At 44.9% G+C, this 71730-nt stretch overlaps 1 protein-coding gene and 1 pseudogene across 2 annotated transcripts; both read right to left on the minus strand.

The window, feature by feature from the left end:
- Positions 1-2906: 2906 nt before the first annotated feature.
- On the minus strand, positions 2907-35437 carry LOC140711676 (liver carboxylesterase 1-like). Of its 2 annotated transcripts, none has more exons than XM_073015387.1 (14): positions 35284-35437; positions 31015-31219; positions 28382-28526; positions 25791-25924; positions 23379-23532; positions 22407-22514; positions 18973-19077; positions 16143-16181; positions 12144-12284; positions 10176-10256; positions 9764-9911; positions 5562-5693; positions 3594-3666; positions 2907-3293 (listed from the first exon to the last, which is right to left on the minus strand). In XM_073015387.1, the coding sequence occupies exons 1-14, from the start codon at positions 35333-35335 to the stop codon at positions 3110-3112; spliced, it is 1701 nt and encodes a 566-aa protein (XP_072871488.1). In that variant the 5' UTR covers positions 35336-35437; the 3' UTR covers positions 2907-3109. The 2 variants fall into 2 exon arrangements, with proteins under 2 accessions (XP_072871488.1, XP_072871487.1); XM_073015386.1 differs by having other exon boundaries at positions 31015-31222.
- Positions 35438-63047: 27610 nt separating this feature from the next.
- Positions 63048-71730, minus strand: part of LOC103233019 (carboxylesterase 5A-like) — a 19039-nt pseudogene continuing 10356 nt past the window's right edge.

Consider the following 71730-nt stretch of genomic DNA (forward strand, 5'->3'; position numbering starts at 1 on the left):
ACGTTGCATCCTAGCACATTCTACATTTATTCTCGAGAACTGCAAGTGAGAAAAGAGGGAGGCCTGTTCTGCACTAACCTGCGCTTCTGAGGAACTGGCTACCAGCCGAGGGTTCCCATGATCATCGCCCTAAGTTTTTGTCTGTATCATGTAACTTCTGCATGAAGAATTTCCTTTTATATTTTTGATAGCACAAGTATGTAATTATAAATTCTCTCTATTGTTCATCTGAAAACATTTTTCCCTGTATATTTTGAGCAGTGTTTTTGCTGGATGTGGAATTCTAAAGATTTTTTTCCTTTGAATACTTTAAAGATGTCACTCCATTATTTTTTGGCTTGCATAGTTTCCAAAGAGAAGTCTGCTCTAATCTCTTTCTTTGTATGCAATGTCTTTTTCCTCTGGCTCCCTTCAATATTTTCTCAGTGTGTGTCTAAATGTGTACGTTGTTGTTGCTGTTGTTGTTGGTGGTGGTGGTGGTGTTGAATCCTGCTTGGGGATTTCCAAGCTCTTGGACCTGTGCCTTGATGTTTGTCATTAGTTTTGGAAAATTCTCAGCCATTATCTCTTCAAATATTTTCTTCTGCTTGATCTGTCTTCTCTTTCTGGGATTCCAGTTATGCATATGTTGGACCATTAGATATTATCTCTCAGTTCTTTGATTCTCTGGCTTTTGTTTTTCACTGATTTTCCTCGTTTTAAGTTGGGTAATTTTTATTGACCTGTCTTCAGCTGCACTCATTCATTCCTTAGCTGTGTCAGATCTACTGATGAATCCATTAGAGGCATTTCTAATTTCTGTTACTATATTTTTTTCATTTCTAACACTTCTATTTGCTTCTTTCTCATAGTTTCTACCTCTGTACTGAAACTACCCATATGTTCACAGAAGTATTCCACATAGTTATTTTAAAATCCCAGTCTGTTAGTCTAACACCTAGGTTATCTCTGAATCTGGTTCTGTTGATTGTTTTGCTTGTCTGTGTCTCTCTCTCTCTCTCACTCTAAGAGATGCTATTTCACCGTAATACCATGGTTAGAGTGCAGATGGTGGTTCATAGGTGCAATTACAGTGCACTACAGCCTTGAACTCACAGGTTCAAGCAATCCTCCTGCATCAGCCTCCTAAGTAGCTGGGGTTACAGGCATGCACCACTGTGCCCAACTGCTTTGTCTCTTGTTAATAGGTTTTGCTTCCTTTATAAGGTTTGTGATTTTGAATTCAATACTTGACATCATGGGTAAGTAAGTTGAAACTGAAGTAAGTAGTATCCGTGACAGGAAATGGACATATCTTTTCTTCTGCTGCTACACTGATTTTATGTGTGCACGTCTGTGTGTGTGTGTGTGTGTATTTTGAGTGTGGTGATCAGGGAAGAGCTTCGTTATTGCTATGGCTATCCTGAATGCACCATCTGTTTCTAATGCTTCCAGTGCTTCCTACTGCTGGTTCTAGTGTGCTTGTGTAAGGGCTGGTTTTCTGAAGGATTTTCCTAATACCTTGTTCCACTCTCAGCTTTAGGCCTTTCCTGTGCACCTGCTTTTACTAGATGGTTGCTCTGCATGCTTTGCTCTCTCCCCCTGCAGTACATTTCTGTTACCTGGGACATGCTGACTCCATGGTAGCAGCCAGGAATGCCTTCTCTTGTCGTGATCCAGCCTCCACCTTATGTAGGACCTTCGTTTCTTGCTGTTGGAGATGGAGCTTTGTCTGAGATATTGACCGTCCCCAGTGGTAAAAGACCAATAATCTGGGCCCAAGATGTCTCCCTATTCCTCTCCCAGGGCTACAGAGTTTTAAAAGATTTCTTATCTTCAATCTCAATATGTCTCTACCAGTACCTTGAGGAGGACAAGATTTGTTGGCCATTCCACAATGGTTGAAGGTTTTGTTCTTTAGGGTGAAGGGTGTGAGCAGGGCTCATGCCTGCATTCCTGAAGGCAGACCTTCTCTAGTCTTACAATCTACCCTAATCTTTCTCATGGGCTCTGATAGATACAAATGGAGTAGAGTATGTGATGGGAGTCAACCTCCTCATGGGTCCATGGTTCCTGGAGATATACTCTCACAGTGGCCCACACTGGGCCTTCAGCACTGATTGAAATTCATAGAGTTATTTCCACTCATTATGGTCACCCCGTCCCCTGCCTGCAGGTGAGAAGTAAGCCAGTGTTCACATCACACCGCTCCCTCTAGGTGCTTGTCTTCCCTTCAATTTCAAGGGAACCATGTGCCTTGCAACTTCAGCTCTTTGGTGCAGGAAAAGTTATGATTTTGAGGACAATCCAGCTTCCTCTTGCTGATAAGGCGGTTATGACATGCTTTAGAGCTTTCTACGTACTAACAGAATCCAGAAATCACCCATAGGATACTGAAAGACGCAGGATTAGGATGACCCTCTGGAGACTTACTCCAAAGTGGTCACTCCCCGCACCAGAAGTGGTCCAGGCTACAGAAGGAGTTTAGACCAGTTGTTGAAAGACTCAGCCTCATGAGGGGGTTTGAGAGGCTAGTGCACATACTCAGAAAGGTGTTGTAGGCCTGTGCAAGCATCAGCAAATGCCATGCAACAGTACCACAGGATCACCTCAGCATGTCTCCCTCTTCCCTGATCTAGGCACATTCTCAGCCTGGGCCATGTCAATTTCCACAATCAACTCCGAATAGAGGGTCTGGATGCTACACTCTGGCCATCCCAACTCCTATTGTTGGAAATTGTTGGGGGCCCAGAAACATGCAACAGGCCGAGTTCCCCTGAGCACCATCCATGGCTGAGCCCTCTGGGCTCTGCTCATCCTGAGGACCGGTCATCCCCAGAAGAGTCACCTTCCTTCTCACATTGCCTATTTCATCATCATTCTGTCTCTGAGGACAATGGATTAATCTCCAGTACAAGACACAAGCATTATTTTGGCCTTCAAGAGATACTTTATTCCCAAAGCTGAGGTCACAAATACAAAACTTTCTCCTTCATGGCCTCTGCCCCCTGCCCCCCACCACCAGACAATTCCCCAGCCACGGTAAGATGCCTTCTGAACCTGCAATCCCTTTCACAAAAGACCCCAGTCTTTGCTCTTCCAGGTGCCCGAGGCTGTCTGGATCTTCTATTCACAGCTCAATGTGTTCTGTCTGCGGTGTCTTCTCCACTGCCTTCTTGGCAAAGAGTTTGGTCCAGAAAGCCACTTCCTTGTCCTTCAGCTTCTGGGCTGCCTGGGTGTTGGCACCAATCTGCAGGTACCCTTCATCCTGGTTATACTCTGGCCAGCGGGGCAGTCCTTCCCCATTGGGGTTTCTAGAAACAGAATCAAATAGAATTGCCCCACAGCTGCTGTGTGTTCCCAACAATCTTCTGAGATGTGTGAGGATGCCCAAGTTATCTCTGTCAAGAGGCTTGTATACCTCCAGAGATGGAGAGCTGACTATCTCCGGGAGTGGCCTCTCCATTTGTAGAGAGCTCTCATTGTCAGAGTGCTACGGTCACAGGGTCAGGAGATTGATCACTAGAACCTTAGAAGCTGCCCCTTCCCAATAGGCATGCTCAGCCCGCTCCCCACCTTCACCAGTCCTGCTCTGTCTTTGCCAAGAGCCTCACCCATTGCGAGCAAAGTTGGCCCAGAATTTCATCACCATCTTGCTGAGTCTGATCTCCTCTTCTGAAGCACCCTCTGTGGGGAAGAAGAAAAACAGCCTTTGTGACTCAAAGTGTGATCCGCAGACCTGCAGCATCAACATCACGTGCGAGCCTGCTAGAAACATAGTCTTGGCGAATGCTCCACACCCACTGAGTTGAGATGTGCAATTTTAAAAGATCCTAGTGGATCTGTGTGTACTTTACCTTTGAGCATATCTGACTAAGGGCTCAGCAATGGGCATGCGTCTTTCCATGTGCTGGCTGCCTTTGTCTCCTGTGACCCTTGCCTGCCTCCTCCCTGATCAGGGTCACAGGCAATGCCACACCCCAGGGTTTCCTCTGGCAGCCCCACCTCCCAGGGTTGCTCTCTCCTGGGTCTTTTCTGACTCTCTGGCACACTCCTACAATTCACATTCTGAAATACAACAGAGCCGAAAGGCTCCTAAGCATGCACAGTGGGATGCCCAGAGGCGTTGGTGTGTTCTGAGCAGCTGCGGGGTGAGTCTCATGTGATCTGTAACTGCTGAGAGTTAAGGTTTAGAAGACACTGTGAGAGGACCTTTTAAAATATTGTATAAAGTAAACTAAAAATAAAATCTTAACACCCCCAACTGACTGAACAGACCCTCTCTGGCCTAAGGGGAGTCCAGAAAATCCTTCAACTGTGTTCCTGCCTGGGGACGGACAGGAGGTCAGACACGCCTCAAAATACTCCATCTCTTTTGTGGTTTAGACACCACTGACCAGCATCAGCAATAAAATAAAGGTCATCATTCTGACAGAACACACTCTTTGTGGCAATAAGACACCAAATTAAAAATCAGACCTAAGGCCACGTCGGGCAAGGGTTCAGGCCTATATCTCTACCCTTAAAGAATCCACTCTGTTCTCACTGCCATGAGGCGCTTCTGTTTCTCTGGCAGCTAAACAAGCATTGGCTTGGAGTTAAGCAAAATGAAAACAATTACAACGGCTGCAGCTGGGATACGCAGACAAACAGAAACCTGACCCTCCAGTCTTAACTACGGCTTTGATTGCAGAAGAGACTGACTTCAGTAACTTTTTCCACATAAGAACATCACCAACGATGCACTGGACCTGGCCGGTGTACAGAGGCTGCTCACTTGCTGGGCTTTATGTCCTAAGAAGATCTTTGGACTTACAGGTCCTAATTATAATATATTTAAATATTAGGTCTCCACCACCAGGTAAACATGGGCCATGTTACATGCGTGTTTAATACACATGTGTCAGGACTGTCTTCATGAATATCCATTGCTCCTCCTGTAACCTGTTGAACATGTGTGTTTAGCAAATCCATTCACATAAAGCTCCTACCCAACCCCTCCTCGATCAATGAACCTATGTCTGGGCTTGGCCAGAGGCACCTTCCCAGCTGTGGGATGGCCACCTTGCTGGCTATAAAGCATATCAAAAATAAAGTCTCCTATTCCAAATTCATGCATCCTGTGATTTCCAAATTAACAATTGTTACATATATTAAATTTAAAGGTTTATGAGTTTTTGTTGGAGACAGACAGAAAGACAAACAGACACACATTAGACCTGACTCAGGGTTAACACCAATTCTAACCTCACCCTCACTCGTATTTTCAGCACTTCTGGGAGAGGGAAATTGATCGGTGACTTCTCAACCTAGAGCAGGGCCCTGCATGTGTCCCACCACCTATCTTGTTGATGACACAGCCCAGGATTCTGAGTGTCTGTGCAGAGGTCACATGAATACACATCCTGCCTCACGTGTGTTAGAGTGGGAGGAAGCCCAGGGACTACCCAATGACGTTCAACCCTGTTATGGAGAATCAGGAAACTAAGAACAGGACAGGAGAAACTTGCTGAAGCTCACCACACCAACACTGGAACCCAGGTCTCCCAACTCCAAGCTCACAGACAGCAAAGAGCCATTACCTTTTAAAAATGGGGCCCCAAGGACAGAGAAGAGCTCGTCCCCGTGGTCTCCTATCACCGTCTTGGGTTTCATGTCTGATGAGAAGCTTGGACGATACTGAAACTCATACATGTAGGTGGGCGCTCCAGCATCTGAGAAGACAAGGATTCATGCTCAGTTCATGTTACCAGACACACACCTGGAGGTTACCAAGGTCTCCAGCTCTGCAGGAAACCTCAGGCTGTCAGCACAGTAGAGAAACAGAGTCACAGGAAAGCTCAGTGATGTGCTCCAGGCTGCATGGCTGGTTGACGTGGAACTGGAATTTGAGCCAGATATTTGTTCAATGAACAAATGTTTAATGAACGAATGTGAAAATCCTGGGTCTATTCATTTAAAATAACTGCCAGTGCAGGGACCCTGACTCAGCCTCATAAACCTTTGCCTGCTGGTGCATTCTCACAGAAGAAAATCTCTCTACAACTGGTTACACTGGATGCAATTCACTGATAACAGTCTCACATTCATTCACTTGGACGCCATCTCCACCCTGACAGGTGTCATCTGTTTTACCTCCTTTTGAGCATTTCCAGTGTTTTCCTCACCCATCCTGAGAAGACTGAAGCAAATCCAAGTTGCTTGTCTGAATGTGAGGCTATTTAAATACAAACATATGCAGAGAAGGAACAATCTGCCTCTTGTGTCTCCGGAATCTGTGGCGCTCACTGCTTTATATCTCACTGTCCCCATGTGTCTTGCTGCCTGCCTGGCCTGGGAATGTTAGGGTGTGAAGGCATTAAAGTCCTGGCAGAGAAAAGAAGGGGCTGACCAAGGGTGACCTTGCCTCTCCCCTGTCCTCTCTCCTTCTGCTCTGCCCTCCTATCCCAGCAACAAAGCTCTCCTGTCCCAGCCCCAAGAAGATGCCAGTTTCCCAATGATTGGCTCATTGGAGCCACACACTGCTGCCCCTTCAGGGCTACCTCGTGGGCCGCCCGGCCCTGTGCCTCAGCACTTTGCACTGGTCCTGATACCCACCGAGAAGTGACACTAAGAAGGAAAGAGTCAGGGCAATGCCAGGCTGGTGGAGAAAATTTAGAATGTCTTCCCCTTTGGGTACAGTAAGAAATTTGGAAAATAAAATTAAAACAACTAGGAATAATTAGAAGAGACAAAAATATGGAAACACATAAAGCAAAACTAGATATCACTCATAATTTCACTACCTGAGACAAGGGCTATGCATTTTTTGTATTTCCTTCTAAAATTTTTCCATATCCTATATCATTTTAAAATCCATATTAACAATCAAATTTAGAATATCACTATAACTCAACCACTCAGATAATGTTTCTTTTTGATTTTAGCATATCTCTCTTTCATGTATATAAACCTGGGATGATATGATTTTGTAGTGTATATATACCATCTATTATATTCAGTATTTTGTAGTATAATTATTTCCTTTTTAAATGTGTTTGTATAAACAGGATCTCACTATGTTCCCCAGGCTGGTCTTGAAATCCTAGGCCCTCACAGTCCTCCCACTTCAGCCTCCCAAAGTGCTGAGAGTATTGGCATAAGCCACCACCTCCAGCCATTATTTCTTTACATCCTTAAATATTCATCCACAAAAGGATTTAACAATGGGAGCTTACCCATCCCTAACCGCATGCCCCACCCGCACATGTCATTTCAATGCGAGAATGAAGAAGAATCTATTTGCTCATCTTTGTCAGTCTCCTTCACTGCACCCTCAGCTCAGCAGGAAGCGTGCTTGGGATGATGCCATCCTTCTGTGGCTCTGTAATCCACCTGTTAAATGACTGCTTCGAGGTCAAGCAAAACTTGCTAAATGGAGGGTTTGACCTCACCTTTGCCCCTTGAAGATTTTCCAAAGAAACTCAGAGCCAACCATAGAAGAAAGAGTTTTGGGGAATGAGAGAACTTATTATAGGCAGCATGCTGCCCAAAATGTACTTTGTAAAACTCTTTGGTTAAAGCCATTGATATTTATACAATTCTTACAATCACAAGTCTTCAGAGGAAAGTAGGGCGCAGATATGGGTAATGACAATTCAGCACAATAAGAGAAGCAGAGACAATGAGAGGGCTAGTCATGAAAGACATGCAGATTAAAACAGGCTGATGTGCTTCTTGTTGGTGGGGAAGGCTTATGAAACTGGCAGTGTTATGTTAGTATTTAACCTTAGCATCCCAAATGACAGGGAAAATTAAGAGATCCACATTCTTATGCAATGGAATGCAATTTTGCAGTAGTTGCTCAGAATTCTAAAACATTTCTATTGTCCAGCATAGTTATTCACTTCTAAAAATTATCCAAAGAAAATTGTTAGACATGTGGTTAGAGACTTACGAACATTAGGCTGAGCACAATGTTATTGTAGCATCAGAGTGTGAGCAGCCAGGCTAAATGCATAATAGGATAGGAATATTAAATTCAATTTAATGCAGCCATTCCATGGAAGAAGGAATGCTTTGATGAGTTTGTATCAACATTCAGAAAATCCTCACAACATAGTGTTGTATGAACAAAAGTAAAATATAAAATTGGTTCTTAAAGTATATAGGACATGGAAAATCTTCAGATGAAAACAAAAAATTTATACCACTTGCCTCCAGATAGTGGAATTATGAGTGATACCTAGTTTCTTCTTTCTGTGTTTCCATATTTTTGAAACTTTCTGTAATTTTACATATCAATTTTATATTCAGAAATGTTATTTTTATCAAAAAGTGTGAGACACGACAATAGGGGAAAGTTGATAAAATCTGTGTTGTCCTGGGGAAAAAAAAAAAGACAAAAAAACATGCTGAACTCAAAGTCATGGGAAATCAGATGAAAAACAGAAGTTCAGTATTGCTCAAACCATCAGAAGATGGAGATGCGAACATTATATATAGATGAGATGCACAGTATGGGGCAAGGTCAACTTTAAGAAAGAACAGATTCAATTGCAGTGGTCCTGGTTATAGGGTTTAATCAGGCCCCCTCCTGTGCAAACCAGTGTCTGGGCACCTGTTAGATCAGCTTTAGCTAGTTTTTATCATGCTTATGAAGTTCCAAATTTAAAAACCCTTCCAGGATGGTTAGAGAAAGGACATCTCCTGGCTTGCAGGCTAGGCGAATGAGAGCTGGAAGAGTCCTGTGAGCCCTCTCTAGTTGGCACCCAGGAAAGGACACTGGTTGAAGGCTCTTGCATGAGTTGTTTATTCCCTCTAGATGAGTCCACGTATCCCTAACTTCACGCCCCACCCACACAGCCTTGGGTCAGTGGTAGAAGGTCCTGCATAGACCCTGCCCTGGACCTGTGCTTGCCCATTACTGCAAACAGCAAGATAGAAAAAAGCCAGTCTCAGACATTGCCATTCTTCAGACCACCTCCCCCACAGCCACCCTGGCTCCTCCCTTTGGCCTTCTTGGTCCTGGACAATCCTCCGGATCCCATGCAGGGCTCCCACTTTTTATCCAGCTCCAATACTTAACAAACTTGTTTGCAGCCGGCTTGGACCTTAAATACCTTCAACGACTCATCTTTCAGTGTTTGTCCCACAGCCGCCCAATGTCCCACGATCACTCCAGGCATGGAGCCCTTGCAGCAGATGCTGTCAGTGTCTCACCAATATCCCCTCCTCCTGGTCATGCCAGCCTGACTTCCACCTCCAGCATCTGTAGCTCCTGACCTGAGGCCTTTGTCTGGTCACAAGAGACTACTCTGCCCTTGTGGGCAGCAGGTCAAAGTCACAGGCAATAAACAACTCCTTGCAAGAGCCTTCAACCAATGACAAGCAGAAGCTGGGAGACAAATACCCTGTCTCCCTCGCCACTCAGATGGGATGCCCCTGAGCACTGTATTCTCCATGTTTCCTTGAGTTTCCCAGCTCCAGTTGTCCACAGTGGATACTCCCTCGGCAATGCATCATGGATTGGATTCCATCTCTTTCCTCTCTCACTTCCCCACATCCCAATTGCTGTTATCTGGGATCACCAACTTAAAAAACCACTTGCCTCTGGATTTTTTTTCTCAGTCTGCTGCTGGCATAAACCAAAATAAGACAGAACCTCATGCCATGACATATGGAATCAGCTTTTGAAGCCTGACCCTCGGCTGTTTCCAGGTCTGTCTATGCTGGGAGGTAGGCGGGTCAGATACAGAAGCTGGTAGGGTCCATGTCCCTCCCCTGTTCGACCTCTGGGACTCACCTCTGTGGTGCCGGGCCACAATCACAGACGGGACACAAAACATCACATCTGCTATCAAGTCCAGGAACAGGTCTTTCTTTTTGACAGGGTCATCTGTTCCTCCTAAGTATTTCTCAGTGGCTTCTGGAATCAATTCCTTAGTAATGTACTGAAATAGATCAATAAAGTGGCCACAATCCCCTGGTGAGTAATGCCGCTTCTCCAGCCCACTGGAAAGGCCTGTCTCAATGGTGAACCTTACCAGCCCTGTGCAACTCCCTGCTAGGATGGAAAGTAAAGTGGGAAAGGTGGAAAGATGGGGGAAACCCTGAGTCCCCAGTCTTCATTTTGCCTTTTAATTGCTTTACGATTTGTGGCAACTCATTGTCCCTCTCTGCAGCTCAGCCAATTCCCACGATTCTTAGATTCTTACAACAAGGGGATAGGACTTCCACAAGAGTGACATGGCTGTCTTCTGGTCCAGTTTCCCTTCGGAGAGTGGATAGCCCATCGACTGTTAAAAAAAAGTTAAGCATTTATGAATCATTGGGAATTAACGAGAAGAAACAAATTGACCAACCAACCAAACCAATGCAGACTGAAACTCCTCTAATTTGGGGGGCTTTTAAGGACATGGGTCTTTTCTGAAATGGGCAAAATCAATTAATCAAATGGGCTTATATCCAGAAACTCAAGCATTGCAAAGATTACAAAAAAAAAGAAAAAAATTTTCGAGAAGCTGTGGCAGTATTTTGCGGGGTGTGTGTGTGTGTGTGTGTGTGTGTGTGTGTGTGTGTGTGTGTCTGGGATCTCTATAGTGGTCAGTGACATGGAGAGCCAAGGTTTCTGCCAGGCCAGTGTGGAATGGAGGACTCTGGAGAAGAGGATGTAGACCTCCCAAGTACTGCCATGTGTCACAGATGACACTGAAAGCCTTAGATCCTGCCTTCATGGCTTTGATCTTTGGTAGAACCTCTGAAATCCTTCTGAGGGGCGAACTGCACATCTCTACGCACATAACATTTCTTCCCAAACCTCTGCACTCAGAGATTCGACCAAACTCTAGCATCGCTTATAGCAGCTTAAGGCTGTGTCCCTAGAATGACCCCAGTATCCTTAACATACCTGCCTGGGAAGGCTCAACCCTGCCAGGACAATTTACTCTGCTCCAGCCAAAAACTGGACAGAAGCAGAAAGGTCGCTGAACCCAATTAGAGCAGTTACTTTACAAAACCTGCAATGATAAACCCTTTCTCTGCCCTTTGGGTGTGAATCTACCACCCAACCCTGTTTCCTGGAGGACCTGAGAGCCTTCTCTTTGCAATGCAAACATTCAGGGAGCTCACTCCTGATCTTCCCAGTCCCTGTGGAAGGAGTAGAGGCTGACTTCAGTGGTTTCATCCTGCAGTCTAACACATGGCTTCCTGTCCTGAAGATAAGAGAAGTTTGTTTCTGCCCCAGGTGAGCCAGGATGAAGACATCCAGGTGGCCTAGCCACACGGACCAAGCCCCTCCCCACAGACCACAGTTCCCTTGGCACACCTGGCCTATGAAACATTGCCAGGCTTCTGTTTCGGGGATGTGCGTCCTGTCCATGCTGGACTGTTTTCCCTATTGTAATCATGTCACTGAATAAACCCATCCTACAACTTTAACCAGGGTCAGCTTTGTTTATCTTCAACTGGAAGGAGAACCCTTCTTTACTTTTAGAAGTTAATCGCTTTTTCTGTTTATTTGTTTCCATCTTTTATTTTAGATTTGGGGGTGCCTGTGCAGGTTTGATCATAGGTAATTTGGATCTCTGGAGTTTGCTGTATAAATTCTTTTATCACCAGGTATTTATCATGGCACCCAATTAGGTAGCTTTTCCATCCTCATCTTCCTCTGACCCTCCACTCTCAAGTAGACCCTGATGTCTACTATTCCCTCGAAGTCAACAGTAACTCAAGAAGAAGCCACTTTCTTTGGATATTTCCAATGAGATGATGAAGAACATGAGTGATTTTCTGGGGAACTATGCATAGCTAGCCCGAGGTGGGAAGACAGGAAGCCCCTGACTGACTGCCTCTCCGTACTCCTCAACTCCTTCCCCACCCTAGGCCCCTCAGTTTTCCCATCTGCACAGTTATTTTCTCTACTGGCCCTCCCAGAGCAGACACTTGAGGATTTTTCAATAGGAAGACAATCAGAGAATCTAGGGAGAGGGAATCCCAGGGCCTTGACACCCAGATGACAACTGTGCAATTGTAGAGAAGGTTTCCATGGAAATGGTAACTCCTGCTGAAGGGGACAGCTGCCAGGGACTCAGAGTGGGGCTCAGAGAGGGACGCACTCCTGGGACCAGAGACAAGAGGGCTGATGGGGATGGTTGAGTCCCTCCAAGAATCTTGTGCCTTCTCACCATTGGAAGAATCCAGCCAAACTCCTGCTTGTTAATTCCAACCATGTAGGGGACAGTGTTGAACTTCCTTTCAGCTTGAAGTTCTTCAGGTGTTTTCGGCAACAGCACCCCATCAATCACGGTGGTCAATAAAGGGTGACTCTGGGAGAGAGCAATGCAGTGCCTGTGATTCCCTCCCTGGTCACACCCATGTCCCCAACTCTGCCTGTCTGAGGGTGAGACAGGTACCACAGACTGGCGTGACTATGGGCCATGGCTGCATATTCTCAGGGTCCTAACTTAAGTGGGGTAGGTCTCTGTGACTCAGGGGTAGAACTTCAGGCAGAGGCTAACACTGGTCAGGTGATGAGGAGAGGAAGAAATCTTCACTCAGATTGAAATATATGTATTATCTATATAAAATTACATGCCTATATATTTCAATTTGAAGCGCATGCATTTCCCTCTCTCTATCCACAGTTGATTTTTGGTAGTCCTGGAAGTTGCTTCCGATAAAGCTCCCATGAGTGCTGAATTAGAGAATACAGAGTCATCACTCAAAGGGGAAATACCGGGTTAGGCTCTTGCAAACCTCTGGCCACAACATTTTCATCAACCTTCTTTTATGTGTGGGTTTCTGTTGAAAGACACTTCCACAGCTCCATCCCACACAAGAGGTGTTACTTTAGCCCTTTCCATCACAGCCTCATGTATGAATTGGCCAATTTCCTTCTCCTTTTTCTGAACGTGCTATTTTGTGGATTTTTCAACACCAAATGCATGGCCAGCAGCACTGCAGCTCCTGCCTCACCCAAGCTTGTCTTACACAGGCACCTTCCCCGTAAGGCACAGCACAGCCTGCTTAGCTCAGGAATGCCAGAAGGCCGCGCTCCTCTTGGGGCCACTCTAAACAATGACATCACCACAAAAAGCACAAATGTGCAGAACACATGGCACTAAATAGACCACAAAGAGGACACTTGTTAGCACAAGAGACGAAACGAGAAGACAGAGGTTACCTCCCCGGATCTCAGATGGAACGTGCCCATCATGCAAATCCACCTTCCCCTGTTCTGTGCCTGCCTGTGTGACCTGCATGTGACCATGAAAGTGCCACCAGTATCGATTTTGGGGTTACAAGGACATTTTAGCAAGCAGGTGAATTTATAAACGCAGAATCCATGATTAATGAGGAGAGATGTTGCTATCTATCTGAATATAAACAAGAGCTGTTACTGATCCATGGGTGGGTTTGAGGAGGTACTGAACCATCATCACTCAAGGAGCCTAGATTAAGACTTGATTCCCTGTTAGAGAGAAAATCTTGAAGAAAAGAATCAGTGATGAACTCACAGTATTTTGATCCATGTCTTAATTTTAGGTTTTACCTTTGATGAATAATTTTTATGCCGTCACAGATTAGAGAGAGCCTGACTCACGTGTTGCCATCAGGGCAGCTGGTCCTGGGTAGTTATATTTTTATATTTCATATTTAGTCACAATGGTGTAGTTGCTAAGATAGAGCATGGACATTGAAAGCAGATTAACTGGATCTGAAGCCTGGCTCTGCTACTTACTGGCCGGGAGTTTCACCTGTTTGGGCCTCAGTTTTCTCATCTACGAGGTGAGTTATTATGAGGATTAAATGGCTGAACACATGTGAAATACTTAGCACAGCATCTGGTGTCTGGAAGGGCTGAGTGAATGTTAGGTATTACTTGTTAGCAGGGTTGCTGCGGGTTCCTCTCCTAGACCCCAATCCTCTGTGCCATCTTCCCAGTTTCCCGCCCCATGGGCTGTATTTCCCTCCTGGAGATCAGATGGAACTGGACAATTCCTAGTCTTTGAGACCCTATGGCTCGCGGGACTTTGGTCTGCTCTACAAAAGCCAATGACTGAGGAGCTAGTTCAGGCTGCCTGGGGGAGATGTTTTGTGAAGTGGACCAGACCCAGCTGGAAAAGGTACAGATCCTAATCCAATATGACTGAAAATACAGAACAGGATGGGAGTGCAAGTCTGGCCTCCTTGAGAAGCTCTCCAGGAAGGTCTGCCCTGGGAGGCCAAGAAAAGGAGCAACCCCTCTGGAAGGAGATGCAGGGCAGGCGACGTGGAGGAGGCGCTGCCTGCCTGTGGTGGGCTCTGGGCACTGAATGATATTGACAGGTGAGGAAAGGAGGGAGAATTTCTAAATAGTGGGAATCACATGAGCAAAAGGACACAGGTGTCACTGTACAGGGTCAATTCCAGAAACACCCAAGAGTTCTGGGCTTGGAGAAATGCCATGTGGCAAAGTCTAGAGGGAGGGACAGGTGCAGAGCCTACCTTCTGCACAGTCCGGCACACAGTGAGCATGCAGGTGTGCTTTGAAGGCCTAACTTCATGGACGGAAGGGTATTTGTCTCATAAGGAAGGCCAGGCTTTTAAGAAGTGGGGGTGACATCCTCTAACTCTGTTAAGGAAGGCGAGTCTGGCTGCACAAAGAGACATGGAAATGGGGATGGAAGGTGAAGTAGAAGATATAGAAGTTGAGGCAAGAGACAGGAGCACCCCGGTTGGGCAGCAAGCATATGGAAGACTGCCATCAGCAACAATGACAAGTGATTGCCGCTGTCCACTCAGAGTTTTCAACTGCCTGCCCTGTGTGGGCATGACCTTGCTTATGTCAGAAAACTCAGGGCATCTTCCACTCCCCTCTCTTTCTTACTCGCTGCATCCTGTCCATCAGCAAATCCTCTCAGTTATTCCTTCCAAGATATCCAGACTCCGACCACTCCTCCCATCCCCACTGCCACAGCCCTGTCTAAGCAGCCAGGAGCCCTGGCCTGGATTATGGCAACACAGAGGCCGCCCAGCTGGTCAAGTGCATCCACTCTGCCCCTTTCCTACAGTCTATTTGAACACCAGAGGCAGAGACCTTTGTGACATCTAAGATCATGTGACTTCTCTGTTCAAAACCTCCAAAGGCTTCCCGTCTTGCTCTGAATCCAAATCCAAGTACTTTGAATGACCCCTCTCCCACCGCCCATTAACCTCTTTAGCCTCAAGCCAGTCTATCTGCACACTTGGTCCTCTCCAGCCAAACTGGCCACTTCCATCAGGTCTTTGCAGTGGGTGTTCCCTCTGCCTAGAATAGGCTTCTCCAGGTTTCCTGACAGCTGACTTCCCACCTTCTCCAGAGCTTGGCTCAAATGCCACCTTCTCACTGACCCATTCCCTGATCCTGCTACTTCAGTTGAAACCCCCCACAAACTCTATCCCCTAATGCTGCACACCATCAAACAGAATACACACCTGATTTGCTTTTCTATTGCACTCTCCCTGCACTGTAATGGAGGGTCCCAAGAGGGCAGGGAATCTTTCTTGTTTCACTCCTTTATCCCCAGCTCCTAAACAAGTCCTGGCACATATGAAGTGTTTATTAAGTCTTTACTGAATGAATCTCATGTACTCCTCCCAAGACCTTTTAAGGAGAGTGCTGTGACTTCCAGGGAGGCAGCATAGAGGACAGGATTGTAAGATGCTGCAGAGGTGATGTCACCAGAAACAGTCAACCCACTGGGAGGTGGGGGTGGGGGTGAGGAGAACGGGAGGATATGTTGGAGTTTCCTGTGTGCTGGGAGGAGGAAAGTGTCCTTGGACTGAGATTCAGGCTTCCCCTCTCCATGCCTAACCATCCCTGCTATCTCTGCTTCCTGAGAGTGGAAGGTTCTGGTTCAGCCTCCTCCCATAGTGCCATTTTGGGGAGCGGAAAATGTAAAAAAGAAGTGGAGTGGGCAGAGTCCATTCCACGCAGGGGTGAAGCCTGGGAGCACTGGACTGGAAGTCAGGAAAATGGGTTCTAGGCCTGCCACTACTCCTCCTGGCTGTGTTACCCAGGTGAGTCACTACGCCTCTCTGGGCCTCAGCAACAAACACACAGGTGTTACTATAATTACCCAAGAGAGGATTCTTTCACTCTTAATTGGAGCTTAAAGGTGCTAAGACTCAAAACCTGTAATGGAGAAACAAAAGGTCCTTACCTCTCTGGGGTCTCCATGTAAATCCAGAGAGAAGAATTTCTGTGAAGACAAAGGCAGAGGATGTGGGTTAGAGGCTTCCCAGGAGAACACTGAGCTGGGTGACTGGGGCAACAGAGGTGTCAGGTTCTCCCTCCTGGTGCCAAGCTGGCTGGGCCAAAAGGAAGTGGGCAGGACTCCGGCTCTGCTGGGCCTGAGCACAGGGTGAAGGCATAGCAGGGAGGAGTGGGCGCCAGCATGGGGAGGATGTCCTGGGAACTCTGATCCAGAGTCAGTGGAGCTCTGGAGAGGAAGCCCGCTCGTTGAAGCTGACTGGCTCCCCATCCTTCTCCCATTTTTCTTCCCCTGGGAAGAACCCATCAATTCTCCTTCAGAGATCTCCTTCTCCCCCCATCACTCCATGAATTCAGATATCTATATGTGACCCAGGGGGCTCCATCTCCCTGAACATGAATATTAGTTCAGGGATGGGCATACACCCATGTCAATCCAATAGAGTTTACCCCAAAACTTTTGCAGGAATTGTTTAGAAACAGATTTTTTAAGCAATAGAACATTAGTGCCATTGTCTTTAACCTTCCCAGGAGACATATCTGCCTAAGAGTGAAGCCAGCACAGAGATGTGCAAATCTGAAGGATAGAGAATGGTAGATTTTCGATAATATCCTGTGATCATCTGGATCCAGCCATGCCTGAAGGCATCAACTCTGGAGATTTTCAGTTTACACGAGAACGCTATTGCAACACATTTCTTTTTCTGTTCAAGGCACTTGGGGGAGTTTCCTCATCTCCCATTAGAAAGTCCTGACTCATACAAGCTCACTGAGACTCATCCTACCCCATGCTTCTCTTTGGTGTGTGTTCACCAAGATTGCAGTGACTGTAGTGCTGCACTGCAGTTCCCACATGTCTGACCAGTGCAGGTTCCTCCACTAAGGATTATAGTCCCACTAGCCAGGAGCGTGTGTGTGTGTGTGTGTGTGTGTGTGTCTATGTGTGTCTCTTTGTGTGTGTGCCTGTGTGTGTTTCTGTGTGTGTGTGTCTATGTGTGTGTGTCTGTGTGTCTATATGTGTGTGTACTGGAGAGAGTGGGTAATCATGGAGGCGCTTCCACAAGATCTCAGAAAAACTCAAAAAGATGTCCCAGGATCTTAGGGATGGGTTACCCAAAGACTCAATTCTTCCCTTTTAAACTGGGTCCTCTGATGCTGCATACAGAATTGCTGGGATATTTTCCTCCTTCCAGGCATGAGAAAACAGGTGTGTTTTAATTCCTTGAATAGTTTGGTCACTTAGAGCCTGAACCAAGACCTAAGCCCCAAGACCACATTGGACTCAACCCATGGAAACACAAGCAGAGTCCAGTGGTAGAGGCTGGCCCTGAGACCCAGGAGTAGCCTCAGGTCCAAGGATAGAATCCAGGGATCAGGCTACTCTTGAACTTGGAATTCAAACTATTCCCCCTCAAAGGCAATAGTTTGCAATGTCCCTGGGTGCTGTGTCCTCTGGATGTTTCTCCTGCTGGGCTTCCCTGTGATGAGAGACTGCCATGGCCATCCATCAATCCTAAAGGTCCACAAGTCCCACAATCCTAATATGTGAGGATGGCAGGGGTGGCAGAAGATACTCTAGAGGCGCAGTTGTGGGTTCTGGGTCCCACAGTGTTGCTTCTGTGACTGATTTGAACTGTGACATGGGGCAATTACAAAATTCATCTGTCTTTGTTACCTCTATTAAAATGGGCACAATGATCTCAAAGCTGAATTTCTCAAGAAAGATACGGTGGAATAAGGGTTAAGGGCATGAACTCCCGAATTCCACTGTCTGTTCTCAAACCGGGCTCCTCCACCTTCCCTGTGAAGCATTCCTGATGACTATAATGAATGCTTCCCCTCTGTGCTGCCACCATGCTCAACCTGCAAAGTATGCGAATGTGTTTCTCTTTGGATAGTTCCCTGTGAGCAGGGAGTATGTCCCCTTCATATCTGTTTCACTACCACTAACACCCACCCCTACATACTGAGCATGGATGGATGGATGGATCATTGAAGGGATGGATGGAGTTGGTCAATGCATGGAGTACAGTTGAATTGGATGGACGCATGAATAGATGGGTGAAAACAAGAAGATAGGTAATAACTGGATTGTTGGTTTTGAAGGAATGGGTGATGGAGTGAAGATGTAAGGTGGCTGGATGATCCATGAATGGTGGATGGATTGAAAATAGATAAATAAAAAGTTATGAACAGGCTGATATTAGATTGATAAAAAGATGTCAGTGAATTGGATGAATTAGTGAACAGACAGGTGGATAAGAAGATCATAGTAGATGGATTAATGATTAAGTGGACAGATGACTATCTTAGAATGACAACTGAGTTAGAGTCTCAGAAAATCTAGAAAACTAGACCACCACCAGGTCTAATACAGACAGTTTCTAAGTCAACCAAGATAAATTGTGACATCTTTCTGAAAATCTTTGAGCTTAATATCTCCATCCTCCAAATTCAGGATGATGGTGTCCCCAGGGAATATGTACTGTTTAGTTTCTCAAAAATACATCTGAAAACAAGAACTGCAAAATATTAAATTTTGGTCAAATACTAAATTTGGTCAATTTTTTATCATATTATTTTTGGACTTTTTTTTTTTTTTTTTAACATTTGTGCCATTTTACAATAAAAAGGACAAATTAGATTCCCCATTCAGATATTGACACTCCTGAGAGTTGACAAGTTGTCCAGGTAACTGTCCCAGGGCAAGAGGACAGCTGAAATGAAGAAGTCTGGGACCAAGTATACAGGGTTTGAGTTACAGGAATGGGCACACCTACCATTTTCAATGTCGTCTCTAAGAGCTCCTCTTCCGTCTTCTGTTGCAGGCAGTGAACCATGACAGCTGAGGTGATGGTTTGACACCCAGCAGTGATAGCAATTTTCTGCAAAGATCACAGGCAGTGGTAGAGTTCAAGAGCGACGTCCCGCAACTTCATCAACGTGGAAAGTGGCGTTCTACCCCAAGCCCATCTTGTACAAGTGGCAGGGAGCAGCAGAAGATACTGTAGACCCGTGGGTGTGGGTTCCAGGTCCCACAGAGTGTTGCCTCTCTTACTAATCTCAATTGTAACATGGGTCAATTATGTAATCTCTCATCTCTGCTACCTTATCTCCATTGCAATGGACATAATGATCTCAAGCTGAATGTGTCAAGAAAGACGAGGTGGAACTGGGGTAGAGAGCATGGAATCCTGAATTTCCTTGTCTGCCTTCAAATCCTGGCTGCTCCACTTACCAGCCATTAGGCCGCAGGCAGTCCACCTGATTTCTCTGGGCCTTGGTTTCTCCACCCATGGATGGGAATAATGGCTGCACCTACCTCATGAGTTAATACATGTAGGAGAGTGCCGTGTCTCCCACACAATAAACATGTGCAGAATTGCAGGAGGCCTAGATAAGATGATTCACACAGAGGCACCTCAGAAGGTAGCGAATGTGCTTTAAAAGTGAGTTCTAAAGATAAACAAGATGTCGTCCCTTGTAAGACACAGTCGGGGTTTCTCAGCTGAGTGAGGCGTCTGTGGCACAGCCAGAAGTTTCCAGCTGCACATTTGTGTACTAGAGTCGCAAGCAGTAATCAAGCATGACTCTTTAGGGCACAGGTTGGCAATGTGCCCATCAAAGGCCTAATAGTAAATATTTGAGGCTTTGTGGGCCACGTGGTCTCTGCTGCAACTTCAACACTGCTGTTGACGTGAAACACAGTCACATACATGAGGTAAATGAATGGGTGTCGCTGTGTTCAAAGAAAACTTTCTTTATGGACACTGAAATTTGAATTTCATGTAATTTTATGGTTCATGACATATTATTCTTCTTTTGATTCTTTTCATTAAATATTATTCTTCTTTTGATTCCTTTCAATCAACAAAAAGTTTTTTTCAATAAACATCCTTAGCTCAAGGGCCACACAGGCGTACATCCAGATGTGGCCATGAGCAATGGTCTGTTCACCTTTGTCCTAAGTCAAGCCACAGAGCAACACCAATTAATGCACCAAGAACCTCTTTCCATCTTTAAAAAAATGTAAAAAATATAAAAATAAAAAAGCTGTCCTGAGAGAGAGGCTCCCTTCTTCCTGTCCTGGGGATTGGGGTCAGTCTGCCCAGCACACTCTGGTTTCCTTCTTTTCTAAGAGTCCAGGGACATCTAAGCAAAGACAGGACAGTGAGCCTCTCTCCTAAGTGACCTGGAATTGGGGCGGAGAGCTGCTAACGTAAAAACGCTCATTTTTCACAACAGAAAAGACAGCCTGACTACTTTCTGGAACCAAAGGAGAGTCCTTAAGCTTAGGGGCAGATAGGGTGCTGATGCAGACTGGAAACAAAGTGCAGCCAGAAAGAAGGGCACAGAGGGAGAGCAGGCAGGCTCCATGGTAGGGAGGCAGGGCAAGTGCACAGGCCCCTAGAGCCTGGTGCAGGATCTGGGACAGAATCAATGCCCAGGGTGTTTCTCGAGTAAATAAACAGGGACCGGGAGAAGTAGAGGGCAAGAGAGAGAGAAAGACATTCAGAGAAAGAGAGAGGAAAAAGAGTAAGAGAGTCCAGGATTCGCACTATTGTGTAATTTCTGTTTCCTGTTTTTTCACAAAGCTCAACCTCATCCCAGACCTCTATTTCCTTCAAAAATTAATTCTACTTTTATAAAGAAGATTTTGAGACAAGGTCTTGCTTTGTCATCCAGCCTGGAGTGCCGCGGTGCAAACACAGTTCACTGCAGCCTAGACCTCCAGGGCTCGTGTGATCCTCCCTCTTCAGCCTCCCATGTAGATGGGCCCACAGGTTTGCACCACCATGCCGAGCTTAATTTTCTTTTTTTTATTTTTTTTTTGTAGAGACGAGGTCTCACTTTGTTGCCATGGCTGGTTGCGAACTCCTGGGCTCAAACAATCCTGCTTCAACCTCCCAAATTGCAGGGATGACAGGCATGAGCCACCACACCAGGCTAATGCTCCTTCTTGACTTAAGTCGGGTCAATGGGCAACTGTTGCTTATAACCAATTAATTCTTTAAAAATTCTCAAAAATGCTAAAAATTCTTGGCATCCCCATTTTCTCTCCTCCTATGTACTAGCCCTTTAAATTTGGACGTTGTCCTCAAATAAGCTTTCATATCTACCGAAATCCTCCAGGTCACTGGCTCCAGTGGGCAATCCTCGGCCTAGGTCTGGATTCCCATTGATCACCTCTCCCTTTGGCTTACAACCATTTTCCAGATGATGACAAAATCCTTGCCAGGGTCCTGTGCATTGTGGCCCCTGCCAACGATCCCACTCTCAGTACTTGCTATGTTCCCCTGCTCTCCCTGTGCTAGCCCCGTCGACCCTGTCTCTCTCTCCCCCTTGTGACTGGGATGCATCCTCCTGCCACAGGACACACACATGTGCTGCTCCCACTCCCTGGACATTCCTTGCTCCTGACTCATTGGTCACTTTTCCAGCAAGCCTTTCCTGGTAACCTCTTCCTGCCCCGGGACTCAAAGCTCTCTGGATTCTGCTGTGGCAGCAAGTACCTCACCTTCACTGCTCTTGTCATAGGTGACGCTTTGTAATTGTGTGATTCTGTAACTACTCATCTATTCCCTACATTATAGCAGAAGTTTGGGGAGGTGTTAGGTGTTTGGCTAGAATGCAGAGCCACATAAGGCCATATAGTGTCCACATTTCCTCCACACGGACATCTGGCTTTGAGCCAAACAATGACCTCTGCACACCTCTTGTTTTTGCCTTCACTTATTCACCTAGTTTTGTTGTGTGAACAAATGAATCAACCAGTGAATTCTCCAGGAACCAACCCTGGTGATCAGGCACTCAGTGTGGAATTGCTCCAGGCTGACAGCCCAAAAGTGGGTCCACAGGACTCAGACCCTGAGAGACACAAGACACCATCACTGCCCAACATGGCACCAGGCCCTGGCATATAGGAGGAGTGTGGGCACTGACAGGGCACTGTACTGCCTGCTGAGCCATGAGCTGGAGTCCCAGCTCTGCCCTGATCACCTGCTGCCCTTGGCAAATCCCTTCCAAGTCCTGTGTCGATTTGCCCGGCTATGAAACTGGGATGCTAATCAAGGTGTCTCCTCACGCTTCCTGCTCAGCCATTGGTGTCTCAGTGATTGTAGGAGAACATTAGCTAAAACCCACCAGAAGAGAGACCCCTGAGGATTCAGGAGCACAGAGCCAAGGGGGTGGGGGTATCCAGCGGGAGACCTACCTCAGCCAAGGGCTTGACATCACCTTTCTTCACCAGAACAGCAGTGAGGGCCACGCCACTCTCAGAAATGGCCCGGTGGAAGAGGTTCTTTGCCAATGGAGACAAAACCTGAGAGCAGAGTGGAGGGGAGGAGAGTTCATGCTCAGGGGTAGGGTCAGCGACTTGGTCGCTCTTCCAGGCTGCATCAAACCACACTATAAAACCGACACAGGATTGAAGACTCCAGCAGTGGGCTGACCCTCTGCCCACCTCGAGGCAGGCGGAAGGCTTCCTACAGCTCCTGGTACCACTCATCTGGTTTTTCATCCCAGCTCCCCCAGTATCTCCCACACCCAATCCCCCACCCCACCAGGACCTCTCACACCCCCAGGTTGTGTCTGTGTCCCACAAACCCTGCCCCATCCCTCCCCATCCCCGGCTCCATCCCTCCTTCCTCTAGCCCACCTCCCCTAGCCCACTAGGCCCAACAGTCACAGAGACTGTTGCCTCCTTCTTGGGCATGGACCAGCCATCAGACCACCCCAGAGGAATCCCCAGCCTGTCCATGTCCCCTCCACAAATAGTTCTGTTTTAACTAAACAATGACTTCTGTCCACCTCTTGTCTTTGCCTGCCCTCACTCATAATTTATGCCTATCCCTACTTCCCAAGAGAAGGGAAGTGAGTGGGAAGGAGAGAGAGAAAGAGAGAGTGAGCTCAACCAAGCTAGAAGAGGAGAATGCCACCATTGTAGGCTGCATCTTGAGATTCATATGGCCCCCGGACACTAAGCTGAGATCTGAGCTTCCTGGGGGCCAAGGAGAGCTTGGTCTTTAGCTTTCCACCCCCCTGATGTTGGGCAGTGAGTAACGTCAGTCCTGAAACCAGGTATCAGGGTAATCAGAGGTGTGCATAGCTGGATTGACAGGTATCCAAAAGGTCTCATCAGCATCACATCCAGTGTGGGGTTGGGCCTGGTGCCAGGAGCACTCACAAGAACAGAGACACTTTCTCCTCCCGCTGACTCTCCAAAGATGGTCACAGAGCCTGGGTTCCCTCCAAAGCTGGCAATGTTGTCCTGGACCCAGCGCAGGGCAGCCAGCTGGTCCAGGTGACCCCAGTTACCCCGGCTGTGTTCATCCCCTGTGCTGTGAGGAAGAGAACAGGTTGAGGGTGGGGAGCAGAGATGCCATGGCAGGACCTTCAGGACTAGAGATGGGGCTGGGGGCTCTCAGGGAGCCTTTAAGAATAAGACTGGGCTTCAGCATCTCTGAGAACCTGCCTTTATTCCTACAGCATTGTGGTGATGTATGGTTCTACATTCACTCAACTGGCAACTATTTACTGAGCATCTACTGCATGCCTGACATTATCTTATGAGCTAGAGCACATCTGAGAGCAAAACAGGCAACACCTGTGATGACACAGAGCTCCCACCACAGATCACAAGCAGATAAACAGATGTATAGAGAGAATATAATGATGTCAGGTAGTCAAAGTGCATTGAGGTAAATACAATGGAATAAGGAAAAAAAACAGGGATGGGACAGGGGATGCCATTTCAGATGGCAATCAGGGCAGGCTTTTTGGAGGCAGTGGCATTTGAGGTTTTGAAGACAAAGACCCTCATAAAACAAGCACAACAAGTACATGAGCCTTGCAAATATCCAGAGAAAGAAAATTCAGACAGAAGATAAAGCAAGTGCAAAGATCCTGGGGCCCAGTGAAAGAAAGTGTGAATCAGGAGGTGCAGCTAGAGAGGGCCCTGGGGCCTGGCAAGAACTTTGGCTGTCATCGTAAGGAACATGGGAAGCCGCTGCAGGGTTTTGTGCAGAGGCATTGCATGATTCAACGTACATGTTAAGTGATCACTCTCGGTACTGTGCGACTCAGCCTCAGTATAAAAGTGGCAGGAATCTGAAAGTAAGTGTTAGGATCATAATCAAGGTGAGAGACAGAGAGCTTTGGTTGGGGTAGGAGCCAAGGAAGATTGCAAACTAGTGGATTTTGAAGGTAGAGCCAAGAGGATTGTGAGAAAAGAGAGAGTCCAGGCTGCCCGTGAGGGCTTCTCCTGAGCCCCTGGGCAGATGCAGCAGCAGCAGCTGAGTGGAGGCGCAGTGGGAGGAGCAGGGGTTCTCTGTTGTGGAGGGGCGGTGGGAGTCAAGGATTCAGCTTGTCCCTGGGAAGAGCGGGACGCCCTTTAGACAGCCAGGGGCAGGGAGAAGGCAGTGAGTGAAGCCTTCGGGATTCAAAGGTGAAGTGGGCTGGAAACAGGGCCTCTGGGCTGCTCCCTGGGATCATTGGGAATTAGTAGGGAGGGAGAGGGAGACAAGAGAGGCCTGTGGACAGGGGGAAGTGGGGACCAGGAAAGGGCTGGGAAGGAAGCATGTCATAGAGCCTGAGCAGCCATCTGCTGCTGCTAGGAGGTCCAGTGAGGTTGGGTGGAGAGCAGAGGAGGTCATGGGTGACCACGAGGAGACCAGCAGAGTGGTATGATCCGGAAGAAACCTGACTGGCATGGGTGGAGGAGACACACGGAGGAGAGGAAGTGGAGAGAGATCATGAAGCAGCCTTACTGTAATGGGGAGCAGTGACACAGGCTGTGGCTGAAAGGGATGAAGATGATACTGCCAAGACTGGCCTGGGATGCCTTGGTCATGGGTAGACCAGAACCCATCCTCCATCTCCCTAGGCCTTCTCATCAGTGAGTGGAATCCCTCCCACAGCCCTCCTATCACTCACTCGGGATTAGGGTGCTGGGATGTTAATCCTTAGTAAAGGTTTATAGTAATTGCACCTTGAAGGAGATCTGACTCTTGTCCCTATGGAGACCTGATGGGGAAGACTCCATCCTTGCTTCCTGCACTTGCCAGATTTCAAGCAGAAAATGGGGTGAGGTGGCTGTAATAGTCCTCCAGGAAGGGGTCAGATGCTCCCACACCCCACCAGCTGCAGCCCACATTCCTTTCCCCACAACATGCTCTGAACTCCCTCTGTGACTCTGCCCCTTCCCCCCTTTCCATGAGAAGTCAGATGTGTCAACTTTCAAGGACTATGTTGCTTGCTCAGTGTCATGACAGAGAAATTTAATGTGCTAGAGAAACATAGGTGAAGAAGAGATGAGTCTTTCAGTGGAGGTAACTGGAGGCTGGGTCTTGTAGGATGAAGAGGAGTTCTTCAGGTAGAGTTAGCATTCCAGGCAGAGGGAGCAGCACATGCAAAAGCTCAGAGGCAAACAGACGAGTGTGACTGGGGAGTGAGAGGGTAGGTCGTGTCCAATTCTGATGAGGCTTGGATGCCTTACTATGGAACCTAGCTAAGGTCCCCTGAGGTCTGGCATGACCAGAGCTGGGTCCCAGCATCCTCGTGTTGGGGGCCCAAGTGCAGTGAGAGTCTCATTTCTTACCTGAAGAATCCCCAGATGCCCAGGCGGTATTGAATGGTCACCACCACCACGTTTTCATGGGCAGCAAGGGCCAGCCCATCATAGGTTGATGCTGCACCCACCATCAGCCCCCCTCCATGGATCCACACCATCACCTGGGCAGGGAGGAAGCAACATACCAGTTACAGGTCACAGAGCCTGGGAGCACTCAGAAGGTGTCTTATTTGGTGACCTACCTGTTGGTCACGACTGAAAGAAGATGTTATCCAAAGTTCACCAGTGCCCAGCAAGGTTGCAAAAGGCAGTCTCTCTCCTCCAAAATTCTCCCAACTGGGGCCCAAGCCACCACCCCACTGTACACACTCCAGCTGCCCCTTCCTTTCTACCCAGCCTCCAGTGCCTCCTCCTCCCAAGGCTCTTCATGCTGAGAACATCATCATGGGTATAGCAAAGGCTAAGGATGTTGTGTTCTCCCCTTCACTCCCATCACCCTCAAGCCTGCACTGTTCATGCAGCTCAGCGTACCCTTGGAGAGCCCTTGTATCTCAGTTTCATCTCAGTTAACTCTCTCAGTGAATTAAACTTATCTGTGCATGAATGATTGTCTCGGGAAGCACACATGCCTGTGGTGGTGTCTCTTCCTCAATTGCCTCCTCTATGCCTCTGCATTCCCAAATCGTATCCATCCCTCAGAGCCCAGCCTAAAACCCACCCAATTCAGGATGCCTTCAATCAATGGACTAACCCTGTCTGAGAACTTACTATATGCCAGGGACTCTGCTAATACCCAATGATGAGAGTGGATACAATTCCTCATGCATGATTCTTGCATTTTAAAAGTCCACATAGCAGGGAAGAAGTGAAAGGGGTTAAAATAATAATATTGTAATAATAATATTAATAAAATAAAAAAGAACTCATAAACTATGTCCCAAGTGCTGTTCTAAGCACAGTAAAAAAAAAAAAACCTATCCATTGGGTAGATACTAATACTGTCCCATTCTCCAGGTGGGAAAATGGAGGCACTTAACCTGCCCAAGGTCCTACAACTTAAAAGTGGTAGCAGCAGGACTTTAACCCAGGCTGTCTGGCTCCAGAGTCCACATGTTGAGCTGCCTGGCATACTGCAGGTGCCGGCCACAGTGCAGTGGGTCCACTGTTAGGGTAGGGGTACGAGCCTGCCTCTGCCTACTTAGTCAGGGACTGAGATCAAGTTTAGTGGTCACCCTTGACGGATCATATGTAATGACTCTCATTTTGAGGAAACAGAGGCTTAGAGAAGTTAAGAAATGTCCAGCTAGTCAAAGGGAGAACCAGGATTCAAACCTAGACTGTCTAGTTCTAGAACCTGTGGCCATTACTGGAGGTCCTCCTGCCTCCAGGTTCTCAGAGATCCTGTTTCTCCCACACCTCTAATCCCTGCCTGCGTCCTGGGGAGGGACTGAATGTGCTTTCATCTTTGTGTGAAGGCTGAGCCTGCGGACTGGCCTGCAATAACATGCTGAAGAGAGGATATGTCTCTACAGCCCAGATGGCAAGATATTTGAAGGCAGGGGCTGCGTGGAGTAGGTTCATGTTCTTCTTTTTCCTGAAGCCCCAGGTCTAACTGTGTATATGGGGCACTGAGTACACAATAGAAGAATGAATGAATGAATGAATGAATGAATGAATGAATGCATGAGTAAAGCTTTCTCCCACTTCCTGTGTCTTACAAAGCATATGTAGAGCCAATTTCTAGTCCCACATTTGCAAACCTGCTCCCCCACTCCTGGGCACCATGCCACGGTGCCCCTGGGAGACTGGTTGGACACAACACTCCTTCTTTTTACACCCTGGAGTGGCCTCCTTTGCCAGAAAATCCTACCCACCCTGCAACCCGTAGCTGTCAGCCTGCCCCACCTCCTGCCCTTCATTTATTTGGGAAATGCTGATTCATTGGGTCATCAGCCTCTGCCAAGACAATTAGGGAGGGAAAATAGGTAGAAAAAAATACCAGATAATTGGCCAAAGGCAAAAGGAAGTGCTTTTGGGTTTGTCCCACATTTTTCCCTCAGCGCCCATACCCGGACAGTGAAAGTTACCCCAGATGAATATTGGTGTGCTAGAGAAAGGCCACATACAAGCTCAATGCCCTACTCCATGTCAAGAGCACTGGTTTGAAGATCAGAAGACTTCAGTCAAAACTACCCTGCTGGGTGACCTCTCCTTCCCTGTCTGGGCCTCAGTTTCTCCACTTAAAAAAGAAGAGTTGGGGTGTAGGCTATTCTCTAAGTTCCTTCTACCACTAACATTATTGGAAATCATGTCTTACCCACTCTGTGTATCAGATTGTTCATCTAGTAACTAAAAGTAATCATTCTCATCCTTTTATTAGCATGAGGGAACTTGGAACAATTAAGATGTTCATTAAAGATGCACAGTAAACTCCCCCAGAGTCCCTGTGTCATGAGGGGAAACTGAGGTGTGGAAAGCCTGTATTTCCTGTGGAGACCCTGAAACAGTCCTGGCCTGTGCAGCTCCCTCCTTAAGCTGCCTTCATCCCCTTCCGGTCTGCCCCAGAAGATCTGGGGTACTGGAACTGACACGCCTTGACCGGGGATCCCACAGCTTACCGGCAGCCTGTTTTTCTTGGTCAAGTCAGCAGGAGTGTAAATATTGAGGTAAAGACAGTCTTCGGAAACCTTGAGAGGAATGTTCTCCTTTCGGTTGGTCAATAGGTCTGAGATAGACTGCCCCGCCTTGGGATCCTGGGAACATCTGGGGAGGGGGAGAAAAGAACCCTGAAGTTCAGCGGGATCTAAGCCAGGCGTCCTCTTTGGCAAGGCCTTGGACTGGGAGGTTTAAGCCTGAAAATGGACTTGATATTTAGAGACTTACCACATTGTAGTGAGTAGGAGGCTATCAGGGGCTTCAGGTGGGGGCGCTGGGATTCACTAAGGTCTCCTAAGACCAAGCAGACTGAGAAGGTCTTCACACCTCTTTCCTTCCCGGAGCCTTAGGGACTCCCAGCATCAAGGAGGGGAGACAACAAATACACCGATCCTCCCTGGGAGGTGACATTTCCCGCAGTAGCTCAGGGGTAAAATCTTTGTGGGACAACATCAGAAGAACTGTGCTCTAGTCCTCTCTCTGCCACTTATTTGCAGGGTGATTTTGGGTGAATTCTTTTCACATTCTGGGTCCCAAATCTACCAGGTCTAAGTGAGAGCAGTGATTTCTACATGGGTCTTGCAGCCCTGACACGCCAAGATTCTATCATCTGGCTCTTCCAGGAAAGTGCTGTTGCATTGCCCTGATAAACGATCTCAAGGATACAACATAGATGAACATTGGTAATATTTATTGAGTCCTCCCAGTGTTCCAGGCACTGTTTTAAGCACCTTTTGTATATTAACTCATTTAAGCCTCAACTCAGTCCCATTACATAGGTTCTATTATCTCCATTTTACAAATGAGAAAACTGAAACCCAGAGAGGTTAGAGAACATGACCAATGTCATATAGCCAGGAAGATTCATGCCATGTGGTTCTTACACACAAGTATATTATAAGCCACAGTCCCAGATCTCAAAGTACCAGAAAGCAGGCGTCAGCACCCCCAGTAGGTACATAAAGAAACTGAGGCATTCAGGCTCTGGGATGACACAGCTGTCAAGTGACAGAATCAGAGTCAGCAAAGATGACTTCTTGATTTCCATCCTGGGAGATTTTCCTACAGAACACCAAGTACAAGCGGCGTAACAATAATAATAATAATGCAAAGACATTCCAATGTGTAGAAAGGGAAAAAGAACTCAACTTGACTGGTCATCAGATAAATGCAAATTGAACAGGAAAATAATATTGCTGTTATTGTTATTATTATTTTGCCTATCCAATAGCCAAAAACATTTTTTAATAATCCCAAGCATTGCCAAGAGTGCGCCAAATGGAGATTTTCATACATCAATGAGAGGAGTGTAGTTGGAATATTTTGGGAGGGAAATCAAACAAGAGATATATACTCTTTGACTCAGAAATGTCATTTCTGAGAAGTTATCCAAAAATATTCATAAATATGCATAAAAGTTTCACTTTCATTATGTTATGTTATTAAAAACATCATATGTAACTTAATGAACCCAAATACAAGCTTGGGGAAAATTAATTATGGTTCAATACCCAATGTAATGCAGCTGTTAACATCAGGCTGTGCTATATCATGGGATGGAATGATGCTCATGACATACTTATAAATGAGCAAAGCAGACATCCAAATTATCTCAATGTAGCATTGTATTTTAAAGGGAGAAAGTATAGCAACAGACAAAAAACTGGAATACAAACAAAATATTAGATGATAATATTTTACCACCTAAAATATTGATAGTTGTTCTCTCTAGGTGCTGGGATATTGTATGTGATTTTAATATTCTTACTTTTCCTTCTCTGAATTTCCCAAATTTTCTGCAATAAGTATATATGACATTTGCAGTCACAAAATAAAAACAGTAAATATTAAAACAAAAACAAAGTAAAGAAGGTAGCCACAGGTGGACTGTTGGAAAGCCTCCGAATGCCTGGCTACTGAGATGAGTGGGTTCCGCTCTGATGCCTGTAGGGTCCTTGGTACCCTGGGGAGTGGCGGTGAGGCCAATTAGAACCTTTGGGCTTTTCTTCCCACCTTGGCCAGGGTGAATGGACACATCTGCCATCGTTCTCCTCAGGAATAGGGAGTTGGGCACACCTGAGAGTTGAGCACTAGCCGAGTGGACATCTCAGTACACTTGCTACCCACACACCTCCTGGCCCACCCCTCTAACCAACTATGTCAAAATTCAAGACCGTGGAATTCATGGGATCCTTCTTTCTGATCTCCCTCACCTGCTTAACTGCTTCTTTGTTTCCAAGGCACTTATCCTGTTCTAACAGATCACACAATCCATGAGGTAATTTGCATGTTGTTCTTCTCTGTCTCCCGCTGCTAGAATGCACGCTCCATGAACCTAGGGATCTTTGCTTTGTTCACTAATGGATCCCAAGAACCCAGAAACATGTTTGGCACACAGTAGGTGGTCAATAAACGTGTGTTAAGTAATGGACTCCAGAATGCTGTGAGACTTCTGGAATGTTCTTAAGGGTCTACAATGATCTTAAGGATTCCAGAGCAAAGGATCAGCCCATCAGGGGAACTGCCTTGACTCCTTCCTGCATCACTTTGAGGTGAACAGCCCCATGGACACATACCACAGCCACCCCTGGCTTACATAGGAGGGTAAGAGGTGGCATTCTTCACGAAGCTCCATGGCTCTGCAGGCTGTGGTGGAGTAAACCTCAGGGGTCCAAGAGGGGGCTTGGCAAAAGGGATTCCCAGGAAAACAGTCACAGGCTGTGCAAATCCTTCTAAGCTGACGAACTTCCCCAGCACTTTGCCATGCACGGTGTCCACCACAGGTGGCGAGGACGGGTGCCCTGCTGGACATGGAGAAGAAATCAAGATGCATCAGAGGCAAAAGGCTGGACCCGGATTCAAGGTGGGGTTTGCCACTTTCTAAGTGCATGACTTTGAATAAGTCACCTAAACCCTCTAGGCCTCAGTTTCTGTTGATGTACCATAGGGATGAGGATCAATGTCCTTCCTAACTCATCGAGCCAGTTTAAGGAACCAAATTAGAATTGGAGGCATAAAAACATCCAGCCAAAAATAAACGCAAGAAGGAGAACTACTAGGAAAGAACAAGATATTTAGCTTCCCCCATAGAAGCCTCTGGAAACATTTATCCATTAGAATCCTGGCACTGAGCCGCATGCTGGATGAGAGGATGAACAAGGGGTGCCCCATATTCTCAGAAGCACTGACCCTTGTAGGGAAGGGTCACATATACACCTGGGCCTACAACTGGGAAGGAAGTGGCCATGTCCTGGGAGAGGTACCCATAAGGCAGTCTAGGAATTAGAAGAGGGCTCAAGGCCTTCTGATTGTGGGCATCATGGAGGAGCTGGGACTTGCGGTAGGGGAGGATTGAATCAGGGGAGATGAGACGCAGGGGGTGGTACACAGCAGAGAGAAGAGGATGTGCTGAGGTGCAGAGCAGCAGAATGCAGAGCCTGCCTGGGGAAGGAGGCATGGCCCACGTGCACCAGGTAGAGTCTGGGGAAAGTGGAAAATATTCCTGTTGTGACAGAGCACAAGTCAGGGAGGGCCTAGAATGCCAGGCTAATTGCTTGAGTTTTCTTTAGTGGACAAATAAGCAGCAGGAACCGTTCCAGATAAAGGATGTGATCAGGTCGAGGATGATTCTTCTGGTGGCCCTGGGCAAGTCTGCACCATTCTTGCAGCACAGACAACGCTTCCTCGCTGAGCTGAAATTCATTTCCCACAGCCTCTGCATCAGTACTGGTTCTACCTGTCATGGGACTGTACTGGCCTGATCTGACCTGCAGCCTGTGGCCTTTCAGACACTTGATCTTGCTGCCCACCCCTCAGGTCCTATCTGGCTCCAGTGACCTCAGTTGATCTAAGCTTCCCTCCTAGGAAATCATTTCCAGCCTCTTGTCCTCCCAGCTGCTCTGCTTTGGATACAGACAAGAAGACATCAACACCTCCCTCAAAGCGTGGGGCTAGAACAGAATAGAACAATTCGGATTTGGTCTTAAAGGGGAATATCCAATCACAATGGAAACCCCTTTTGCAAAGCCCAGTTACACAACAGCATCCATGTGTCATCTTATCAATAGTCAACCCTGTAATGTCAATATTTAGCTTCATTTTTTTTGTTTTTGTTGCTAATTACAAATAATACTGAGATGAACATCCTTGGAAGCATGTGTATTGACACAGCAATGGGTGGTGGCATTACAGGTGGCCTGTTTTCTTGGTGGTTTCCATGTTTTCTGCACTGTATGGGATTTCTGATCTTCACCTGAAATCCTCCCACCTCATCTTAATTGTTTTAAAATTTTAAATAAAAAAAGAAAAAAATATGAAGAAATATGATGATGTCTAAAAGGTATTTGAAAGACTTGGAGACCAGGCACAGTGGCTCACCTGTAATCGCAGCAGTTTGGGAGGCCAAGGCAGGCAGATCACTTGAGGTCAGGAGTTCAAGACCAGCCTGGCCAACATAGTAAAAACCCCTCTCTACTGAAAATGCAAAAATTAGCTAGGCATGGTAGTGTGTGCCGGTAATCCTGGCTCCTGGGGAGGCTGAGGCAGGAGAATCACTTGAACCCTGGAGTCAGAGGTTGCAGTAAGCTGAGATTGCACAAGTGAATTTCCAGTCTGGGTTAAAGAGCAAGATGGAAGGAAGGAAGGAAGGAAGGAAGGAAGGAAGGAAGGAAGGAAGGAAGGAAGGAAGGAAGGAAGGAAGGAAGGAAGGAAAGCAGGCAGGCAGAAGGAAGGGAAAGAAAAGAAAAGGAAAAGACTTGGTCCCTGACCAGAGGTGGGGGAAATGGAAGGGAAAGAAGACCAAAGAGCTGGCTTGTGATGCTGGATCACTGTTCACATAGGCTCAGTGGAGATGTCAGTGGGATATCCTAGCAAGATGACGCCACTGGACAAGCACACTTCAAGGCTGGAAGGAAGTCTTGTGGGGGAGCAGGGCAGAATCTTCTCTTAGACCATGAGGGGTACATACCATGGATGTGTATGACTTCAACAAAGATGCCAGTGTGAGAGGGAAGGGAAAAAAACAAAGATCAAACACAGGGACCACTACAGCCAGGACAGAATATCCATCAGTGTAGGGAGGAGAGAATGTTCCGGCGTCCTGGAAGCCCAGGGAGGAAGAGGGTGAGGAACCAGCTAAGAGTGCTGAGGGCTTCAGGGAGGTGGAGGAAGGTCAAGGCAAAGAAGAAACCACTGGGCTGGTCTTTCTCAGCTCAGGGTTTCACTTCAACAGGATGAAGAGGATGGCAGCCAGAATGCCAAGGGTGAAAAAGTGGGTGAACGGGGGGAAGCAGAAACAAGTATAAGAACAAGAGCAGTTGCCACTGATGTTATATGGAACATGAACATGGTGGGCACCTACTATGGGCCAGGTATGCATTCCAGTTCATTTAAATTAATCTTAAAAATGTAGTCTTGCTGGGTAGACATCAACATGCCCATTATACAGAGGAGGAAACTGAGGAAGTGGAGGCAGCCTGTATGGTCTTCCTAAGGAAGGAAATGGACGGCATTGCCAGGAGTAATCAGAGGTAAAGGAACATTCAGTTTCAAATAGGGTTCCTCTCTTCCTCTGCCCTTCCCCACAGTTCCAGAGCTCTCACACTGTCAGGCTGCCAGAAGGAAGACAGGATGCAGACGGGGCCTGGGCTGTCAGGATTCAGGACCCAGAGACAGACCCAGGCATGATTTTCGGGTTGACCTTGGGCAAGTACATTTCCCTGTGTGTCTCTGATTCTCCGTCTATAAAATGGCACGGGGGCATTTCGAGGCCCCTCACTGCACCCCTGTATGTACCATGTCTTTTGCTTTCTGTATTCTGATGCTCTGGCATCTGAGGCCTTGTTGACCTTGGAGAAACTGTCCCTCCCAGAGTCCAGCCAACCCGGAGCCCACATCTCAACCGCCTCTTTGATCAGGTGGCCACGCCCTGGCCACTACCCACCTGCCCTAATCACGCCAGGGTTAGGTACAGACAACCAGGAAGAACCCCTGTGCCCCAGAGCCTCCTGAATTATCCCAACTCTCCAATCTTCAGCCTGCCTGTCGTGTCTTTCCTCTTCTATCCTTGGAAGCCACAGTAAAAGCCCCTTGGCCTGAGATCCGCCCTGTCCCCTCCCCATGCTCTGCTGCTTCCCCTTGTGCCCCCCACACTGGTGTCCTCCTCCTTTTGAGATCATGAGTAAGAAACTGTCTTTTTAATGGCAAGAGGTCCTGATATAGTGGCCTGACCACTGCTCAAATTTTCTGTTCATACACTGCATTTTAAAACAAGGCCTTTATATTTATCTACCCCTTTTTCGTGCTTTCTACATACCAGGCGCTGCCAAGAGTACTTTAAAAACAAGGTCTCATTTCGTCCTCACCACAACCCAATGAGGTAGGTAGCACTGCCACCTCTATTTCAGAGAGTGGGTAACCCAAGTACGGAAAGGCTCAGTCTCTTGCCTACGGACACACAGCTGTGAAGCGCCCAGTGGGAACTCAAACCCACGCACTCTGGTACAGAGAGGATGCTCTGAATATTCTCCTGAGCCGCTCTCTGTGATCCAGCGATAAGGGGACTAATTAAGGGACAGTAAACTGAGCTGCCTAAATTTCTTGTGTGTGACGCGTGAGGTAGGCCAGATGCGGCCTGCATGGGGGGAGCAGTGCAGGGCGGTCTCAGGATGTTCACCCTTCCTGCAGCTCCGCGCGGACCGGGCTGGTCCGGCTCAGCTGCTCCAAGTCCAAGTCCAGGTACTGAGGGCACGCACAGTCGCGGAGCCAGACCTGTTGTGTGTTTGACTTTCTAGGCATCTACGTCCACCTCGGCCCAGAACAAGGATTTCAAAAAGTGCCCCGCATATTTGATTTCAGAAGGACTCACCCCAAGCCGTGAAAGCAGCGAGAGTGGCCAGGACAAGAGCACGGAGCCACATCGTGGAAGGACGACAGTTCCCAGGGCCTGCGAGGTCTCCGTGCAGCTCAGAGGGACTGCCCTGTTCAGCCCTGGAGCCCAGCCCCGCCCTGAGTTACCACCCTGCGCTGCCAATTGCCTAATCCTCTAATTGGGAGATCTCAGAAAAGCCCTGCCTTTCCCCAGATTTCCCTGGGCTTCTATTGAGACCTCAAGCCACGCCCACACACAGTTTACTCTCTTTCATCAAACCACTCTGGACTATACTCTCAGATTACAGAGAGCTGTAAACTCGCCCAACTACTTGTTAGATAAGGGTTTCTCCCTTGCAGAACTTTAACCTCAGTGCGCTGTGAGGGTCCTCAAAGGCCCGCACCAGCAGGCAGATGCTTTTAGGCAAAGGGGAGGTTTAATCTGAGGTCCTCAGAAAAAAACTATAAAATGTTAGAGCCACTCACACCTCACAGCTCAGCTGGGTAAGTTAGGATATATCTCAGCTCCCAGAGCTGGTGTTTCATAGCGTTCCAGGCTCTCAAGCTTGGAAGCGATCTTAAATTTCATCCAGTCCCCTTTCTGAGGCCTGAATTACCTTCACAGTGTCCTGCCAACTGGCCCAGCCTCCTGTCACACACCATCAGTGTCAGAGAACTCACTACTTTCCAAAGCAGGAATTTTTGTACATAATAAAAAAATAAACTTCGTCCTCCCATAGTCCCTGGCTCTAATCATCCATCTATCCATATACCCACCCATTCTGTGAACATTAACCAAAATGCCTGGCACCTGGCCACGTATAATGGATACAAAGGCCAATTCAAGACATGGTTAAGCATCTTTTGTTTTGTTTTGTTTTGTTTTTTTGGTTTTAACCATACACCTTTGCTTCATGTTTTTATTTGTATTTCTTATTATACTTTAAGTTCTAGGGTACATGTGCACAACGTGCAGGTTTATTACATATGTATACATGTGCCATGTTGGTGTGCTGCACCTATTAACTTGTCGTTTACATTAGGTATATCTCCTATGCTATTCCTCCCCCCTCCCGCCTCACCACAATAGGCCCCAATGTGTGATGCTCCCCTTCCTGTGTCGAAGTGGTCTCATTGTTCAATTCCCACCTATGAGTGAGAACATGCGGTATTTGGTTTTCTGTTCTTGCGATAGTTTGCTGAGAATGATGGTTTCCAGCTGCTTCCATGTCACTACAAAGGACACCAACTAATCCTGTTTCATTGCTGCATAGTATTCCATGGTGTATATGTACCATATTTTCTTAATCCAGTCTGTCACTGATGGACATTTGGGTTGATTCCAAGTCTTTGCTATTGTGAATAGTGCTGCAATAAACATACATGTGCATGTGTCTTTACAGCAGTATGATTTATAATCCTTTGGGTATATACCCAGTAATGGGATGGCTGGGTCAAATAGTATTTCCTGTTCTAGATCCTTGAGGAATCACCACACTGTTTTCCACAATGGTTGAACTAGTTTACAGGGCCACCAACAGTGTAAAAGTGTTCCTATTTCTCCATATCCTCTCCAGCACCTGTTATTTCCTGACTTTTTAATGATTGCCATTCTAACTGGTGTGAGATGGTATCTCATTGTGGTTTTGATTTGCATTTCTCTGATGGTGAGTGATGATGAGCATTTTTTCAAGTGTCTGTTGGCTATATAAATGTCTTGTTTTGAGAAGTGTCTGTTCATATCCTTTGCCCACCTTTTGATGGGGCTGGTTGTTTTTTTCTTATAAATTTGTTTGAGTTCTTTGTAGGTTCTGGATATTAGCCCTTTATCAGATGAGTAGGTTGCAAAAATTGTCTCCCATTCTGTAGGTTGCCTGTTCACTCTGATGGTAGTTTCTTTGCTGTGCAGAAGCTCTTTGGTTTAATTAGGTCCCATTTGTCAATGTTGACTTTTGTTGCCATTGCTTTTGGTGTTTTAGACATGAAATCCTTGCCCATGCCGATGTCCTGAATGCTATTACCTAGATTTTCTTCTAGGGTTTTAATGGTTTTAGGACTAACATTTAAGTCTCTAATCCATCTTGATTTAATTTTTGTATAAGGAGTAAGGAAAGGATCCAGTTTCAGCTTTCCACTTATGGCTAGCCAATTTTCCCAGCACCATTTATTGAATAGGGAATCCTTTCCCCATTTCTTGTTTTTATCAGATTTGTCAAAGATCAGATGGCTGTAGATGTGTGGTATTATTTCTGAGGGCTCTGTTCTGTTCCATTGGTCTATATCTCTGTTTTGGTACCAGTACCATGCTGTTTTGGTTACTATAGCCTTGTAGTATAGTTTGAAGTCAGGTAGCGTGATGCCTCCAGCTTTGTTCTTTTGACTTAGGATTGTCTTGGCAATGTGGGCTCTTTTTTGGTTCCATGTGAACTTTAATGTAGTTTTTTCCAATTCTTTGAAGAAAGTCATTGGTAGCTTAATGGGGATGGCATTGAATCTCTAAATTACCTTGGGCAGTATGGCCATTTTCACGATATTGATTCTTCCTATCCATGAGCATGGTATGTTCTTCCATTTGTTTGTGTCCTCTTTTATTTCACTGAGCAGTGGTTTGTAGTTCTCCTTGAAAAGGTCCTTTACATCCCTTGTAAGTTGGATTCCTAGATATTTTATTCTCGTTGAAGCTATTGTGAATGGGACTTCATTCATGATTTGGCTCTCTCCTAGGTATTTTATTCTCTTTGTAGCTATTGTGAATGGGAGTTCATTCATGATTTGGCTCTCTGTTTGTCTGTTACTGGTGTATAAGAATGCTTGTGATTTTTGCACATTGATTTTGTATCCTGAGACTTTGCTGAAGTTGCTTATCAGCTTAAGGAGATTTTGGGCTGAGACAATGGGGTTTTCTAAATACACAATCATGTCATCTGCAAACAGGGACAATTTGACTTCTTTTCCTAACTGAATACGCTTTTTTCTTTCTCTTGCCTGATTGCCCTAGCCAGAACTTCCAACACTATGTTGAATAGGAGTGGTGAGAGAGGGCATCCCTGTCTTGTGCCAGTTTTCAAAGGGAATGCTTCCAGTTTTTGCCCATTCAGTATGACATTGGCTGTGGGTTTTTCATAAATAGCTCTTATTATTTTGTGATATGTTCCATCAGTACCGAACTTATTGAGAGTTTTTAGCATGAAGGGCTGTTGAATTTTGTCAAAGGCCTTTTCTGCATCTATTGAGATAATCATGTGGTTTTTGTCTTTAGTTCTGTTTATATAGTGGATTATGTTTATTGATTTGTGTATGTTGAACAGCCTTGCATCCAAGGCATGAAGCCCACTTGATCATGGTGGATAAGCTTTTTGATGTGCTACTGGATTCAGTTTGCCAGTATTTTATTGAGGATTTTTGCATGGATGTTCATCAGGGATATTGGTCTAAAATTCTCTTTTTTTGTTGTGTCTCTGCCAGGCTTTGGTATCAGGATGATGTTGGCCTCATAAAATGAGTTAGGAAGGATTTCCTCTTTTTCTATTGATTGGAATATTTTCAGAAGGAATGATGCCAGCTCCTCCTTGTATCTCTGGTAGAATTCAACTGTGAATCCGTCTGGTCCTGTACTGTTTTTGGTTGGTAGGCTATCAATTATTGCCTCAATTTCAGAGCCTGCTATTGGTCTATTCATGGATTCAACTTCTTCCTGGTTTAGTTATGGGAGAGTGTAAGTGTCCAGGAAATTATCCATTTCTTCTAGGTTTTCTACTTTATTTGCGTAGAGGTGTTTATAGTATTCTCTGGTGGTGGTTTGTATTTCTGGTGGGTCAGTGGTGATATCCCCTTTATCATTTTTTATTGCATCTATTTGATTCTTCTCTCTTGTCTTCTTTATTAGTCTTGCTAGTGGTCTATCAATTTTGTTGTTCTTTTCAAAAAACCAGCTCCTGGATTCATTGAATTTTTGGAGGGTTTTTTGTGTTTCTATCTCCTTCAGTTCTGCTCCGATCTTAGTTACTTCTTGCCTTCTGCTAGCTTTTGAATTCGTTTGCTCTTGCTTCTCTAAATCTTTTAATTGTGATGCTAGGGTGTCAATTTTAGATCTTTCCTGCTTTCTCTTGGTGGCATTTAGTGCTGTAAATTTCCCTCTACACACTGCTTTAAATGTGTCCCAGAGATGCTGGTATGTTGTATCTTTGTTCCATTGGTTTCAAAGAACATCTTTATTTCTGCCTTCATTTCGTTATGTACCCAGTAGTCATTCAGGAGCAAGTTGTTCAGTTTCCATGTAGTTGAGCAGTTTTGATTGAGTTTCTTTGTCCTGAGTTCTAGTTTGATTGTACTGTGGTCTAAGAGGCAGTTTGTTATAATTTCTGTTCTTTTACATTTGCTAAGGACTTCTTTACTTCCAACTATGTGGTCAATTTTGGAATGAGTGCAATGTGGTGCTGAGAAGACTGCATATTCTGTTGATTTGGGGTGGAGAGTTCTGTAGATGTCTATTAGTTCCACTTGGTGCAGAGTCGAGTTCAATTGCTGGATATCCTTGTTAACTTTCTGTCTCATTGATCTGTCTAATGTTGACAGTGGGGTGTTAAATTCTCCCATTATTATTGTATGGGAGTCTAAGTGTCTTTGTAAGTCTGTAAGGACTTGCTTTATGAATCTGGGTGCTCCTGTATTGGGTGCGTATATATTTAGGATAGTTAGCTCTTCCTGATGAATTGATCCCTTTACCATTATGTAATGGCCTTCTTTGTCTCTTTTGAGCTTTGATGGTTTAAAGTCTGTTTTATCAGAGACTAGGATTGCAACCCCTGCTTTTTTTTTGTTTTCCATTTTCTTGGTAGATCTTTCTCCATCCCTTTATTTTGAGCCTATGTGTGTCTCTGCATGTGAGATGGGTCTCCTGAATACAGCAAACTGATGGGTCTTGACTCTTTATCCAATTTGCCAGTCTGTGTCTTTTAGTTGGACCATTTATTCCATTTATATTTAAAGTTAATATTGTTGTGTGTGAACTTGATCCTGTCATTATGATATTAGTTGGTTATTTTGCTCGTTAGTTGATGCAGTTTCTTCCTAGCATTGATGGTCTTTACATTTTGGCATGTTTTTGCAATGGCTGGTACTGGTTGTTCCTTTCCATGTTTAGTGCTTCCTTCAGGATCTCCTATAGGGCAAGCCTGGTGGTGACAAAATCTCTAAGCATTTGCTTATCTGTAAAGGATTTTATTTCTCCTTCACTTATGAAACTTAGTTTGGTTGGATATGAAATTCTGGGTTGAAAATTCTTTTCTTTAAGAATGTTGAATATTGGCCCCCACTCTCTTCTGGCTTGTAGAGTTTCTGCCAAGAGATCTGCTGTTAGTCTGATGGGCTTCCCTTTGTGGGTAATCCAACGTTTTTCTCTGGTTGCCCTTAACATTTCTTTCTTCATTTCATCTTTGGTGAATCTGACACTTATATGTGTTGGGGTTGCTCTTCTTGAGGAGTATCTTTGTGGCGTTCTCTGTATTTCCTGAAATTGAATGTTGGCCTGCCTTACCAGGTTGGGGAAGTTCTCCTGGATAATATCCTGCAGAATGTTTTCCTACTTGATTCCATTTTCCCCATCACTTTCAGGCACACCAATCAGATGTAGATTTGGTCTTTTCACATAATCCCATATTTCTTGGAGGTTTTGTTCATTTCTTTTTACTCTTGTTTCTTTACACTTCCCTTCTCACTTCATTTCATTCATTTGATGTTCAATCACTAATACTCTTTCTTCCAGTTGATTGAGTCGGTTACTGAAGCTTATCCATTTGTCACGTAGTTCTCATGTCATGGTTTTCATCTCTATCAGTTTGTTTATGGTCTTCTCTGCATTGATTTTTCTAGTTATCCATTCTTCCATTGTTTTTTCAAGGTTTTTAGTTTCTTTGCGCTGTGTACGTAGTTCCTCCTTTAGCTCTGAGAAGTTTGATCAACTGAAGCCTTCCTCTCTCAACTCGTCAAAGTCATTCTCCATCCAGCTTTGTTCTGTTGCCGCTGATGAGCTGTGTTCCTCTGGAGGGGGGGAGATGCACTCTGATTTTTTGAATTTCCTGCTTTTCTGCACTGCTTTTTCCCCATCTTTGTGGTTTTATCTGCCTTTGGTCTTTGATGATGGTGACGTACTGATGGGCTTTTGATGTGGGTGTTCTTTCTGTTTGTTAGTTTTCCTTCTGACAATCAGGACCCTCCACTGCAGATCTGTTGGAGTTGGCATGAGGTTCACTCCAGACCCTGTTTGTGGAGGCTGCAGAAGATAGAATACTGCTGAACAGCGAGTGTTGCTGTGTGATTCTTGCTCTGGAAGCTTTGTCTCAGAGGTGTACCCAGCCATGTGAGGTGTGAGGTGTCAGTCTGCACCTAGTGGGGGATGTCTCCCAGTTAGGCTACTCGAGGGTCAGGGACCCACTTGAGCAGGCAGTCTGTCCATTCTTAAATCTCAGCTTCCATGCTGGGAGAACCACTGCTCTCTTCAAAGCTGTCAGGGACATTTACAGCTGCAGAGGTTTCTGCTGCTTTTTATTTAGCTATGCCCTATCCCCTGAGGTGGAGTCTACAAAGGCAGGCAGGCCTCCTTGAGCTGTGGTGGGCTCCACCCAATTTGAGCTTCCTGGCAGCTTTGTTTACCTACTTAAGCCTCAGCAATGGCGGGCACCCCTCCCCCAGCCTTGCAGCCGCCTTGCAGCTAGATCTCTGACTGCTGTGCTAGCAATGAGGAAGGCTCCGTGGGCATGGGACCCTCCAGGCCAAGTGTGGGATATAATCTCCTGGTGTGCCGTTTGCTAAGACCCTTGGTAAAGCACAGTATTAGGATGGGAGCTACCCAATTTTCCAGGTGTTTTATGTCTCAGTTTCCCTTGGCTAGGGAAAAGAACTCCCTTCCCCCTTGCACTTCCCAGATGAGGTGATGCCTCGTCCTGCTTCAGCTCTTGCTGGTCAGGCTGCACCCGACTCTCCAACACGTCCCAGTGAGATGAACCCAGTACCTCAGTTGAAAATGCAGAAATCACCCGTCTTCTGTGTCACTCACACTGGGACCTGAAGGCTGGAGCTAATCCTATTCAGCCATCTTGGGTGTCCCCCTCGGTTCAGCATCTTAAGGGACCTACCATTGATAGACAAGACAGATGGGGTGAGGAGCAGCAGGAGTGATGTCAAGGCAATGTGAAATCACCAGATTAAGGGGATACAGAGTGCTCTGGGCACACCTGAAAAACTGTCATTTACAAGCTGCTGGGGACACAAGTCACTCAAAGCCTCTTTCATGGGATCATTAAATGCCCAACAATAGAGAATTCACTAAACACACTCTGGTATAGCTGGCTAAGGAAATACAATGTATTCACTCAAAATAGTGATGTGCACAGCTATTTGTTAACAATGAAGACAGGATGCATTCTGAAAGGACAAAATAACAGGTTATAAACTGTTGTGTCGTGTAGACAGTTCCTCAAAAAGTTCAACATAGAGTTTCCATATGACCCAACAATTCCCCACCTAGGTGTCTACCCAAGAGAACTGAAAACACGTCCATACAAAAACTGGTACACAAACAGCAGTGTCATTCATCTTAGTCAAAAAGTGGGCATAACCCACATGTCCATGACTTGATGAATGTGTAAATGAAGTGTGGTCTATGCATGCAGAGGCATACCATTCAGTCATAAGAAGAACATGCTACAATGTAGATGAAGCTGGAAAACATCATGGTAAAGAAAGAAGGCATCCACAAAAGGCCACAAATCGTATGATGCTTTTTATATGTAATTTCCAGAATAGTTAAATCCATGGAGACAGAAAGTGGTTGACAGGGCCGGGGGAAGGGGATAGAGAGGGGAATGAGGAGTAACTGCTAATGGGTATGAGTTTTATCTTCGCGGTGGTAAAAATGTTCTGGGATTAAATAATGATGATGTTAGCACAACTTTGGGAATATGCTAAAAACCATTAGCTTGTACACTTCAAAAAGGTGAACTTAATGGTATATGACTTATATTTCAATAAAATAATGAAATCTTTTTTGAAAGTCTAGATAGGTATAATATGGTCCTGTTTTAGTAGTAACATATATCTTTATTTGCATAGGAAGATACTGGAAGGCTATATGTCTAACTAGAATTACAACAGCCATTTCCTGGCTGTAATCTTGTCAGTGTTTTTACTTATTTGCATTTTCCACTTTTATTTCTTCATACATTCATTGACAAATATTTACTGAGAGTTTACTGTGTGGCAAACACTATGCCGAGAGTTTTGTATGCAGGATCTCAGTTCTTAAAATAACCCTGTGAGATTAATGCTGTCTCAGGATCTTAAATTGATTTCTGTTGTTTAAGCCACCCAGTCTGTGATATTTTGTTCTGGCAGCCTAAGTAGACTAATACATAGGCTCAACTCAGTTCCATTATTTATTCCCAAAAGAAACTAAGGCCGAGAGATGGGGAGGGATTGCTTAAGGTCACACAGCGACTCAATGGCAAAATCAAAACCAGAACTTGAGGCTTCTGCCTTCCAGCACAGTGTGGCTGGCAGCCATTTCTCTTGCTTTTATACATCAGGGAGATATTCTCATTGGAGGCCTTATCTAAGGCAAATTGCCCTGTCAGTTTATTGAACCATGCTGAGCATGGTAGAGCTGAAGGGATAGAAATAGCCAGGGGAGACTGGGCACCGTGGCAACCCTTCCCGTTCTGTAATCCCAGCACTTTGGAGGCCAAGGTGGGAGGATTGCTTCAGAGAGGAGTTCAAGACCAATGTGGGACACATAGTAAGAACCTATCTCCACAAGAATAAGGAGGGGGAGGAAGAAGAAAAAGAAAGAAGAAGAAAAAGAGGAAGAAGAAGGAGAAGAGAAGGAAGAAGAAAGAAGAAGAGAAAGAAGAAGAAGAAGAAGAAGAAGAAGAAGAAGAAGAAGAAGAAGAAGAAGAAGAAGAAGAAGAAGAGGAGGAGGAGGAGGAAGAGGAAGAAGAAGAAGAGGAGGAGGAGGAGGAAGAGGAAGAAGAAGAAGAAGAGGAGGAGGAAGAAGAAGAAAAAGAAGGAGGAGGAGGAGGAAAGAAGAAAGAAGGAAAGAAAGAGAGAAAGAAAGAAAGAAAGAAAGAAAGAAAGAAAGAAAGAAAGAAAGAAAGAAAGAAAGAAAGAAAGAAAAAGAAAGAAAGAAAGGAAGGAAGGAAGGAAGGAAGGAAGGAAGGAAGGAAGGAAGGGGAAAGAAAAGAAAAGATGGGAGCCAGGTACCAGGTACCTGGGGAACCATGTTCTATTTTCCCAATGTCACTTGGCAAGCCTCCCCTTGTCCAGGCCAGACCGCAATCGACATCAGGAAAGATTAGGCAACCAGCAGCCGTAAAACACATGACAGTCCCTGAGTTGCTGATGGATTCTTGCCCAAGACCTTGAGTTGTAGTTGAAATGAAGCTTCCAGAGACTCAAATTCAAAAAGAGATGCTCATTAGCACTCATTCTAGCCATGTGCAGGCTGGTGAGAAGCATTTTATGATGGAAATGAGGATGCTGTGACAGCATGAGAATCAGTCCCCAGAGCTATTTGACTCTACAAAAGTTGACCTGAGCTTTAGGGTTCCTTCCTTACTTTTATCCAGGACAGAAACCTGGTTGATAAACTGCATGCTAATAAAAAGCATCCCTGTCTGTATCCACAAGGGATGATCTGGGTGATCCTCCTAAGTAGAAAGCAAGGCTAGTCCCACTCACTCAGCACAACACACACAACGCACACACATGTGCACATGCACATGCCTGCTAGCCATCCTGCCCTGTTGCCCTAGCCAGCTGACCTTTGCAACCTGGGAAGCAGCCCTGGCTCTTGGCCGATGAAGATTTTGTGGTGCTGTGTTCACAAAATATAAAAGGTAAGGATTAGTTCTTCTCCTGAACCACTACTCAATCACATGCCCGCTTGTGACACCAGCCAATTGTGCAAACAGAGATCTTTTTTGGCCACTCCTAGGTTTTGCCTGGGTCTGGCTGCAGCTTCTGAAGCCCATTTCTGGTTCATGATGACTCTGCACATTGTGATGGGTGAAGCCAGAGCCTACCAAGCCTTACAATAGATCTCATTTTTGCTTAATACGTATAACTCCCCTCCATCACTTCAGCTGTAAGCAATATGTCTCTTGTTTAAGTGGCGATTGGCTGGGGTTATTGTTTTCCCTGGGGAATCCCTCTGGTTTCCCATGTAGAACTAAAGTAAAATCCTAAGAACAGGCCTTAACTTCTAAGCAGGGGGTAGGACTTGAAGGAGTGAGCATATCTGGGGGCTTCAAATGAACTCCCCCAAACCTCTCCACCTCCAACACTTTACTCAGCAGTTACATGGAGAGCTCGTATTAGAGCAGGCATTGGGCGCAGCAAGTCCATGTCCTGCTGGGCCCCTCACTCAGCTTAGTCTCTGAACCACGGGATTGGTCAGGTGTAGATTTTGTGGCGGGGAACACTGAACTGGGAGACAGAAGTCTGAGAATCCACTGGGTGACATTTGGGAATTCCTTGTGGAAAGACAGGGGGTGGCTCTGGGGGAGGGGCTCTCTCAGGCACCCTTCACCGTGACTCCGCACTCCATGAATCCAGGATTCTATGACATTCTCCACTGCAGCCTAGGCATATGCAGTGTTTCCGGAACCTCAGTTATTCTCACACTAATATCATGGTTTTTTTGCCTCATCAGCATATCATCTGTACTTTCATGAGCAGTTTTCTTTAAATGAAGTCACTCTTTTTACTTTAACATGCTCACTCAAAAAGGAGACTTTATACCATTTCCATAAGTGCAAGACCTGTAGAGCCTGCCATAAATTAGAGGTATGCATGGAAAATGTGTGACTGCATTTTTTAAATTAAATTATGGTAAAAATTTTTAAAGTACATAAAGAAATGCCGGTAAAAACACTTCTAGTTTACAAAAGTGTAAAACTGAAAAAAGTCACTCAATGGGAAAAGTGAACCATTGAAGGCCAGTTAGTTACATGAAAGCAGGGCCAGCCTTGATCGCCATCATGACTACCAGGTAGGTGACAAGGCAAGGGTTACCTACCTTTGGCAAGGGTCATCGTCACCAACATCATTTTCTTCTGCTTCAGGGAACATCTTCCTGTTAACATTCAGTTCAATGGGCAGAAACTGTATTATGTTTACACCTTCCCAGGACCATGATGTTGTGTTATACTTAGGGGGTCAGACTCCCTGGTGTCAATCAGGTCCTAGGACTGACTGGTTCGAGCATCTGGAGGAAATTTTGGCCTGGTGGTGGGTCTTGGAAAGACCTGTAATCCCATGGACATAACTAGTCACCCTCAGTGGCTCAAACAACTGGAAATTTGGCCACGTACATTCGTCAGGCAATCAACCTGTGACTGCTGAGCAAGGATTATTAGTGAGAGTAGGTAAACTATGGTAGCAAATAGGCCCAGAATTTCAACAGCTTATTTTTCATGTAAGTAAAGGACTAGAGTGTTGTTCAGGTCAACGCGATGGCTGTCCTCCATATGGTCATTCAGAGATCGAAATTAGGGTATCACCAAACTTTCTCTATAAAGGGCCAGATAGTAAGTACTTTGGGCTTTGCAGGCCATGGGCTGACTGTGGCAACTACTGTGGTCATAAGGCGGTGCAAAAACAATACCTATGCAAATGGGAATGGCTGTGCTTCAATAACACTTTATTTTTATAAAGACAGTAGGACAGATTTGGCTCTTAGGCTGTAGTTTACTCACTCCTGATCTAGGCTATGGTGGCTTTACTTTCCTTAACTCATGGTTTCTAAAGTTGCCATAGGTGTCAATTTCCTGTCACCTGGAAGAGGCAGGAGCAGAAGTGTGACCATGGAGCATTTGTGTGGGCCAGGCCTGGCTGTGGCACTCTGCACTCCCACTCAGAGGACATTGGTGAGAACTTATTCACACGATCAATCTAATTGCAACCAAGGCTGGAAAATGTAATCTAGCTGTGTACCAAGGAAGGTGGGACAGATTTTAACAGACTGCCAGCAATTCTTGTCACAGGTAATATCCATTAAACCATGGACTTGATAGCAAAGGGGTTTTTTTCCCTAATACACAGCAAAATAAATATACAACCGTTATATAAGTGGTTTCTAGTTTGTGCGCCATCTAAAATGATCCTGCATAACGCCAGGAATAAGTGCACTACACACTGGTAAACACTAAGTTTTTGTATTTATTTGATTAGAATCACAAAAGCGTGATTATAAACCCGGATCCTATTCATTAGGGCTACTCTACTAAGCCTCTCTTTAGCCTGTAAAGAATAAAATGGGGAAAAAAAGATGATTCAGAAAGCCATGTAAAAATTTAGACAGAGAAAAGTTAAGACTGAATTATAACCTGGAAAGAGTCCTATAAACTCAAATTATAGATTACATTATAAACATCCAGGTGAATAGATTGGCCTCCACAGAGAGGCATGTTCTGTGTGTTTTCTTGCCCTGAGAACTATCAATATTCATATATGTTAATGCCCACAAATGTGATGTCTCTTGATGGTACTAGGTATTGAGAGATGGGCAAAATTTGGAGAGACAGGGAAGAAATTAGCATTGGTACAACACAGATTCAGGGGCTTCTTGGGGAGGTCAGTTGGACTTGAAGGGAGAATAGAGGACAGAGAGCTTCAATACCAAGCCAAGGAGAACAGACTTCATCTCTGGACAATAAGGAGACTCTAAAAGACTTTAATTCTGAGAATTGCACAATGAAGGGCGTTTCCGAAAGTAGAGCCTGGCAGAAGCAGCCAAGCCATCTGGAGGGATCAATGGTTACCCTCAAGGGGAACCTCTTACACACTCTTCGGGAGGGTAAAAGATAATCTCCTTTTCAAAGGTGCCTAAGTCCTATGCTTGTGAAAGCTTGGCTTTGGGACTTACACAGGACTCAGCAAGCATAAATGACATAAGCTTTTCCAAAAAGCTGGACTGCACAAAGGTCTGCCCAAATCCCAGGAGCTACTGATGCTGGCCCTGTGTTCTCACTTTAGAAGGTCATGCAAGGGACAAAATCTCTAGAATCCTTTGTGGGCTGGGTCACAGCTGGGGTGGGGAAGTTGTAGTCCCTCTGACATTTCCCACACAGCTGTGCTTCTATGGAAGCCAGGAGCACATCGGGGTGGGTACAGTTCACAGTTCCCCTCCATCCCACCAATCAGGCTCCAAGGGGTCTTCACATCCACAAAACACCATTTTCACAGATCAATAGCACACACACCAAGACACGCAAATTCAAACCAGATACCCAAATGGCACTTATTGACTTTGCAAGGATTTTTACCACTACTCTTTTGGTGGTAGTGCCTAGTGGCAAGAATATAGAAAACCAGGAACTTTTACCACTGATGTGAGAGATCAATTTGTTCAAACTTTCTTGGGGGCAATTTGGCAAAATCTATCCTAACATTTCAAAAAGGCAACATTTTTGTGCTAGCTATTTTTTATTAACCATGTTCTTTATTTTCTCCATTCTGATACTTTGACATCCAGGGCTTTGCTCCTAGAGGGACTGCTCCTCCCAGGGTTACCAATTCCTAAAGTTATAAGCTACTTGTCTCTTAGTGTGCCTTTCATATACAAACTCAGTGATCCAGAGTCCACATCCCAACCACCTCCTTTATGGGGCTCTCCCACTCCGGACTAATAGCCTCACACCCTTATCACCCCAGGGCTAGGTACCAGATGGAACAGCCCCGATGCCGCACAGCCCACTGAAAATGTTCAACCTAACCAATCCTAAACCTGCTCACCCTGCCTCACCTCTTCCTTCCCATGGAAACCACAGGAACACCTATTGCCACATGCCCATCACCACCACCTTCTGACGGACTCCAGCAATGTCTGTGCAGCCTCCTGCTCCCATGGCATGGAGTTCCCCCTTGTCTTGTCTTGGGATCTGTGAGTAACATGTGAATACCAAACTACTCTTTTTCTCTCTTTTCTTTCCTTCTCTTTTCTTTTCTTTCCTTTTCTTTTCTTTCCTTTCCTTTCCTTTCTTTTCCTTTCCTTTCCTTTCCTTTCCTTTCTTCTTTCTTTCTCTCTTTCTTTCCTTCCTTCCTTTTTTCTCTTTCTTTCTTTCTTTCTTTCTTCCTTTCTTCCTTTCTTTCTTTCTTCCTTTCTTCCTTTCTTCCTTTCTTCCTTTCTTCCTTTCTTTCTTCCTTTCTTCCTCTTTCTTTCTTTCTGACGGAATCTCACTCTGTTGCCCAGACTACAGTGCAATAGCATGATCTCGGCTCACTGCAACCTCCGTCTCCCAGGTTCAAGCGATTCTCCTACCTCAGCCCCGCTAGTAGCTGGGATTATAGACACCCACCATCACACCCAGCTAAATTTTTTTGTATTTTTAGTAGAGACGAGGTTTCACCATGTTGGTCAGGCTGGTCTCAAACTCCTGACCTCAAGTGATCCACTCACCTTGGCCTCCCAAATTGCTGGGATTACAGGCATGAGCCACCACGCCCAGTCCAAATTGCTTTTTCAATGGCTGACATCTGATCTGTTGGCGCTGCCATACCTAAATAATGATAAAACCTTTATTTTAAAGCACTATTCTCTAGGAATAATTCTGAATGAGCCCAAAGATATACGTATCAGATGGTCACCTCAGTGAAGTTGACAATAGTACAAAATAGGAAATCATTCGAATGGCTCACAATAGTAGATGGTTAAATACTTTATTGAGTATTATACTATGGGATGCAATGTAACAGTCAAAAAGGTAGAAAAGTTGTTTTTAAATGTTTGTGTAAAGGAAAAATGGTTCACCACTTCCTGTGAAGGAAGAGGGATCCAAAATTTTTTATTTCCCTCCTCCAATCATCCGAAAAAACAGTGAAATAAAGTTTTTAAAGCTACAAACCCACATAGACAAACTACAAAAGAAGAGATGACAGCATTTTGGACACTGGAAGGCCAACAGAATGATGAGAACTAGTTTTAGAACAGAAAATGGAGACGTTCACTCATGGAGAGAAAGACACCACCATGCACCTATGCCATCAGAATAGAGACAGAAAAGACTCTCTGGGTTTAGGGGTATTGGATACCTGTGAAAGTTGGGGTATAGGTATCCCCTACTTATGCCCATGGGGAGTGCACCTCTCCCCTTTGAGCTCCACCCCAAGGCCAAAGTTTCCTGAAGACTGTCTGCCTCTGCCAGTCCTAGAACTGGGCTCACCCCAGGAACTCTAACCACCTAATTACAACAGAATATCAGAAGGTCCCTGCCAGATGTCAACATAAGGTAATTTCTGTCCAGAGATCTGAGTGTCAAAAGGAAGAAGTTTCCCAAAGCTCAAGTAATGACTGCAGTAATGATGACCCTTGATGAAGTCAATGCCTGGCCACCAAATAAGCTCTCATGATGGTGGACAAGTTTGTCCTTGCCTTCATATTACTAATTGACCATCGACAGTCCATTTTTCCCATTGAATAACTTATTTTCAGAAATGTGCCTCTGTAACTCAATTGTTACATGCAGGTAAACTAATGGAGGAAGTATTTAGTAATGAATCGAAGTGTACCAATCCTCCTAAAAATACTGATGGTATCAGCCAGAGTTCTGGTCTCTCACATGAAGAGTCCAGGAGGTAAATAGAGCTTGAAATACAATTACATAACTAAATGTAATTAATGAAATAAATAGATTAGATAGATAATAGCTAGATCATAGATAATTGATAGGTAATAGATAGATAGATAGATAGATAGATAGATAGATAGACAGACAGACAGACATTTTATGGCATTGTCTTCCTATAAAGAGAGAAGTCTGTTTCCTACAGGTCAAGGTAGAAAACCTGTCCTCCAGGCACCCACGGAGTGCTCCAGCAACTTTGCCAACACCAGCCCTGCTGCCCGTGGGCTGGCCCCCTTGCCACCACTGCTCTGGCTTACACTTCCACCACGCTGTGGCTGGCCATCCCCCTTCCTACCCATCCTTTAATTTCAGACTTGAGCTCCACCCCATTCATGGAGCACAGAGAGCTCTTTACAATGAATTCCCTTGTATTTTGACACAATCAAGTGGCAAGGTAAGATTTTCTCTCCCCAGCCCATCCCGTCCTAGGGAATAATGAGGCACACGCTTGATAGAAACTTTTAGCAGAGCACACAGGGCAGGACTGAGTGGGATCTGTCCCTGCTGGGGGAAGGGAGGCTAGCCTTGTAGATGCGTTACCTGGGGCAGCACCAGGTGGGGCAGCCACCCAGGTGCAGGGCCTGAGCCCGCTTCCCACCCTCCCCTGCAGCTCTGCCCAGGGGGAATCTGGACTAAGTTCATCCAAGGAGAGGAAACCCCTTATGCCCCTGTGAGGTAGGCCCCTGGAGACTTAGTGGGAAAGTCCAAGAAGTGGAAAAGGGAAACACTGCTGGCCCCAACCTCTGTTCTGCTAGTGAGTTTAGTCTTTTCAGTCAGACTTTTCAGGGAGTGGATTGTACCTTTTCCCCTTTCCAAATGTTACAGAGAGAATGGATAACACTATATTGTATAGGTTTGTATATAATTTAACTATTTGGCGTGGTTTTATTGTAGGGGCATCTTCAGCGATGTCACACTACCAGCATCTCAGGAACCTCAGAATAGAGAGAAGTGTCTTTCCTTTGTGATAATGCTGCCCTCTACTGGACATTAGGAAATTCACAGGTGAAGACTAATATTTGTCCCTGCTTTTGCTTTGATTTAATTTAATGCATAGGGTTCAAGTTTGTTTAAAGAAAAAGGTGGGGGGAGGGGGAGCCAGTGGGTCCTGGAAAAGTAAATTGTTTATTTTACAATAAGAAAGTGATTAAATATTTTATTTTTTTTACAATGGTGGAAAATTAGAAGTGATTGTGAAAATGGTGTGTACCCATCTTGCTGGCGAGTAGGATGTGATTTGGCAGTTTAGGAAAGTGAATTTGTAGAACTTAAAAATATTGATTTACATGGCCGTTGACTCAGTGTATGTTATGCAAATCTGCATGCCATAAGTAATATTTAAAAATAAAAGTACTGGGGTGGAGGTTGCAGTGAGCAGAGATCACGCCACTACACTCCAGCCTGGGTGACAGAGTGAGACTCCGTCTCAAAACAACAACAACAAAAAGACGTCATTCCCAACATTGCTCATCAAATTATGACCATAAATATCCAGGATCAGACTAATGTCTAAAGAGACTGTGACACATCAACACCAGGCAGAGAATAAAGCAGATTTTTTGTTTGTTTGTTTTGGAGAGCCTCTAGGAACTTGAAAAATACATATGCCACACTTTTAAGACGCAGTGGTTCTTTTTTTTTTTTATTCTAATTTGTAAAACTTTATTTTTTTCTTTTTTATTATACTTTAAGTTCTCGGATACATGTGCACAACATGCAGGTTAGTTACATATGTATACACGTGCCATGTTGGTGTGCTGCACCCATTAACTCGTCATTTACATTAGGTATATCTCCTAATACTATCCCCCCCCACTCACCACAATAGGCCCCGATGTGTGATGCTCCCCTTCCTGTGTCGAAGTGATCTCATTGTTCAATTCCCACCTATGAATGAGAACATGCGGTATTTGGTTTTCTGTTCTTGCGATAGTTTGCTGAGAATGATGGTTTCCAGCTGCTTCCATGTCCCTACAAAGGACACCAACTCATCCTTTTTTATGGCTGCATAGTTTTCCATGGTGTATATGTGCCACATTTTCTTAATCTAGTCTGTTACTGATGGACATTTGGGTTGATTCCAAGTCTTTGCTATTGTGAATAGTGCCACATTAAACATATGTGTGCATTTGTCTTTACAGCAGCATGATTTATAATCCTTTGAGTATATACCCAGTAATGGGATGGCTGGATCAAATGGTATTTCTAGTTCTAGATCCTTGAGGAATCACCACACTGTCTTCCACAATGGTTGAACTAGTTTACAGCGCCACCAACAGTGTAAAAGTGTTCCTATTTCTCCACATCCTCTCCAGCACCTGTTGTTTCCTGACTTTTTAATGATTGCCATTCTAACTGGTGTGAGATGGTATCTCATTGTGGTTTTGATTTACATTTCTCTGATGGCCAGTGATGATGAGCATTTTTTCAAGTGTCTGTTGCCTATATAAATGTCTTCTTTTGAGAAGTGTCTGTTCATATTCTTTGCCCACTTTTTGATGGGGTTTTTTTTTCTTATAAATTTATTTGAGTTCTTTGTAGGTTCTGGATATTAGCCCTTTGTCAGATGAGTAGATTGCAAAAATTGTCTCCCATTCTGTAGGTTGCCTGTTCACTCTGATGGTAGTTTCTTTGCTGTGCAGAAGCTCTTTAGTTTAATTAGATCCCATCTGTCAATGTTGGCTTTTGTTGCCATTGCTTTTGGTGTTGTACACATGAAGTCCTTGCCCATGCCTATGTCCTGAATGGTATTACCTAGGTTTTATTCTAGGGTTTTTATGGTTTTAGGTCTAACATTTAAGTCTCTAATCCATCTTGAATTAATTTTCATATGAGGAGTAAGGAAAGGATCCAGTTTCAGCTTTCCACTTATGGCTAGCCAATTTTCCCAGCACCATTTATTAAATAGGGAATCCTTTCCCCATTTCTTGTTTTTGTCAGGCTGTCAAAGATCAGATGGCTGTAGATGTGTGGTATTATTTCTGAGGGCTCTGTTCTGTTCCATTGATCTATATCTCTGTTTTGGTACCAGTACCAACCTGTTTTGGTTACTGTAGCCTTGTAGTATAGTTTGAAGTCAGATAGCGTGATGCCTCCAGCTTTGTTCTTTTGGCTTAGGATTGTCTTGGCAATGCAGACTCTTTTGGTTCCATATGAACATTAAAGTAGTTTTTTCCAATTCTGTGAAGAAAGTCATTGGTAGCTTAATGGGGATGGCATTGAATCTCTAAATTACCTTGGGCAGTATGGCCATTTTCATGATATTGATTCTTCCTATCCTTGAGCATGGAATGTTCTTCCATTTGTTTGTGTCCTCTTTTATTTCACTGAGCAGTGGTTTGTAGTTCTCCTTGAAGAGGTCCTTCACATCCCTTGTAAGTGGATTTCTAGGTATTTTATTCTCTTTGATCCTATTGTGAATGGGAGTTCAATCATAATTTGGCTCTCTGTTTGTCTGTTACTGGTATATAAGAATGCTTGTGATTTTTGCACATTGATTTTGTATCCTGAGACTTTGCTGAAGTTGCTTATCAGCTTAAGGAGATTTTGGGCTGAGACGATGGGGTTTTCTAAATATACAATCATGTCATCTGCAAACAGGGACAATTTGACTTCTTCTTTTCCTAACTGAATACCCTTTATTTCTTTCTCTTGCCTGATTGCCCTGCGCAGAACTTCCAACACTGTGTTGAATAGGAGTGGTGAGAGAGGGCATCCCTGTCTTGTGCCAGTTTTCAAAGGGAATGCTTCCAGTTTTTGCCCATTCAGTATGATATTGGCTGTGGGTTTGTCATAAATAGCTCTTATTATTTTGAGATACATTCCATCAATACCGAATTTATTGAGAGTTTTTAGCATGAAGGGCTGTTGAATTTTGTCAAAGGCGTTTTCTGCATCTATTGAGATAATCACGTGGTTTTTGTCTTTGGTTCTGTTTATATTGTGGATTATGTTTATTGATTTGTATATATTGAACCAGCCTTGCATCCCAGGGATGAAGCCCACTTGATGATGGTGGATAAGCTTTTTGATGTGCTGCTGGATTCGGTTTGCCAGTATTTTATTGAGGATTTTTGCATGGATGTTCATCAGGGATATTGGTCTAAAATTCTCTTTTTTTGTTGTGTCTCTGCCAGGCTTTGGTATCAGGATGATGTTGGCCTCATAAAATGAGTTAGGGAGGATTCCCTCTTTTTCTATTGATTGGAATAGTTTCTGAAGGAATGATACCAGCTCCTCCTTGTACTTCTGGTAGAATTCAGCTGTGAATCCGTCTGGTCCTGGACATTTTTTGGTTGGTAGGCTATCAATTGTTGCCTCAATTTCAGAGACTGCTATTGGTCTATTCATGGATTCAGCTTCTTCCTGGTTCAGTCTTGGGAGAGTGTATGTGTCCAGAAAATTATCCGTTTCATCTAGGTTTTCCAGTTTATTTGCATAGAGGTGTTTATAGTATTCTCTGATGGTAGTTTGTATTTCTGGTGGGTCGGTGCTGATATCACCTTTATCATTTTTAGTGCGTCTCTTTGATTCTTCTCTCTTTTCTTCTTTGTTAGTCTTGCTAGTGGTCTATCAATTTTGATGATCTTTTCAAAAAACCAGCTCCTGGATTCATTTATTTTTTGGAGGGTTTTTGTGTCTCTATCTCCTTCAGTTCTGCTCCGATCTTAGTTATCTCTTGTCTTCTGCTAGCTTTTGAATGTGTTTGCTCTTGCTTCTCTAATTCTTTTAATTGTGATGTTAGGGTGTCAATTTTAGATCTTTCTTACTTTCTCTTGTGGGCATTTAGTGCTATAAATTTCCCTCTACACACTGCTTTAAATGTGTCACAGAGATTCAGGTATGTTGTATTTTTGTTCTCATTGGTTTCAAAGAACATCTTTATTTCTGCCTTCATTTTGTTACCTACCCAGTAGTCATTCAGGAGTAGGTTGTTCAGTTTCCATGTAGTTGAGCGGTTTTGATTGAGTTTCCTTGTCCTGAGTTCTAGTTTGATTGCACCGTGGTTTGAGAGACAGTTTGTTATAATTTCTGTTCTTTTACATTTGCTGAGGAGTGCTTTACTTCCAACTGTGTGGTCAATTTTAGAATAAGTTCGATGTGGTGCTGAGAAGAATGTATACTCTGTTGATTTGGGGTGGAGAGTTCTGTAGATGTCTATTAGTTCCGCTTGGTGCAGAGTTGAGTTCAATTCCTGGATATCCTTGTTAACTTTCTGTCTTGGTGATCTGTCTAATGTTGACAGTAGGGTGTTAAATTTTCCCATTATTATTGTATGGGAGTCTAAGTGTCTTTGTAAGTCTGTAAGGACTTGCTTTATGAATCTGGGTGCTCCTATATTGGGTGCATATATATTTAGGATAGTTAGCTCTTCCTGATGAATTGATCCCTTTACCATTATGTAATGGCCTTCTTTGTCTCTTTTGATCTTTGATGATTTAAAGTCTGTTTTATCAGAGACTAGGACTGCAACCCCTGCTTTTTTTGTTGTTGTCCATTTTCTTGGTAGATCTTCCTCCATCCCTTTATTTTGAGCCCATGTGTGTCTCTGCATGTGAGATGGGTCTCCTGAATACAGCAAACTGATGGGTCTTGGCTCTTTATCCAATTTGCCAGTCTGTGTCTTTTAATTGGATCATTTAGTCCATTTACATTTAAGGATAATATTGCTATGTGTGAACTTCATCCTGTCATTATGATAGCTGGTTATTTTGCTCGTTAGTTGCAGTTTCTTCCTCGCATCGATGGTCTTTACATTTTGCCATGTTTTTGCAATGGCTGGTACTGGTTGTTCCTTTCCATGTTTAGTGCGTCCTTCAGGATCTCTTGTAGGGCAGGCCTCCTTTTGACAAAATCTCTCACCATTTGCTTGTCTGTAAAGGATTTTATTTCTCCTTCACTTATGAATTTTAGTTTGGTTGGATATGATATTCTGGGTTGAAAATTCTTTTCTTTAAGAATGTTGAATATTGGCCCCCACTCTCTTCTGGCTTGTAGAATTTCTGCCAAGAGATCTGCTGTTAGTCTGATGGGCTTCCCTTTGTGGGTAACCCGACCTTTCTCTCTGGCTGCCCTTAACATTTTTTCCTTCATTTCAACTTTGGTGAATCTGACAATTATGTGTCTTGGAGTTGTTCTTCTCAAGGAATATCTTTGTGGCGTTCTCTGTATTTACTGAATTTGAATGTTGGCCTGCCTTACTAGGTTGGGGAAGTTCTCCTGGATGATATCCTGCAGTGTTTTCCAACTTGGTTTCATTTTCCCCATCACTTTCAGGCACACCAATCAGATGTAGTTTGATCTTTTCATGTAAGCCCATATTTCTTGGAGAAAAACAAGTAAAAAGAAATGAACAAAGCCTGCAAGACCCAGTGGTTCTTAATCTGGGGTGTTCATTAAAATGCCAGAAAATGGAAAAAGACTTATAGGTCCTGTCTGAGGAGATTTTGCTTCCAAATGACCGACTAGTGGCCTGGCCATTGGTATTTTGGAAAAGCCTTCCAAGAGATTCTTTTACTTACACCCCAGATAGAAAACTCTAAATTAAAGGGGGGAAAAAAGGACACCAAGTAGCATTTAAGTAAATGTCAACTCTAATTCCACAAAGCATGTGATTGCAGGTGGACAGAAAGAGAAGGAAAGAGGGCTCTATATCTGGATAACTTAGAAATGTGCTCCCCCTAGCAAGATATCTACCAAAATTAGAACCATATTTGAGGATGCTGGCACTGTGAGCAATATATAAATGATGCGTGTAATGTCCTCTAATATGATTGTATTTTTTAAAAAGAGTTGAGTGGTGTTTTCTAGCTGTTAGTTTTTCCAAACATCAATATAGAAATTAGTCTTCTGCAGCTGCAGAGGCAATTCTGTTTCCAGGTTGCTTTCATATAGCCTAGAGCCATAACATGGCCCAGAGCATCACTGATCCTCCCCTCCCAAAACCACCTAATCCAGAGACAACCGAATGCCTTGGACCATCTGGTGAGAGAGGTAGCTACGTGGCAGTAAGAGTCCTGTTCTGAAGTGACAAGAGACTTAAGGCCTAGTTTTGACTTACTGCTAACTTGCTGACACTGCACACTTGCTGAGTGATCTTGGGTGAATCCTTTCACCTCTCTGAGGTTCACTATGAAATGAGAGGTCAAGAGTCCAAATTTTAATACCTTCAGAGGTTGGGTAATATCAGTGAGTAAAATGGACCAGGCACAGCACAAAGTGGAATGGTGCAGACTGGGGAAAGTGGAGAACTTATGCTTCCGTAAAGGGGGCAGCCACCACTCAGTTCTTGTAGATTACACTGTCTTTGCTGAGGACGGTTGCACAGGGAGTGCACTGCAGAAGGATAACACTTTACAGAAGGTGTCATATGCATCATAGATGCAGACATTTATCCATGGCAGTTTCTGAAGATGTCTATAGAAGGTTTTGAGGAAGGGGCACCTTGTAATTTGCATAAAAGGTGTTGTATGGACCACCAGAAGTGCTGGTTATCATGTGCGAATGTAGCTCTGTAATAGTATCTTCTGGGTTTTCTTGTTATTGTTGTTTCCTGAAGAAGCTGGAAATATGGCATTTAATGTGAAATTTCCCTAATTTAAAATTTGCTGGCAACAAATTCCAAAACATATTTAACATTGTGTGGGCCAAACAAAACACTTCAGGGGGTCAGATTCAGGCTCTGAGTTAGAGATCTTTCACCCAGATGAGTTACTGGCATCTCAGAAACCATCCTATTCTATGCATCTTATGTAATCTTGAAGCAATCATGAAGAAAAAGTAATGACCCTGGTAAATTATATGGATATAATATGGATTATGTGACTATACAAAGTAAGAGTGCATCCTTTGAATGACGGTATTTAACATTCTCCCTACCCTGTGACTAATTTTGATTTGTCCTTTCTTAATGTAAATGCTATTTCTCCAGAGAGAGCCTCCTAAGACTTTAATCTCACTTAGGTTGCCTCTGTTACACTTTCTTGAAAACACCTTATTCTCCTGAGTAACACCTATCAAAGTTACAGTATGAGATACCCACTTGTGTGAATGTTTGCTTAATGTCTGTTTGCTCACTCTTGGGTAGCAGCCAGGTTTTCTTCACTGCTGTATCCCGGTGGGGATACGCCTGGTATATATCAGACGCTCAGTGTAGATTTATTTTTTATTTTTGTATTATTAATATCTTATCTTATTTTTCTAGAAGGATTCTTGCTCTGTCACCCAGTCTGGAGTGCAGTGGTGCGGCCTCTGCTCAGTGCAACCTCCACCTCCCGCGTTCAAGTGATTTTCCACCTCAGCTTCCCAAGTAGCTTGGGCTATAGGCACACACCACCACGCCCAGCTTATTTTTGTATTATTTGGTAGAGATGGGGTTTCACCATGTTGGCCAAGTTGGTCTTGAACTCCTGACCTTAAGTGATCCACCTACCTCAGCCTCCCAAAGTGCTGAGATTACAGCCATGAGCCACTGCACCCAGCCAGTGTAGATTCATTGAATGACAGATTCATCTCGACCCCATCACAGAAGCTTCATTTCTTCTTGGCACTGCTGATCTGATCCTTGATGCCTAGAATTTGACTTCTAGGTTTTTTATTTTGGATGACATCAGCTTTCCATAGCTGAGGATACCCCATCACCCACACATTTCTCTGAGCCAGAGAAGAGACCCAGCTCAAACCCATGATGTCCAAGACATCCATACTTGGCTTGTCGCTGACGTCCCCATGGGTTGGGGTGGTGGATTCGCATTTTGGGTAACATGCACAGACACTTTCTCTGATAGAAAGTGGGTTCTGGGGGCAGGGGGAGCATTATCAGCACAGAATTAAATTCTGCCCCGTTATCCATATTTCACATTCTGATTTTATTTCATATGAGTTACAAAATCATTATTATGACAACTAATAGGTCAGCCCTCCTCCAAATTTATTAAAGAAATCTTGTTACCTTCCAAGACAAATTGCATTTTTTGATGTCGAAAAGAATTCCATAAGGATCATACCTAAGTCCATAAAATACCAGCGAAAGCAGCTTGTTCTGCAAAGATCTCCATAGAAAGCAGCTGAACTTGGAAAGAAGCTAATGACTGCAGGGAAAAATTGGAGGAGGAGAAGGGAAACCAAAATCATAAAATGATAACTACCCAAGGAACACAAGAGAAAAAGAAAGGCTAGAGGAGAGAGAGGAAAATTAAGTAGGAAAGAGGACTGCGGAGCGTGTCGGAGGCAGACAGGATCAGGGGGATGGTGCTGGTCCAAAACTCCACCCGTGGTTCTTTGAGTGTCTGTCCAAGGCTCATGTTCAAGTCCAGCTGCAGGTACTGCTCGGTCAGATTATAGGCTGGCCACAGAGGGAGGTCGTCCCCATTGGGATTCCTGGAAAGGAGAGCAGAAACAGGAGTGAGATTTTCCTCCTCACACTCCAGGCCTTGGCATGGGGGAGACCCGGAGATTCACTGACCCGATTCGAGCAAAGGTATCCCAGTATTTCATCATCTTCCGGCTCAGCAATTTCTCCTCCTCCGTGGCTCCTTCTGAGGGAGATAATCACAAAATGCTGCTGCTCTGGGTGAGGCTCAGGATGCCCAGGGTGCCTTGTATTTGATGAATCCCTTTCACACCCCTCCTCCCACTAGAACCTTACAAGCCTACCAAGTCACTGTACCCATTTTACACATGCAGATACTAAAGCTCAGAGAAATGGGGACCTATCCAAGGAATTGTGGCTTCTGAATGGTGGAAGCTGGACACACATCTTCCCTGTCCACTCCGTGTTCCTGCAGCCAGTCCCATGATGCTGCAGGTTCCCTGGGGACACAGACCAGCTTGCTCCCTCTCTCTGTCTCTTTCTGTTTTCCCCTCTCTCTCCCTTCCTTCTCTCCATACTCTCTTCCTTGTCTCTCCCCATCTCTGTCTTCCATCTCTCTTCCCTCTTTTTCTTCTCTCTCTACCTCTCTCTCCCCTCTCTCTTTCTTCCCTCTCTCTCTTCCTCCTCTCTCCCTCTCTCTCCCTTCTGTCTTTCTTCCCTCTCTCTCTGTTCCTTCTCTCCCTGTCTTCCCTCTCTCTTGCTTCTCTCTCTTTTTCGACTCTTTTTTCCTTCTCTCTCTTCCTCTGCCTCTGTCCACCCACTCACATTTTTACAATTAATTTTTGTATTTCTTTATTTAAAAAGTAGAAAATCCAAAATGCAGAAAGAGCATCTAATATCCAATGAAAATGTTTCCCTTTCATCTCTTCCCTGCAGACACCCAGTGACGAGCCTCAGAGGCACCTTCCCAAAGACAGGCTCTGCAGGTTCCAGGGTATAAACGGACACCTTTCTACACATCTGGCAGGAGACTGGACACGTATTCTACATATTGCTCTTTTTATTAAAAGACTCACTCAGGTGAGTCCCCATAGGACAGTCAGAGTGCAAAGTCCTAGGGTTCTGGGGTAAGGCTATGCCTTCTGCATCAGAGAACTACTTACTGTTTAAAAAGCAGCCCCTAACATGCTACTGTGCCTAGGAGAAGCACATGCCCTTCCATTCCTCTTGCACTTTCCCACACAACCTACTTCCCACTCTACTTGAAATGTCCTTCTGCTCAGTTGTTCCCCTCCCTAAAGATCAGATCAATGAGCATCTTCTCCATGAGGCCATCTCCAGTCCACCTGAGAAATCCACTGTATAACTTTTAACATCAATATCTCTCAAACCTTAGTCCCAATTCATCAACTTGTCAAATATCCCTCCACCAGGGGGCCTGAGGGATCTCTGCCTGTAGTGTTTCTTTCTGTTTTCCTACCTTTTTTTTAATTTTATTTTTTGGTGAGACAGAGTCTCTCGCTCTGTTTCCAAGACTAGAGTACAGTGGCGAGATCCTGCAGCCTCAAACTCCCAGGATTGACAATACTCCTGCTTGGCCTCACCAGTAACTGGTACCACAAATGCATACGACCAGGCCTGCCTAATTTTTTTATTTTTTGTTGAGACAAGTTCTCCCTGTGTTGCCCAGGCTATTCTTGAACTTCTGGACTCAAGCAATCCTCCTGCCTTGGCCTCCCAAAGTGTTGGGATTACAGGTGTGAGCCACCGTACCCAGTTTCAGAGGGCTTTTCCTAAAATAGAAATCAAATCATGTCCTTCTTCCTTTTGTTCTCAGTCTTTAGGATGAAGTCTATCCTGATTACATAGCTTACAACAGCTGAAAGCATTCTCTCCTGCTGCGGCCAACCCTCAGCTGATCTCTTCACACCCTCTGCTTCCAGCTGGTACTCTTGGTTCTTCCCAGTTTATCCACGCCCCCATTCCATCACCAGACAAGCTCCATTAATCCTCCAAACCCTTCTCCCCAAGACAGCACCCATGCTGCGTGTTATGACACAGGCTCGGGGTGGGGGCAACATGCCAAAACCCACATTAATGCATCCACAGAGAAACAGCTGAATAGTGGGATAAATAACATGAATAAATGTGTGGGAACGAAAATGACTGATAGCCACAAATCAGTTGAGGTCCGGTTCTGCTGCTGGGTGGGTTACAAAAAGCCTCTGGGTTTTTGGATCTCTTCCAGGTCGGGGATTGTGGATTGGGTTTATGGGCCTATTGATATAGTTTGGACCTGTGTCCCCCACCAAATCTCATGTTGAATTGTAATCCCTAATGTTGGAGACAGGTCCTGATGGGAGGTGATTGGATCGTAGGGGTGGTTTCTCATGAATGGTTAGCACCATCCCTTTGGTGCTATTCTCTTGATAGAACTCTCACAAGATTTGGTTGTTTAAAAGTGTGTGGCACCTCATCCCTCTCTCCTTCCTCGTGCTCTAACCATGTAAGACGTGCCTTCTTCCCCTTCGCCTTCCACCAAGATTGTAAGTTTCCTGAGGCCTCCCGAGAAGCTGAGCAAACGCCAGCATCATGCTTCCTGTACAGCCTGCAGCACCATAAGCTAATTAAGCCTCTTTTCTTTATAAATTATCCAGTCTCAGGTATTTCTTAATAGCAGTGCAAGAGTGGACTAATACACCTGTGCTTAGGAAAGGTCTATTGAATGACTGAGTGAGTGAGGAGTGTCTGTGCCCCTGGCCTCTCCCCCTGAGTGTGACCCAGGGCTATCTGTTAAGTGCATGTGTCTCTGGAGTAATGCAGCCTCCCAAATTACTTACCAGGATGTTTTGTATCAGATGGAGGGCAAGGGACTTGTTGGAGCCACTGAGGATCTCAGGAGCCTCCTTTTGTGGAGAGAAGCGGTGCCCTCTGTAAGCCATCCAATCATCAGAAGGGAAACCCATCTCCCTGAGGGCATGGGCAGCCGACTTTCACAGGAGAAGCTGGGTAAGGAGCCCTCAAGCAACAGGCAGCCACGTGTGGAAGTGGCCTCAGTGTCCTGCTCTGATAGTTAATTTCTTCTCACTTTTGATAAAAGGCAACTGGTCCCTGTCATTCCACCTGCAGCCCTGTGGGGCCCAAGTGCCCACCTTGTGACAAGGTTCCCATTATGGGCTAAATTGTGGCCCCCTCAAAATTCACACATTGAAGCCTTAACCCCCTGTACTTCAGAATATGACTGTTTGGAGATAGTACTTATAAAGGGGTGATTATGTTAAAATGCAGCTGTTAGAGTGGGCCCTAATCCAATCTGGCTGATGTCCTTATGAGAAAAGAAAGTTTAGACACACAAAACGATATCAGCACCTTGATCTTGGACTTCCAGTCTCTAGAACTGTGAGAACGTGAATGTCTGTGGTTTAAGCCTCCCAATCTACAGTATTTTATTATGGCAGCCCTGACTGCCTAAGAGGCCCCAACTTGGCTTGGACATCAAGTTCAAAGAGAAGCCAGAAAATTTCCAAACTGGTGTTTGTTGTTCTCCTTCTCAAGACCTTTGTGGGTGGGGCCTCTGAGAAGCCACAGTGGGAGGTCAGGCAGTGGCGGTGAGGCTGGTGGCTGAAAACACAGGCTCCCTGCACTGCCCTCACCAGCTGAAAACTTGGCAAGGGACTCAATTCTTCCTGACTCAGGCTCCTCATCTGTAAGACGGAGTTTGCGGCAAGTACCTCCTGCGAGGGTGGTGATGAGAACTGAGCGAGTTGCTATTTGTAAAGCACTTACAATTGGTACTTGGTATGTAGTAAGCACTTCATGTGATTATTTGTTAAATTACCATTTTCTGGCAAAATTACAGCTTTAAAACTTGAGGCGTCAGAAACAATATCCACATGGCAAATGAATGTTCTTGGTATGTTTTCTGCTGAAAATCTTGGGGTAATGAATCACTATGGTGGATACTTAAATGAATACTAGGGCCGTACCTGTCTCCTGGAATCTCAGGGAACCCTCAGAGTCATTTAAATTACCCACAAGCATATTTTAACTACTAAAAACCTTCTCTGTACATTGAGGAGCTGGGATTTGTTTCTCAGGGATTTCCTGTGGTCTCTAACAACTTGCAATGGGTTTAACTGCAAATTCACATGGAATTTTAGCACCCACACAGGCTTTTCAGCTCTGCAAATTCTGTCACTTGAATAACTCCAATATCTAGCATTTACTGAACACTGACTGTATGCCAGGTTATTTGATGTACAACTGTGAGGCAGGTGCTAAGATGAGCCCTATTTCACAGAAGAAGGAGTGGAGGCTCAGAGAGGGTGGGTCACTCCCCTAATATCACACAGCAGGTAAGCAGAGAACTTGGCATTTAAAGGCAGACCCTAGGCTTAGCACTGGCACACGCCTATAAACCCAGCACTTTGGGAGGCCAAAACAGGTGGATCACTTGAGGTCTGGAGTTGGAAACCAGCCTGGCCAACATGGTGAAACCCTGTCTCTACTGAAAATACCAAAAAAAAAAAAAAAAAATTAGCTGGACATGGTGGTGGGTGCCTGTAATCCAGCTACCCAGTAGGCTGAGGCAGGAAAATCACGAACCTAGGAGATGGAAGTTGCAGTGAGCCGAGATCACACCACTCCACTCCAGCCTCGGCAACAGAGGACAACTCTGACTCAAAAATTAAATTAAATTAAATTAAATTAAAATGGCAGAGCCTAAATACATAAAAATTATACACCACTGTCTCTTTACTAGCCGGGAGATGTTGGAAAGATGCTTTAGCTGCTCTGAGTCTCAGTTTCTTTAAAATAGGGAAAATCTGCCTGTTTTCAAGTTGTTGCTTGGATGGCCTGTGCTTGGCACTGGAAGACACTGGGGAGCTGGTTACAGTAGTTACAGTGCTGGTTGTCATCACTAGCACCTGCCTTCTTCTTTCTAACACACACCCAAAAATCACTGAAAAGCCTTACTTAAGCCATGAACTGTGATTCAGTGGCCTCGTCTGCAACATGAGTACAAAAATCCCTAGTCCTACTTCAAAACATTGTCCTGGAGGTCAAATTAATAATGGCAGAACATGCTTTCACAACTCAATGAACTCGGGACTCTGGTTCTAGACAGCCACCAGCTAGCTTTGTAATCTGATGAACCTCTTTATTTTTTAACCCTATTTTGTCCAGGTTAAAATGAGGAGGTCAATCTATATAAATGAGCTTCAACAGTATTAGGAATTTGAACTCTCCACTCTTCCACAGATGAAAAGTTTAATTCCAATGAAAAGAGTCTTGCTAAGACATGGAATCAAAAAATCATGGGTCTTTCCCGGCACCTGGGCCTCAGCTCAACAAACTCTCCCTAGAAGAGCCTTTCCTGACCACCTGTTATCCTCTCTAAGGATACCTTCTCTCCTCACTTGTGTCCTTCATAGCGTCTATCACTCTCTGAAATCATCTTCTCAACTTCGTGTCTCGTCTCATTTGTCTCTCCCCACCAGAGTGTAAGCTCCCAGAAAGCTCGTATGCTCAGTTTTTATAAGTCTCTAATAAATGCTCAGTACATACTTGTTGAATAAATAAAATGATTTAACAATTTTGCAACTTATACAACCTTAGCATTCTCAGATGTCAAAATGTCAGAACCAAGGCTGGACATGAACAGTTTAAAGGACTGAAGTTTTTCAAACCCATCTGAATGTCAGCTCTGAAGTGGTAACTGCATTTTTTGGAAACGATCATTTATAACATTGTCTGAACAAAGACGAAATGGACCCATCCCCTCTTTCCTTTTTATATAGTTGTTTCTTCCACCCTAAGCCTCATCACCTGAGGAGGAAGGCGGACGCTTGTTGTGACTTGACTGGTCCTCACTTGCACTCTTTCAGAGAGAGGAAAGGTGATCACTGTGTGCTCGGCTGGTGGGCTTCAGCATTTAAAACACCTGTTGTCATCTGTGGAAATGCCCAGCTGTTGAAGCCAAGAGCTGCATCATGGTTTGAGAGAGTGGCAGCATGGACAACCAGAATTCTTACCATAGGCAGCGGGAAGCCACACTCATGGTTATTGACTCCGATGATGGAAGGAATTGCTTTAAATGCTTTCTGAGACAATAGACCTAGAGGCTCATTAGGAAAGAAAGCACCATCAACCACTAGAGTGAAAGGCTTTGTTTTCTGTAATAAGGAAGAAAAAAAAATCATCACCTATTTCTATTCACAAAATCTGCTGTCCCAAATCCTGACCAAGCAAAGCCAACATAGACTAGCACTGGTTTAAATGCACTTAAAAAGTAAAAACAAACACTATGGGCCCAGCTCAATATATCAGACCCTGGCAGCTCTGCCACGTACTTGGGCCAGGGGCCTAAACTTGTCTGTGTCTTATTTTCTCATCTGCTAAATGGGAATAATAATAATATCTACCAAGAAAAACAGTGGCTTGTGACATGGTTTGGCTGTGTCCCCACCCAAATCTCAAATTACAGCTCCCGTAATTCCCACATGTTGTGGGAGGGACCCGGTGAGAGGTAATTGAATCATGGGGCAGGTCTTTCCCATGCTATTTGCCTGATAGTGAATAAATCTCATGATATCTGATGGTTTTATAAAGCAAGCTCCTCTGCACAAGCTTTTTTTTTTTTGCCCACCACCATGTAAGATGTGTCTTTGCTCTTCCTTCAGCCTCTACCATAATTGTGAGGCCTCCCTAGCCATGTGGAACTGTGAGTTTATTAAACCTCTTTCCTTTATAAATTACCCAGTCTCAGGTATGTCTTTATTAGCAGCATGAGAAGAGACTAATACAGCCTAGCCCAGAGATACTCAAAGTGTGGTTCCTAGACCAGCAGCATCAGCATCATCTGGGAACTTGTTAAAAATGCACATTCTCAGGCCCACTTCAGGCTCCTCAATAAGAAACTCTGGGGTGGGGGTGTAGCCAAGGAACCTTCTTGTAGCTGGTCCTCCAAGTGATCCTGATGCATATTCAACTTTCAGAACTACTGGCCAAATGCAAAGGTAAAAATGGTGGTAGATGGAGTAGTCAGGACTGTGGGGGTTGGTGTGAACATCTTCCTCAAGTGTCTCCCTGAGCGACAGTGTCTTAGACATGCCTGGATATATTTTGGGTCTCAGAAAGCAACACTCAGCCCTAATCATGGTTTCCTTAGGTTTCTGTTTTGGAATTTGGGTAGAAAGGAGCACATGAAAGAGTTTGACACAACATCAAGTCCAGGACTTATTCTCCATTTCACTGAGTCTAGCATGGCTCAGAGTGGACATTCGGTACACACCTCAAAACTAGCAAATGTTGAAATCTGAAAGATAACGATCTTGTTCATTCAAAGACTGTCATCAAAGGCTCTCAAGATTGGAAGGGACATAAAGATTACCGGGTCCAATTATCTGTCACTGATTGAAAGTTTGTCAGAGGTCAGCTAGATTTTGCTTGAATACCTGGAGAGGTGGGCATCTCACCACCTTCTAAAGGAGCCCAATCATTTTCCAGACAACTGAGGTCTTGAAAAGTTTTCAGTTATGCAGAACTAAAATGACTTCCTAATAGAACTTCCAGCTCCTGATTTTGACTTCAGTTTCTGGAAGCATGCGTAACAAAGGTGGTCCCTCTCTCCAGTGAGATGCTTTCAGGGACTTAGAGACAAGCCTTGTACTTTGCTGAATCTTCTCCAGGCTAAGTGGCACCCCTGCCCCAACAATTTTCTTAAATTACCTACAAGGGTTCTATACCCCTACTTATTTTTTTTACAGCTGTTACCAAGTATCCCCAATCCTCCTCTTTTCTGTGTTCCAAATCCAAATAAATAACAGAGGCATAGGATTTGTTCATCTCTCCATTCAAAGGGCAAGTCTCCCTCCAAAACTGTCCTGTCTGTCCTCACCTGGATGAGGGTCAGGAGGATTTTGTCCTCAGGCACCTCAGCAGGTCCTCAGAGTCTGACGCATTGTTCCCACAAAAATGTGCAACCACCTACAGCTATTTTCCAGAGAAGGGCCAGGTTAGAGCATGATATTGGAAGCATCTAGGAAAATGGAAGCTGGAAAATGCCCTCCAGTCAGACACAGGTTTGTCCTCCATACATGAGTCCATCCTGCTACCCCTGCCTAGCCCCACGCCCCTGTAATGGAAGGTACACATGGCGGACAGGTTGCCACTGCATCACCCTCACTCTCTTGCCTGGCTCTCCTTGTCATCTTTAGTGAACACCACAGCTGGGGATAGGAGTTTGCCAGTCTGTGACCGTGGAATGGAATCAAGATTCATGGTCCCAAAGAGATCAGTCCTGTGAGCTTGGCTGCATTGGTACTTGGCCCCTCCAGAGTCTAGAAGCCCAATCTTAAGGTGCTAAATGAAGACAGAAACACCAAGAGCGAGAAGCAGCTTTGCAAGCTCCTTCATTGTCAGTAGAGGCAGGGCTCCAGATCAGATTCTTAGCTTGTCAGCCCTGCCCAAGCCCCAGGCCCACACACAGCCTGGAATGTCCTACCTGTCTTTTTTCCTGCCTCTATACCAATCCTTCTCATTCTATAAGGCCTAAGTTCTTCCCTCCACGATGTCCTTTCAGGGCATTGCATCCCCCAAAGATCCCTTCCTCATCCAATCTCCTATAAGCTTGATGTTCCCCACCTTCCATGCCTGGCCCATTGCTGAACATCTGCTTTCCTTGTCACGGAACCTTCCATATTTGTAGAACTCGCTCCCTGAAAGTGATGGTTCTTAATCTTCTGGGAGTCATGGATACTCTGAGAATCCAATCAAAGTCACAGACTCTCTCCCTGGGAAAACGTGCAAGCATGTGGAGTCTGGCACAATTGTGGGACCACTTCCCAAACTTATCCATGGATTCCAGGATTTAATCGTATCCAAGGATAGGTGATAAAAAGATTAGATTGCCCTCAAGCTTAGGATGTGCTTTCTCCACTGATAAGTCCCAAAGCTTTAACAGAGCAGGCAAAATAGTGGGCACCCAGTGATGCGTGTCAAATGAATAAATATATGCCCAAACTGAAAATAGTTTTATAGAGAATGTTATCAAAATCAATATTTCTGTTTATTGAGGGTATTCTTTTAAAACTTTATAACTCTATGTTACTGCTCTTGGTATATACTATTACTTTCTCTAAGATGTTTAAGAAAATTTACCACAAAAATGATTAATACTCAAGAGATGGCTCCACAGCCCAGTGCTTAATTAATGTGCATTGAATGAAACAGCTCATTCGTTAACTTATTCATTCAGAACACTTATGGCTGCCTGATATATACCAAGTATTATGCTGGGGGCATGAAGGACAGAGAGATCCTGGTCTTTAGGGCCTCTCGATCTAGTAGATAATTAAGACAAGAGACAGATGAGAAATATCGTGTGATAGATGCCCCTTATAATCCCAAGCCAGACAACACTAATCAGTCACAGCGTTATTTCCCACTGAGCTGGAAACAGCCTCTGAATCTTTCTTAACACAATGTCCTGGGTATCCATTCCCAGCAGAGTAGCGTAGGCACAGAAGAGCTGTATAGGATAGAGGGCACTGAGTTATATATCACAAGCAAAGAATAAGGGGTAAGATGTAAGAACCATAACACACATACACACACACTTGTGCACACCAGTGGTGTGGCATTGTGTAGCTAGATCCATTTCCTGTGGAACCAGACCTTTCATGGAGGAACAAGATTCACCTTGGGCCAGCATGAGGTTCCCTGGGCATGGTCACTAAGGAAAGTCAAACACATGGTAAGAAGGTGCCTGACCACATTCTCTGCTAACTGAGGAGAGGAAGCTGGCAAGGTGTTAACAGTATACATACGTCCTCACTCTTCTCATAATCATGGGCCTTCAGGTAAGGGATGATGGCCACCCCACTCTCCATGACGGCTTTGTGGAATAAGCCTTCGGCCATGGGAGACAGTATCTGGAGAGAGAACACAGAAGACCCAGGAAAAGTTACTCCTCAGCGACACACATACCATTCACTCCTCTTCAAAGAAACCTTCCCAGGAAGCATCCTTAAAAGCTCTAAGCTTAGAGGGGAAAAGCCCTGGTTTGGGGGTTAAAGGACTAGCTGTGAAGGCTTGGGCAAGTTACTTAACCTCTCTGAGACCGTGGTTCTTTATGGACTTTGATGTCAAATATTCAGACATGTGATTTCCAGCTCCTTCACTTCCTAGCTAGGTAACCTCAGGCAAGTTACTTAATATTTCTTTTTTCTTTTTTTTTTTTTTTGAGATAGAGTCTCACTCTGTGGCCAGGCTAGAGTGCAGTGGTGTGATCTCAGCTCACTGCAACCTCCAACACCCAGGTTCAAGTGATTCTCCTGCCTCAGCCTCCAGAGTAGCTGGGACTACAGGGGCGTGCCAACATGCCCAGCTAATTTTTGTATTTTTAGTAGAGATGGGGTTTCACCATGTTGGTCAGGATAATCTCAATCTCCTGACCTTGTGATCTGCCCACCTCAGCCTCCCAAAGTGCTGGGATTACAGGCATGAGTCACTGCACCCCGCCAAGTTGCTTAATATTTCTAAGTATCAGGTCACTCCCCTGTAAAGCTGGAGTAAAAATTGAGCCCGTATCACAAAACTGTTGTGAAAAGCAGAAGAAGGAATAAACATAGAACTTTTCACACAGGGTCTGGTCCAATTTTGCTCATGAAATAATGGCTGTTATCATATATGAAAAATCAGGTTAATATAATCCACCTTAGAAGGTAATTTTGAAGATGTAAAAAGACCACAGATATTGTCAAGTGCTATTCAGCAGAAGTTTTCTTAACTCACCACCATGTCACTGATTGCTGCAATTAACCTGCCAACTTATGCCAAGGAAATGCTGACCACTGAGCCAGTGGGCCTTTTTCTAGCACCTCTGTACATTTCTCTTCTCACCAGTTTCTTGGCAAGAATCAGGTTTGTTCACTTCCAAACCTGTTTTGTCATTTGCACTTGTTATTGTAGTTACATAATCAATGAAATATCATGAGAACAAATGAACTGTATGTGTAAAAAGAAAATCAAATTATGTCTGGAAAAAAATTCTTGATAAAAGATGGCTAAAAAATATTGCATCGGGCCAGGCATTGTGACTCACACCTATAATCCCAGCAATTTGGGAAGTCAAAACAAGAGGATCACTTGAGCCCAGAAGTTCAAGACCATTGTGGGCAATATAGCTAGATCTCATCTCTAAAAAAAAAAAAAAAAATTAGCTGGGCAGCTGGGCAAGGTGGCGCATGCCTGTAGTCCTAGCTCCTTGGGAGGCTGAGGCAGGACGATTGCTTGTGACCACGAGTTTGGGCTGCAATGAACTATGATCACCCCACTGCTTGCCAGCCTGCACAACAGAGTGAGACCTTGTCTCAAAAATATATATTGCTGTCACCAGGCACGGTGGCTCATGCCTGTAATCCCAGTACTTTGGGAAGACAAGGCAGGTGGATCA

Source organism: Chlorocebus sabaeus, chromosome 5 (assembly GCF_047675955.1).
Source record: "Chlorocebus sabaeus isolate Y175 chromosome 5, mChlSab1.0.hap1, whole genome shotgun sequence".
In the NCBI taxonomy this organism is placed as follows: domain Eukaryota; kingdom Metazoa; phylum Chordata; class Mammalia; order Primates; family Cercopithecidae; genus Chlorocebus; species Chlorocebus sabaeus.

Coding starts and splice junctions, on each gene's coding strand:
- LOC140711676 (XM_073015386.1), bottom strand. CDS start 35,335: ATGTGGCTCCGTGCTCTTGTCCTGGCCACTCTCGCTGCTTTCACGGCT. Junction 23,533..25,790: donor GGCATCTGGGGATTCTTCAG/GTAAGAAATGAG, acceptor TCTTCCTCACAG/CACAGGGGATGAACACAGCC. Junction 3,667..5,561: donor TGGGGCCCCATTTTTAAAAG/GTAATGGCTCTT, acceptor TCTTCCCCACAG/AGGGTGCTTCAGAAGAGGAG.